This window comes from Oncorhynchus clarkii, chromosome 3, assembly GCF_045791955.1.
Source record: "Oncorhynchus clarkii lewisi isolate Uvic-CL-2024 chromosome 3, UVic_Ocla_1.0, whole genome shotgun sequence".
In the NCBI taxonomy this organism is placed as follows: domain Eukaryota; kingdom Metazoa; phylum Chordata; class Actinopteri; order Salmoniformes; family Salmonidae; genus Oncorhynchus; species Oncorhynchus clarkii.
This window is the reverse complement of record NC_092149.1, coordinates 21,306,739-21,378,827: the sequence shown is the minus strand read 5'-3', so window position 1 is coordinate 21,378,827 and position 72,089 is coordinate 21,306,739. Positions and strand designations below refer to the sequence as shown.

Here is a 72,089-nt window from a genome sequence, read left to right as displayed (position 1 = left end):
GGCCAGGTGATGTCAACACATGTTAATAAAGAATATATGAAAGAGTAGGGCTTCTAGGCAAGTCAATAGTCTCCAGATAATGAAGGAACACTGGTAGCACTGTGATGAAATGTCTTACTATGTTTCCAGATAGAGAAGTTACACCAGTTATTTTTACAACCCTAGCTTAGCTACTTCCCATATTGGAGTAATAGTTTATCTAAAAACATATTGTAGGTAGTAGTTCATTTCTATTTTTCAGCAACCCCAGGTGTCCTCATCTCAATGCTCAGCTCACAGGAAACTCTCAAACCAAAAACATGTCCATGTGAAGCCTCCTCTTTGTGGTGTAGGTAATTGATACATGATTGGAAGTTAAAGTCCTCCACACTTTCTGTTGGAGCACACAGCCAGTTACCCATTAGCTCTCTAAATAATACGACTCTCAGCATTTAATAGTTGTAGAGTTTCTACATGTGGATATAAATTGTGGATAGTAGTCAGTATTTTCAAATGTATCCTGTTAAGTATGGATAGTAGAGTGAGGTCCATTACTGTAACAACACTGGAAAAGTAGAGCTACCATCACCACAGCTCTGATCAATGGAAAACACATGAACAAGATTCAAACGTGCCACTCCTACTCAGAGCCTCTTGTGTCTATATGAGAGTACCAGCTACTTTTATTTCCTATAATAAAGTTCCACTTAGAGCAGCATGGAAATGGCATCCACATTACACAGCTTCCGCTTCAGCCATCAGCCCAGAGTGCTGTGGAAAAGCCTGTCCAATTAATCAACCGCTCTATATTACAGGGGCTACAGACTCACCTGTGAGAGAGGGAAATGCTCCAGGAACATTGGATAAAGTAGTTTTGTTTAAAGACCTTGGAAAAATTCAACACGTTGAATTGCAAATCATTTAGTTTAGTTTTTTAATGTTTCCAGGATATTTCGGATATATTTATTTATATTTGGAATATTCCATCTATGTCTTTGCTTTGATGACTCACTGTTGTTGTGTTGTCAGATGGTGTTGTGATATTCATTTTGTTTTATTTTACTTGGAGCTAAACCTAAAAGTGGGACTTTTAGGAACTGTCAATCCAATCTGATGCTGCTCATTACTTTTTCTTCTTGTTGGAGTTTTATATTGTATTTTTACGGACAGTTGATTTCCGCTCTACAAACTAATTCTACCCCTGCTTTGACTGGTAATGTCACTCAGACAGCATTTGTTTAGCATGTCGTGTAACTGCTCAGTAAGGGCATGTTAGAAAAACAATGAATAACCTTTTCATAATGCATTATAAACATATGTATAACACCTTAAACTATATATAAAGCATTATAAATGTATGTTCATGCAATTTTGACAGGGTATTCATAGATGAGCTGTGCTGGCAATAAATAGCTATGTAATTGGTGATAATAATTGTGTGTGTGTGTGTGTGGGTGTGTGTGTGTGTGTGTGTGTGTGTGTGTGTGTGTGTGTGTGTGTGTGTGTGTGTGTGTGTGTGTGTGTGTGTGTGTGTGTGTGTGTGTGTGTGTGTGTGTGTGTTGCCAGTGGAGGTCAATAATTGATGGAGAGGGGGAGGGGGATAAGGAGGGGTGTTGGGGTTGACTGGAGGGTTGCCAGCCACCCAGTCCTGTCGATTCTGTAGATAAAACCAATGGGAGAAAACAAAAGCCGGATCTCATTGGGCAGAGCGGGAGGAGAAGGCCATAAAGAGTGAAATGAAGACTAATGGGGATATTATTGGCCCTGGAGATGGGACACAAATGAGAGGCTGCTGGGTGGGGTAAGAGGAGGCCGCGGGGCTGAGAGGAACAGGTAGGGACAGTGTAGGGGACAATGACTAATGACAGTCCTGTCCTATATTCAGGATACCCTCCTCCCTCAGTGAGCTACTGTAGGACGACCTCTCAGTCTGCTCCTCAGCTCGGATGGCCAACCCATCAACCACAGGCTCTACTAGCCTCCACAACAAGGCGGAGCACAAGGAGAAACCTCAGATTCAATGCTGTACACACACACACACACATATTTTTACATGTACATTTTAGTCATTTAGCAGATTCTCTTATCCAGAGTGGCTTACAGTTAGTGCATTCATCTTAGCATAGCTAGGTGGGACAACCACATACAGTCATAGAGAAAGTACATTTGTCCAAAAGTAGCTATCAGCAAAGTCAGAGGTAGTAAGAGGCAAAGTCAAGTGCAAGTGTTAGTTTGAGGGAGGTGCTGTGGGATTATTTTAGAGGGTCTTTGCAGTCGGAGGGTATCAGATATTTTCATATGATGGGCAGGGACTCTGCTTTCCTAGCTTCACACACACACGCACACACACACACACACACACACACACACACACACACACACACACGCACACACACACACACACACACACACACACACACACACACACACACACACACACACACACACACACACAAACACCTTCAAATGAGTCTGTAGGCTCGCAACACACACTCTCTCAGAAATCTGTGGGACTGAAAGTGGGATTGTTTGAGACGGTGGCCTGGTCAGTGAGGACTATTATTGTCAGCTCAGGGTACTAGTCTGTTCTAACACAGAGAACCAGCCAGTGATCAGTACACTGAACACACCTCCACTCAGTCTCTCCAACCCACTGTTTTCATCACACTACTTAATTCTCCCCATCTGATGCAAATGCCCAGAGTAAAATACCAACAAATGAATCTGAAATTGAGATTGTATTTTTCATTATGCCTTTCTACTCTACATGCAGATGGAAGGGCAAATGGCACTTATTGTTTTCCAAGCATTCATTCTGTTTTTACTCTTCATTATGGGTATATTTGTTTGAAAGGTACAATTACAGTATTTGTTTTGAGCGGTATGTGTTTCTGTCTCTGTTCTCACGGTGTCTGTGCTCTGAGGGGAATAAACACCACACACAGACAGAATGAACTAGGAGTGGCACATCAATCTGCAGTGAAAACTTGAGGTCATTAGAAGTGGCCCTCATACATAAATTACCTCGTTAATGTACAGCTAATCATCCAGGCAGACTAAGGGCCGGGCCGTGAGGCCGGTGGGGATGAGGATTTGGATACATAAACAATCAGCGTACAGTGATAGAGGTGTCTGTCTCTCAAGAGAAAGAGAGGCTGCCACAGCTGAAGACTGAGAGCTCAAACCAAATGCATGACAATGTACACACTTAAACAACAGGTGATTATGCACGGACACGCACACGTATCTACACATAGCACAAACGTGTGCAAACACTCTCCTTTCTTATTCTGTGTGCGAACAGGCACAGGGATAAGCACAGGCAAACGCACAGGCAAACACACACGGGTGCACACAAACTATATCCCCACAGGGATAATACAGTCTTCATATTACACCTCATCATGCAGTGTGAGCATTCAGTGATGTATTCTGGATTCCTTATTGAGGATGACGTGTGCTGTAGATTTAATGTGGACCAATTTTGTTGAGGAAAAACACAGTGTAAATCAAGTGTGCAGGGCAAATTCCCAAAGTGCCTTCCCAACCCGCTGACACTGCAGTAAAGGGATGAGGTGCAGAGAGAGCCACGGGGTGTAGTGAAGGGATGAGGTACTGAGAGAGCCACGGGGTGCAGTGAAGGGATGAGGTACAGAGAGAGCCCCGGTGTGCAGTGAAGGGATGAGGTACAGAGAGAGCCCCGGGGTGCTTGGCAGACTGTCAATAGCAGTGTCAAACTCTCTTATAGGGGAGTTTTTACCACCAATCTGACGCGATGCAGACTCTCAACAGAGGAACTCAAAAGCCCAGATAGATGAGGCAGAGCCACAAAACTGCAACTGTAAATCTCTCACAGCTCTCTCTCTCTCACAGCTCTCTCTCTCTCTCACAGTTCGCTCTCTCTCACAGCTCGCTCGCTCTCTCACTCACAGCTCGATCACTCTCTCTCTCACAGCTCGCTCGCTCTCTCTCTCACAGCTCGCTCGCTCGCTCTCTCTCTCACATTCAAATATTTGGTGATTTGGACAACCAGTTGATGTTCACTAAATATGTTTTGGAAGAGAGGGTTTCAGAATCACCTACATTTATTCACCTTATGCTTTCTGGTCACATAGCCAGGTAACCTGAGTGAAACACGGGCCTCAGGGTGAATGGGTTGTGTAGAAGCAACATCCAATCACAAAACCAATGTTTCACACAAAAAAATGCCATTATGATTCCTCCTCTCTAGACTCTCTTCTCTGAAATGGAGGTTTGATAACATATACACACTCACTCTCATACTCACATAAACACACGCACACACACACGCACACACACACATACACATTCACACACACATTTTTCAGCGTCTCCCGTCCCATTTCCATGAATTATAATACTTAATCCAAAATGGAATAGAAATTGGTCAATGAAGCGATTATATAATTTATCATAAACGAAGGTAGAGAGAATAAATGATAATGAAAACATGAAAAACAACGGTGAGGCTGATCAAATTCATTCTGCTTTTTACATTAATGCATACATGTATTTACATAAACAACCAAGGCTTTTCATTCTGTTATATTCTATAGAAGGATTTCAATTCAGGCACATCAGCATGCTCTAGTTCAAGGGCATTTCTGTCGTTGTTTTTAGAGAATGTTTCAATCAATACACTTTGATTTGATTGCACCAGGGTTGCATAAGTGGAATATTTCAATCTCTACTGATTTGTATACACATTTAGCCATCCACTCTACCCATCCATTTAGCCATCCACTCTATCAATCCACTCTACCCATCCACTCTACCCATCCACTCTATCCATCAACTCTACCCATCAATTTAGCCATCCACTCTACCCATCCATTTACACATCCACTCTACCCATCCATTTACCCATCCACTCTACACATCCACTCTACCCATCCACTCTACCCATCCATTCTAGCCATCCACTCTAGCCATCCACTCTACTCATCCACTCTACCCATCCATTTAGCCATCAATTCAGCCATCCACTCTACCCATCCACTCCACTTATCCATTTAGCCATCCACTCTACCCATCCATTTAGCCATCCACTCTACCCATACACTCTACCCATCCATTCTAGCCATCCACTCTAGCCATCCACTCTACCCATCCACTCTACCCATCCATTTAGCCATCAATTCAGCCATCCACTCTACCCATCCACTCCACTTATCCATTTAGCCATCCACTCTACCCATCCATTTACCCATCCACTCTACACATCCACTCTACCCATCCATTTACCCATCCACTCTACACATCCACTCTACCCATCCACTCTACCCATCCATTTAGCCATCCACTCTACACATCCACTCTACCCATCCATTTACACATCCACTCTACCCATCCATTTACACATCCACTCTACCCATCCATTTACCCATCCACTGTACCCATCCATTTACCTATCCACTCTACACATCCACTCTACCCATCCATTTACACATCCACTCTACACATCCACTCTACCCATCCATTTACACATTCACTCTACCCATCCATTTACACATCCACTCTACCCATCCATTTACCCATCCACTCTACCCATCCATTTACCCATCCACTCTACCCATCCACTCTACCCATCCATTTACCCATCCACTCTACACATCCACTCTACCCATCCATTTACCCATCCACTCTACCCATCCATTTACCCATCCACTCTACACATCCATTTAGCCATCCACTCTACCATCCACTCTACCCATCCATTTACCCATCCACTCTACCCATCCATTTAGCCATCCACTCTACCATCCACTCTACCCATCCACTCTACCCATCCATTTAGCCATCCACTCTACCCATCCATTTAGCAATCCACTCTACCCATCCACTCTACCCAACCACTCTAGCCATCCACTCTAGCCAACCACTCTAGCCATCCACTCTACCGATCCACTCTACCCATCCATTTAGCCATCAATTCAGCCATCCACTCTACCCATCCACTCCACCTGTCCATTTAGCCATCCACTCTACCCATCCATTTAGCAATCCACTCTACCCATCAATTCTACCCATCCACTCTACTCATCCACTCTACCCATCCATTAAGCCATCCAATCTACCCATCGACTCTACCCATCCATTTAGCAATCCACTCTACCGATCCATTCTACCCATCCACTCTACTCATCCACTCTACCCATCCATTCTACCCATCTACTCTACTCATCCACTCTACCCATCCATTCTACCCATCCACTCTACTCATCCACTCTACCCATCCAATCTACCCATCCACTCTACCCATCCACTCTACTCATCCACTCTACCCATGCATTTAGCCATCCACTCTACCCATCCACTCTACCCATCCATTTAGCCATCCACTCTACCCATCCACTCCACCTATCCATTTAGCCATCCACTCTACCCATCCATTTAGCAATCCACTCTACCATCAACTCTACCATCCACTCTACCCATCCACTCTACCCATCCATTTAGACATCCAGTCTACCCATCCACTCTACCCATCCATTTAGCCATCCACTATACCCATCAACTCTACCCATCCACTCTACACATCCACTCTACCCATCCATTTAGCCATCCATTTAGCCATCCACTCTACCCATCCACTCCACCTATCCATTTAGCCATCCACTCTACCCATCCACTCTACCAATCCACTCTAGCCATCCACTCTAGCCATCCACTCTACCCATCCACTCTACCCATCCACTCCACCTATCCATTTAGCCATCCACTCTACCCATCCATTAAGCCATCCACTCTACTCATCCACTATAACAATTCATTTAGCCATACACTCTACCATCCGCTCTACCCATGCACTCTACCCGTCCATTCTACCTTTCCACTCGACCCATCCATTTAGTCATCCACTCTACCCATCCACTCTACCCATCCATTTAGCGATCACTTTAACCATCCATTTAGCCATCCATTTAGCCATCCACTCTAAAATCCGCTCTACCCATCCACTCTACCCATCCAATTAGACATCCACTCTACCCATTCACTCTACCCATCCACTCTACCCATCCATTCAGCCATCCACTCTACCATCCACTCTACTCATCCACTCTACTCATCCACTCTACCCATCCATTTAGCCATCCATTCTACCCATCCACTCTACCCATCCACTCTACCCATCCACTCTACCCATCCATTTAACCATCCACTCTACTCATCCATTTAGACATCCACTCTAGCCATCCACTCTACCCATCCATTTAGCCATCCACTCTACCCATCCAATCCACCTATCCATTTAGCCATCCACTCTACCCATCCACTCTACCATCCACTCTACCCATCCACTCTACTCATCCATTTAGCCATCCACTCTACCCATTCACTCTACCCATCCATTTAGCCATCCACTGTACCCATCCAATCTACCCATCCATTTACCCATCCACTCTACCCATCCACTCTACCTATCCACTCTACCATCCACTCTACCCATCCATTTAGCCATCCACTCTACCATCCACTCTACCCATCCATTTACCCATCCACTCTACCCATCCATTTAGCCATCCACTCTACCATCCACTCTACCCATCCACTCTACCCATCCACTCTACCCATCCATTTACCCATCCACTCTACCCATCCACTCTACCCATCCATTTAGCCTTCCACTCTACCATCCACTCTACCCATCCATTTACCCATCCACTCTACCCATCCATTTAGCCATCCACTCTACGCATCCACTCTACCCATCCATTTAGCCATCCACTCTACCCATCCACTCTACCCATCCATTTAGCCATCCACTCTACCCATCCACTCTACCCATCCACTCTACCCATCCATTTAGCCATCCACTCTACCCATCCACTCTACCCATCCACTCTACCCATCCATTTAGCCATCCACTCTGCCCATCCATTTACCCATCCACTCTACCCATCCATTTAGCCATCCACTCTACCATCCACTCTACCCATCCACTCATCCACTCTACCCATCCATTTAGCGATCCACTCTACCCATCCACTCTACCCATCCATTTAACCATCCACTCTACCCATCCACTCCACCCATCCATTTAGCCATACACTGTACCCATCCATTTACCCATCCACTTTACCTATCCACTCTACACACCCACTCTACCCATCCATTTAGCCATCCACTCTACCCATCCTCTCTACCCATCCATTTAGCCATCTACTCTACCCATCCATTTAGCCATCCACTCTACCCATCCTCTCTACCCATCCATTTAGCCATCTACTCTACCCATCCATTTAGCCATCCACTCTACCCATCCATTTAACCATCCACTCTACCCATCCTCTCTACCCATCCATTTAGCCATTCACTCTACCCATCCATTTAGCCATCCACTCTACCCATCCTCTCTACCCATCCATTTACCCATCCACTCTACACATCCATTTAGCCATCCATTTATTATTAATCTGCTGTGCCCTCAACTTTGGAAGTATGGTAGGGATAATATATTTCTTATAGGCTATATGATAAATGGTATAGGGAAGCAAATACAGGAGAGAGAGAGAGAGATCAACACTCATCCATACACACAGTAAAGACATCAGTCGTTGTTCCCTTTCATGTTTGTGTCAAAGGAGATTAACACTGGTAGAGAGAGCCTACTATAGCAACCTAAGCCCTGACATTCATTCACACAGCTGCACCGAACGTGTTACATAACATCATCACAAAGTACACCATGTAACTATGTTATTCTATGCTAACATTTAGAGCTCTGTTTCACCATGTCAATATAGCAGAACATCATCTCCTTATTGCAGCCTGCCTGGCTGTCTCCTTCAGAGAACCGCAGCTGATCCAGTGTAGTGATGTGTAACCTAGCAGAGTGGAGAGAGCTAGGCACTGCCTGGAGTCACGTGAACACATTCCATTTGAATCAAAGACAGCTCTAAGTACTGCAGAGCACTGAGCGGCAACAGAGATTCGCTGTGCGGGCCCCTTCACTAGCGGATCAACGCAGAAGGGTAACATGGTTAAAGAAATAAAGAAATAAACGCAGCAAAAAGAAACACCATTTTCTGTTAAATCTTTGCAAATGAAATGACTAATGCCTCCCTCTATGTCCTTCTCCCTCCATGTCTCTCTCTCTATTTATCTCTCTCTTCCTCCTTCTCCCTCTCCCTCTCTCTACCCTCTCTCTAAGAGAAGCACTTGTTTGTACCGCTGGGATCATTTAAAAGTATAATTTATTGATAATGAAGTGGGGAAAGCTTTGATATCGCAGACCAAGGCGGATTAAGCAGACAGAGGAGAGCATGCTGTGCCACATTTTCAGCGGCTCCAAGTGTTTACTATACTAAATCTCTCTCTCTCTCCCTCTCTCCCCTCTCTCCCCCTCTCTCTCTCTCCCTTCTTCACACTCTCACTTCGTCCCTCTGGGATATTCATTCAGCTTTGTGTCAAAATGTAATAATAGAGAGAAACACAAGATATTTAATGAATAAATGTAAACCAGATAGTAATACAATGTCTGCAAGGAGACCATACGTAGATTCCAGTACACAAGGCAATGCAGGTTAGCATGCAGTGATTGCTTAATGTCAGACGTGCTCACTCACCAACCCCAGTCATGTTCTCTGTCCCCAGGGGAAAGTAGAATGCTACTCTCAGCCAGGTTGTTATGTGTTATCCAGTCTCACTGTTATCCACACTAACACATTTGTTTATTAATTAATAAATAAAATGCAAATTAGGAGGCCTATTATCAAGCCAAACAAACACAAATACAAACACGGGGCTGAATAAAACGCGATATTCACAAAGTCAATTCTAATCCCGTAGAATGATACTTTGCCAGTAGTGTATAATTCCTCCAGGCCTTTGAAGGTGTTAGACAAATTGGAGTATGGCACCTGGAGAATGGGAGTGATTATACAGTAACAGAATAAAATGTCACTCATGAAAACCTGTAATCCACAGAATGGTTTTTTACTCTTTTCATCTATTATAACTGTTATGGACACAGTCATAGGCCTACAGTACTATACACACTAGGCTACTCTGTTTCTACACACTAGGCTACTCTGTTTCTACACACTAGGGTACTCTGTTTCTACACACTAGGCTACTCTGTTTCCACACACTAGGCTACTCTGTTTCTACACACTAGGGTACTCTGTTTCTACACACAAGGCTACTCTGTTTCTACACACTAGGCTAATCTGTTTCTACACACTAGGCTACTCTGTTTCTACACACTAGGCTACTCTGTTTCTACACACTAGGCTACTCTGTTTCTACACACTAGGCTACTCTGTTTCTACACACTAGGCTACCCTGTATCTACTCTTCTCACTCTCTCTGCGTTAACCCCTTGAGTCCTTTCAAATAGAGAATGTTTATCAGTAGAAGTGAAAGGGGAAGTCCTGTAACATTTGCGGCTGCATCCTGTGCCTTGATTTTCAACTCTTCTTAATAGACCCGGGTTCAAATGCTATTAGAAATAATTTCAAATATTTTAGATGTGCTTGATTGAGCTTGCCTGGCGCAATGGAACCAATAGAGTAGTCGCAAAAGTGCAAACCCTGCCCACCCAGCAATCCAGGCAGGCTTAAGCAAACTCTCATAATATTTGAAAGATTTTAATAGTATTTGAACTAGAGGTCGACCGATTAATCAGAATGGCCGATTAATTAGGGACGATTTCAAGTTTTCATAACAACCGGAAATCGGTATATTTGGACACAGATTTTTTTTTCTCACACCTTTATTTAATCTTTATTTAGCTAGGCAAGTCAGTTAAGAACACATGCTTATTTTCAATGACGGCCTAGGAAAGGTGGGTTAACTGCCTCATTCAGGGGCAGAACGACAGATTTTCACCTTGTCAGCTCGGGGGATCCAATCTTGCAAACTTACAGTTAACTAGTCCAATGCTATAACCACCTGCGTCTCATTGCACTCCACAAGGAGACTGCCTGTTACACGAATGCAGTAAGCCAAGGTAAGTTGCTAGCTAGCATTAAACTTATCTTATAAAAAACAAACAATCAATCAATCAATCATAATCACTAGTTAACTACACATGGTTGATGATATTACTAGTTTATCTAGCGTGTCCTGCGTTGCATATAATCTGACTGAGTATACAAGCATACAAGCATACAAGTATCTGACTGAACGGTGGTAGGCAGAAGCAGGCTCGTAAGCATTCATTCAAACAGCACTTTCGTACGTTTTGCCAGCAGCTCTTCATTGTGCGTCAAGCATTGAGCTGTTTATGACTTCAAGCCTATCAACTCCCGAGATGAGGCTGGTGTAACCGATGTGAAATGGCTAGCTAGTTAGCGGGTGCGCGCTAATAGCATTTCAAAAGTCAGCCGCTCTGAGACTTGGAGTGGTTGTTCCCCTTGCTCTGCATGGGTAACGCTGCTTCGAGGGTGGCTGTTGTCGAGCCCATGGAGGAGCGAGGAAAGGGACGGAAGCTATACTGTTACACTGGCAATACTAAAGTGCCTATAAGAACATCCAATAGTCAAAGGTTAATGAAAAACAAATGGTATAGAGGGAAATAGTCCCAGAATTGCTATAATAACTACAACCTAAAACTTCTTACCTGGGAATATTAAAGACTCATGTTTAAAGGAACCACCAGCTTTCATATGTTCTCATGTTCTGAGCAAGGAACTTAAACATTAGCTTTCTTACATGGCACATATTGCACTTTTACTTTCTTCTCCAACACTTTGTTTTTACATTATTTAAACCAAATTGAACATGTTTCATTATTTGTTGGAGGCTAAATAGATTTTATTGATGTATTATATTAAGTTAAAATAAGTGTTAATTCAGCATTGTTGTAATTGTCATTATTACAAATAAATAAACAATTAAAATCGGCCGATTAATCGGTATCTGCCTTTTTTGGTCCTCCAATAATCGGTATCGGCGTTGAAAAATCATACTCGGTCGACCTCTAATTTGAACCCAGGTCTGCTTCTCATACAGTTAACATATTCATGCACTGTAAACATGAGCCCTGCCTCAAACACTCATGACAGAACCCGGTCTTACTCTGCTACAGTAAGGGTCAGGTGCAACATTGCAACCAACACAGGCTTGTACCACAGCCTTTGAGCAGAGACCTGCAAGTTAAACCTACAGTGACATTGCAGGGTAAGGAGATTCTAGTGAACTTACTAGAGCAATAAGGAGATTCTAGTGAACTTACTAGAGCAATAAGGAGATTCTAGTGAATTTACTAGAGCAATAAGGAGATTCTAGTGAACTTACTAGAGCAATAAGGAGTTTCTAGTGAACTTACTAGAGCAATAAGGAGATTCTAGTGAACTTACTAGAGCAATAAGGAGATTCTAGTGAACTTACTAGAGCAATAGGGAGATTCTAGTGAACTTACTAGAGCAATAAGGAGATTCTAGTGAACTTACTAGAGCAATAAGGAGATTCTAGTGAACTTACTAGAGCAATAAGGAGATTCTAGTGAACTTACAAGAGCAATAAGGAGATTCTAGTGAACTTACTAGAGCAATAAGGAGATTCTAGTGAACTTATTAGAGCAATAAGGAGATTCTAGTGAACTTACTAGAGCAATTGATACATTTTAGCGCTGGATAAAAAACAGATGGAGATTTTTGGGGAAATATCTACAGTTTTGTCGATAATCAAATGTTATCCATTTTATGTATGATAAGCTGATTTTGTTACAATGTTTAGAAATAATGTATAATATTTTACATGTAATCACTTGTCATAGATAACCCTTAACTGGTGTTCAGCATGGCCAATCACATCAGTGTCCTGAGATGCATCCTGCTGTTGCTTTTGGCCATCGCTCTAGCCTCGGCTTTGAGAACATTGGATACGACCAAAGAGATGGAGGGACCCCACCCCCTCGCCACGGCCTATAAGTACTCCTCTGTTATGTCCAGACCTGCATCAACAACAACATGGTGTCTCTCTGTGACCCCAGGGAGGGAACATACGGGTTCCATATGTTCAAGAACTACAAACTGTTACTCCCCAAACTGAAAGACCAGAACCTGTACACCTACTACACCATTGTTAACCTCCATCCCCACGGTGCAGAGAACCTGCCCTATGAAGTGAGGCGATACTACGACAAGGACAACCTCCTCAGCAACCAGGACAGGGTGTTGGTGAAGTACAACCAGAACAACAATCACATCGACAAGATCTACATCTGAGAGCACTACAAGCAATGCAAGACGTACATGATTGGGCCCAATCTTCTCTCCTCTCTCAGACAGCCCAGCTGGCTTGCATTGATATGATAGTATGAATATCAAATCTGTACATTATGCTGTTGTTTTTCTTGACACAAACCTGATGGCATTACTAAACCTGTAATATGTCAACCAGATTTTATTGGTGATGTGTTTACTGTAACTTTCTGTTTCCTTTACAGACACGCTAGATAAATACATTTTTACAGATAGAACATTGTGATTCTGAGTGCACTGAAATCAAGTTAAATTAGGTATGCTATAATGCAGGTCAGTTCAGCACATTGACCAATGTCCTTGTTCAATCATTCCTATTGATGTTGATACAAATGATGGCTTACATGACTATAGAATGTGAACGTAATGTAACAAGGGGCATATTTTTGTTGCTGTTGCTTTCTAGATTGTTTCATACTAGTTCTTTACTTATACAATTTTAGAAGTGTTGATCACAGAGTGACAGTGTTCTCTATGCCAGTGGCGGTCGGTGCCTTTTAAGATGAGGGAGGACAATACTTATTTCTATTAAAGCATATTGAATGACTGTCATTCATATTCCATTCACCCAGCTCAATGTAAAATCGATAGGTTTAGGCTACGTACTACATGATACTCAAATTTTCCTTATACCCATCATGAGGTTGCTACAACCTAGCCTATGAATGAAAGTTTACAACGTAGGTGCACAGGTCGAGAGAAATTTGAATATTCAAGGTGACAGACATTGACACATTCAATACCGCCTTGCACAATCTTGCCTGCATCTAGCTGATCTAGGGTGTAACCATTAGTCCAACAGTTGCAAATTAGAGTTTCTATTGGACAAATTCAGGTATGTTTATCCCTGTTCAGTTTCGTTTGTTTCCGTTTAAGAAATGTTTTTCAACAGAATCGTCAGAATGAATAAACCCCCGATCACACGCAAAAGCAGTTAACTTTCATAGCAGCCAGATCGTTGTATAAAGATCGTTGTATAATTCCATTTCTCCTCCGCTCACCTTTTCCCTTCTCTTGTGTACTTAAGTGCACAACACATCAGCTGTCTGTGACCAGGTGAAAAAGCCTTTCCAAGCCAAACCTTCATATTATAAAAGCTAACCACTACACACAGCCTGCATCGTTGTTGCCATATTAGCTAATGTCAAGTCAACACCATAGCTACTAGAACTAATGCATTTGTAAACCCACTACAATCATGAAGTACAGTGTAGCAAGACGTTTAGCAGTTACACTGGCGGGCCCTGGTGGCAATAAATTAATACAACCAAAAGCTAACCTTGACTTAGCCATAGCCAGCTAGTTAACATAGCATCCTTCTCTGTTTGAGCCGAGTGTTTGAGTAGGCTAATCTAGCTAGCTAGCTGATTTTCTAGCACACTAAGTGAAAGTGAAAGTGAACAAAAATACTAAATATAGCTCTCTCTCACTTGCTTCTCCTTCATTTTTGAAGGAATTCATTCATTCAAAACTGTTCAACTATTGTCTTTCTCTCTCTTATGGGGTCAACTACTCACCACATGTTATGCAGTGCAGTGCTAGCTAGCTGTAGCTTATGCTTTTAGTGCTAGATTCATTCTCTGATCCTTTGATTTGGTGGACAACATGTCAGTTCATGCTGAAAAAGCTCTGATAGTTTGGAGGATATCCTCTGGAAGTTGTCATAATCACTGTGTAAGTCTATGGAAGGGGGTGAGAACCACAAACCTCCTAGGTTTTGTATTGAAGTCAATGTACCCAGAGGAGGACGGAAATTATCTGTCCTCTGGCTACACCATGGTGCTACCCTATAGAGTGCTGTTGAGGCTACTGTAGTGTTTTAATAAATTATTTGGTGCCGCGAATATATGTAGTATAGTTGTATCTAAAAAGGATGACTTTTTTAATATTTCACTGTTTTTATTTTTATGAAATTCACTGAGGACGGCGGTCCCCCCCATCCTCCTCTGAGGAGCCTCCATTGCTCTGTGCTCACCCAAGCCTGACACCACCCTGAAGGGGAAGTTTTAGTGGTGTTGTCTTTTGCAGTATAATACCAGCTCCTTTTACATATACCACTTAAGTTTAAAATAAACACTTCTCTATTCACCACTTTCTCCACTCACCCTAAGAATAATGGTCTTTCCCCAACATAGCTTAGAAAATCATCTTAGTGTGGCATTAGTTTATCTGTTGTACAGAGAGAGAGAGAAGGATATAACAATTACTTGTTTATAGAGGATGAGAAATAGCATGTTTACTGAAATGAATAAGGATAGCAGGAGATACAACCATGAGTAATGGTTTTAGTGTGAGACCACATGTCCATATGACTGTTTTAATGTCCCAGTACACAATATGTAGTGTAATAGTCCACTCAGGTCTGTGGATTGCTATCATAATCTCAGTACAGACCTTTGACCATTATCCAAACAGATATTGGCACAACTCTACATTTAACGTATTTCTGTATTTTACTAATAGACAACATTTGAGTTGAAAAGGCTATCCTAGTTTTATAGACTGCTATTACACAATACAAGAAAGACTGTAATTTGATAAATTGTAGAAAGAGGGAGAAACAGCCTTCTCTCTCTTGTAACCCTCTCTCTCTCTCTCTCTCCTACCAAGCTCCCTACACTCCTACAGTATCTCCAGACCTGAGAAAGCCAAGCTAAGCCAAGCCTCTACTTCTACTCATTCATCTTGAGCTCTGCTCTGTTGCCACAGGGAGGACAGCAATTTTGCAGGTGTACTTTTCCTTCAGGCCAAATTCAGATTTGATTTGATACTCCCACTGAGAATGTTATGGCGCTCCTGAAAAGAGCCATGGGTAAATAAGTCCAGTGTGGCCAGATAAGATAGATTTATAGGGGCTTCAGTGTATACAAAATGTTGAGGTGTTGTTGGGGCAGTGTGTGTGTGTGTGTGTGTGTGTGTGTGTGTGTGTGTGTGTGTGTGTGTGTGTGTGTGTGTGTGTGTGTGTGTGTGTGTGTGTGTGTGTGTGTGTGTGTGCTTGCCTGTGTGCTCCTATAAATGCATTGTGAATTATATTTATTGGTGAGATGTAAGAGTCCACACCATAAACAAACCCGACAGAATTAAATACACACACACACACACACACACACACACACACACACACACACACACACACACACGAGACAGATCAGTGATGTACTACATATTATATTCTTCTCTCATCGTCCCTGTGCCTCTGTCTCCCTTTTTGTTCTCTCTAAATGAGAATTAAATCAAGTCAGATTAAAGGCAGCGCTTGGAGGAGCTCTGATGTGTCTGTCCGTGCTTAACAGGAGACAGGTTTTTCTCTTTCTGCACTAGCTGCCTGGGCGGATGGGGGGAGTCCGTCTGACTCCGAGCAGCTCTTTGACAGAATTCTAAAGCGGCGGAATGAACAGATGTCTCCCAATGATTAATCTGCCTTTCTTCTTCTCCTCTGAAGAGCAGCGTGCCCGTGCATCTCTTACCCTCCTCTCTCTTCTCTATCTCTCTCTCCTCCTTCTTATAGTCACTCTGTAAAGCTAGTTTGCTCACTTACTTCTCTCTCTTTCTCTGCCCCCCTCTTGCTCTGTCTTTCCCCAAGTTCATCCTTCATAGAACTCTTATGCCTCTCTTTCTCTTAATCTTGTCTCACAGATATGAGGCCTATCAGAGGTGGGGTTATAGGGCCATGGAGTGATATAAATGTTTTTTTAATAGGTTAAATCATGGGTTAGAGTCTTGGAGAGTTAGGAGATGTGTGGTAGGATGATATGAGGTGAGAGAATAACATGGCCTGAGATGGCTGTGGATAGTCATGTAGGTTGAGACTGCTTTGTTGAATAGAAATACACTGGGATGATGGTATGTCAGATCTGCATACATTTCCATAGGAAGGGGCAAATTACATAATGGTGAGAGAGCTATCCCAAAGCTTCCAGAGAGAACAGCACTGGACTGCTTCACTTCATAGATGTAGTTATATGCACATAGTGTGTTGGGGATATGGGGGTAGGCAGGACGTGAAGGACAGAGGATGGGTGAGGGCTCTTGGAATAAGACTGGTTAGTGTGTACTGACGATTAGACACGAAATCCAAGAAACAGAAACAAAAGAGGTAAGTCAGGCACTTCTCTCCTCAGAAAATAAAGTGCAGATTACCGGTGCAGGTAGGTTTGATGAGAGTGTAACCCTGTCCCCTACTGATTGTAGAGCAGACCTCCTAGTAATTGGATCGCCATCTCTAAGACAGTTCCCTTTTTCATCTCTGTTTCTTCACAAACCACATGACAACTTTTTCCATTTTCCAACCTTTTCCATTTTACAAGATGGCGCTGCAGTAGGACGTGTGTATCTGTCTTTGTCTTATCCCGTGTCTTATCCCATGTAAATAGCCAGTCTTTTTCGTATGTATCTTAATCTCACTTTCTATCTACAAACTAAATATACTTTCCTGCAACCCGCCTTACCCAATATGGTACGGATCTGCTATTTTTATTCCTTATAACTGGATCTTCCATCAGGAGCTAGCCAGCTAACTAGCTACTAGTTTTGTTTGCAACGGCTAGCGGTCCTCTCCTTTTTCCCGTCATCAGCCAGCCTTAGCTCGGACAACACCTGCCAGTCTGCACAGCGCGATATCAAGCCAGAGCATATCGAACTGCTTCTCTCTACCATATCACCAGATTCCTGCCGCTCTGGATCATTACACCGGATCATTACTCCAGATCATCGCAGCTAGCTAGCTGCAAACAAGTGGCTACTGTTAGCTAACGCCTCTGTCCTGAAGCAAGCACCAGCTAGCTTGAGCTAGCCTCGAGCTAGGCCCATATACCTGCTAATTCTAGAGCTACAATACCTCCTTTGCCAATTGGCCTGGACCCTTTATTGTCGACATGGAGCTCCGCCATCACGACTGGACTGCTGACGTGATCGCCCGATGTGGTCTCAACAGGCTATTCTGTTACGATGTCGCCGAAGAGCCATCTACTAGCCCCGGCCCACTAGCTTTTCTGAACGTTATGTCCCCTGCTTGCCTTGCATAGTAGTGACTACCGAACGGCCTCCTGACTCACCTATTGCTGCTATTTTTTATTCACTTGGCTACACAGCTGATGCCCCCTGGACTGTTTCAATAACACGGTACCTCATTTTGTTTACCTATCGGCCCCAGCCTCGAACTCAGGTCCTAACTGACCCGCTCTGCCCATTCATCGCCATTTACCTGTTGTTGTCTTAGCTCTCCTGATCAAATCCATGATTGCTTTTTGCCTCTCTCTAATCTCAATATGCCTTGTCTACTGCTGTCTTGGCTAGTTTTTACTGTTTTATTTCACTGTAGAGCCTTCAGTCTCGCTCAAAATGCCTTAGATAGCTCTTTTGTCCCACCCTGCACACATGCAGAGACCTCACCTGTCTTAACTTGTCCCTCCAGAGACGAAACCTCTCTCTCGTCACTCAACGCCTAGGTTTACCTCCACTGTACTCACATCCTACCATACCCTTGTCTGTACATTATACCTTGAATCTATTCTACCACACCCAGAAATCTGCTCCTTTTATTCTCTGTCCCCAACGCACTAGACGACCAGTTCTTATAGCTTTTAGTCATACCTTTATCCTACTCCTCCTCTGTTCCTCTGCTGATGTAGATGTTAACCCAGGCCCTGAAGCCCCCAGTTCCACTCCTATTCTTCAGGCGCTATCATTTGTTGACTTCTGTAACCGTAAAAGCCTTGGTTTCATGCAGGTTAACATCAGAAGCCTCCTCCCTAAGTTTGTTTTATTCACTGCTTTAGCACACTCCGCCAACCCTGATGTCCTAGCCGTGTCGAAATCCTGGCTTAGCAAGGCCACCAAAAATTCAGAAATTTCCATCCCCAACTACACCTTTTTCCCGCAAAGATAGAAATGCCAAAGGGGGTGAAATTGCAATCTACAGCAGAGATAGACTGCAGAGTTCTGTCATGCTATCCAGGTCTGTGCCCAAACTGTTCAAGCTTCTACTTTTAAAAATCCACCTTTCCAGAAATAAGTATCTCACTGTTGCCTCTTGTTATAGACCCCCCTCAGACCCCAGCTGAGCCCTGGACACCATATGTGAATTAATTGCCCCCCCATCTATCTTCAGAGTTTGTACTGTTAGGTGACCTAAACTGGGATATGCTTAACACCCCAGTCGTCCTAAAATCGAAGCTAGATGCCCTCAATCTCACACAAATAATCATGGAACCTATCAGGTACAACCCTAAATCCGTAAACACGGGCACCCTCATAGATATCATCCTGACCAACCTGCCCTCTAAATACACCTCTGCTGTCTTCAACCAGGATCTCAGCGATCACTGCCTCATTGCCTGCGTACGTAATGGGTCTGCAGTCAAACGACCACCCCTCATCACTGTCAAATGCTCCCTAAAACACTTCAGCGAGCAGGCCTTTGTAATTGACCTGGCCCGGGTATCCTGGAAGGATATTGACCTCATTCTGTCAGTAGAGGATGCCTGGTTATTCTTTAAAAGTGCTTTCCTCGCCATCTTAAATAAGCATGCCCCATTCAAAAAATGTAGAACTAAGAACAGATATAGCCCTTCACTCCTTCACTCCAGATCTGACTGCCCATGACCACTACAAAAACATCCAGTGGTGTACTGCATTAGCCTCGAATAGCCCCCGCGATATGCAACTTTTCAGGGAAGTTAAGAACCAATACACACAGGCAGTTAGGAAAGCAAAGGCTAGCTTTTTCAAACAGAAATGTGCATCCTGTAGCACAAACTCCAAAAGGTTCTGGGGAAATGTAATGTCCATGGAGAATAAGAGCACCTACTCCCAGCTGCCCACTACACCGAGGCTAGGAAACACTGTCACCACTGATAAATCCATGATAATTCATCATTTCAATAAGCATTTTTCTATAGCTGGCCATGCTTTCCACCAGACTACCCCTACCCCAGTCAACAGCTCTGCACCCTCCACAGCAGCTTGCCCAAGCCTCCCCCATTTCTCCTTCACCAAAATCCAGATAGCTGATGTTCTGAAAGAGCTGCAAAATCTGGACCCCTACAAAACAGCTGGGCTAGACAATCTGGACACTCTCTTTCTAAAATGATCCATCGGAATTGTTGCAACCCCTATTACTAGCCTGTTCAACCTCTCTTTCGTATTGTCTGAGATCCCTAAAGACTGGAAAGCTGCCGCGGTCATCCCCTCTTCAAAAGGGGGTGACACTCTAGACCCAAACTCATGCTGCCAAACATACCCTCGTAAAACTGACTATCCTACTGATCCTTGACTTCGGCGATGTCATTTACAAAATGCCTCCAACACTCTACTCAGCAAATTGGATCACAGTGCCATCCGTTTTGTCACCAAAGCCCCATATACTACCCACCACTGCGACCTGTATGCTCTCGTTGGCTGGCCCTCGCTTCATATTCATCGCCAAACCAACTGGCTCCAGGTCATCTATAAGTATTTTCTAGGTAAAGCCCTGCCTTATCTCAGCTCACTGGTCACCATAGCAGCACCCACCCGTAGCACACGCTCCAGAAGGTATATTTCACTGGTCATCCCCAAAGCCAAATCCTCCTTTGGCCACCTTTCCTTCCAGTTCTCTGCTGCTAATGACTGGAAAGAATTGCAAAAAGCACTGAAGCTGGAGACTTATATCTCCCTCACTAACTTTAAGCATCAGCTGTCAGAACAGCTTACTGATCATTGCACCTGTACACAGCCCATCTGTAAATAGCCCACCCTACTACCTCATCCCCATATTGTTATTGACTTTTTTGCTCCTTTGCACCCCAGTATCTCTACTTGCACATCATCATCTGCACATCTATCACTCCAGTGTTTAATTGCTCAATTGCAATTATTTCGCCACTAGGGCCTATTTATTGCCTTACCTCCCTAATCTTACTACATTTGCACACACAGTATGTAGACTTTTCTATTGTGATATTGACTGTGCGTTTGTTTATCCCATGTGTAACTCTGTGTTGTTGTTTGTGTCACATTGCTTTGCTCTTGGCCAGGTCGCAGTTGTACATGAGAACTTCTTCTCAACTGGCCTACATGGTTAAATAAAGGTCAAATAAAAAAGGTCAAATAAAACATTTACAAAAATAACAATGGAGCATTACTCAAACATGTTATTTTTTTAAAGGGGTTCAGACCTATTCAAATATTGTTATAATTTATGAGACCAAAACACACATAGAGAGACACACACAGAAAGATGCACACATTGTAGCCTATTCTACACTTTACATCTCTCTCTCTCTTTCTCCTGTTTCACTTTCTATCCATCTCTTTTGAGGCAGGCCTCTCGCAGCAGACATTTGTTTCCCCCTGCAGGTCAGTCTGAGTATGAGAATGTCAACTACACCGTCTCCTGGGGTAAAGACCATTAAAACGCATACTGCTTGGTAATTAATACCAGCCTATGGTAAAGGGCTCACATTAAATATTTACACTGTGGTTAATATTTTATATGGCAATTTTGTATTTAAATTGGATTGAATATTTAATATAAATACAGTGCTAAGTGAGGATGACTATTTTCTAAACATCCGTCCAGACATCCTACATATGGTTGCAGGAGTAAATAGAGGTATGACGGGCATACTGCACAGGGGTGGAACACACACAGACATTCACACACGCACTCACATGGACATACACACACTGTGCAGGTGAGTGAATGTTTAGTTTCACAGTCCAATCCCTTTGAATGAAATGTGCCTATAGACACTGACAGATACATAGCGCCATAAAACAAAGCTCAGCGGTTCCTCAAATATTAAATACTAAGACCGGGTTTTCCGCTCAGAGCTTTCTTCTGGCCCTGCAACAAACAGCGGGAGACAATTGCTAAATCCTTTGATGAGATTCCAAAGACAGTTTTCTTGGAAAATGTACAAATGAGGGTGATTCTAGATATACAGTCGTGGCCGAAGGTTTTGAGAATGACACAAATATTAGTTTTCACCAAGTCTGCTGCCTCAGTTTGTATGATGGCAATTTGCATATACTCCAGACTTTTATGAAGTGATCAGATGAATTGCAATTAATTGCAAAGTCCCTCTTTGCCATTCAAATTAACTGAATACCAAAAAAAACATTTCCACTGCATTTCAGCCCTGCCACATAAGGAACAGCTGACATTATGTCAGTGATTCTCTCTTTAACACAAGTGTGAGTGTTGACTAGGTCAAGGCTGTGGATCACTCCGTCATGCTGATTGAGTTCGAATAACAGACTGGAAGCTTCAAAAGGCGGGTGGTGCTTGGAATCATTCTTCCTCTGTCAACCATGGTTACCTGCAAGGAAACACGTGCAGTCATCATTGCTTTGCACAAAAAGGGCTTCACAGGCAAGGATATTGCTGCCAATAAGATTGCACCTAAATCAACCATTTATCGGATCATCAAGAACTTCAAGGAGAGCAGTTCAATTGTTGTGAACAAGGCTTCAGGGCGCCCAAGAATGTCCAGAAAGCGCCAGGACCGTCTCCTAAAGTTGATTCAGCTGCGTGATCGGGGCACCACCAGTACAGAGCTTGCTCAGGAATGGCAGCAGGCAGGTGTGAGTGCATCTGCACGCACAGTGAGACGAAGACTTTTGGAGGATGGCCTGGCATCAAGAAGGGCAGCAAAGAAGCCACTTCTCTCCAGGAAAAATATCAGGGACAGACTGATATTCTGCAAAAGGTACAGGGATTGAACTGCTGAGGACTGGGGTAAAGTAATTTTCTCTGATGAATCCCCTTTCAGATTGTTTGGGGCATCCGGAAACAAACTTGACCAGAGAAGACAAGGTGAGCGCTACCATCAGTTCTGTGTCATGCCAACAGTAAAGCATCCTGAGACCATTCATGTGTGGGGTTGCTTCCCAGCCAAGGGAGTGGGCTCACTCACAATTTTGCCTAAGAACACAGCCATGAATAAAGAATGGTACCAACACATCCTCCGAGAGCAACTTCTGCCAACCATCCAGGAACAGTTTGGTGACGAACAATGCCTTTTCCAGCATGATGGAGCACCTTGCCATAAGGCAAAAGTGATAACTAAGTGGCTCGGGGAACAAAACATTGATATTTTGGGTCCATGGCCAGGAAACTCCCCAGACCTTAATCCCATTGAGAACTTGTGGTCAATCCTCAAGAGGCGGGTGGACAAACAAAACACCACAAATTCTGACAAACTCCAAGCATTTATTATGCAAGAATGGGCTGCATCAGTCAGGATGTGGTCCAGAAGTTAATTGACAGCATGCCAGGGCAGATTGCAGAGGGCTTGAAAAAGAAGGGTCAACAATGCAAATATTGACTCTTTGCATCAACTTCATGTAATTGTCAATAAAAGCATTTGACACTTATGAAATGCTTGTAATTATAGTTCAGTTTTCCATAGTTACATCTGACAAAAATATCTAAAGACACTGAGGCAGCAGACTTTTTGAAAAAGTATATTTGTGTCATTCTCAAAACTTTTGGCCACGACTGTACAGTATAGACTGTAGAGATTAGTACAGATTTATCTGAAGAAAAATGTCAGGAATCCAGAGATTGTCCTGGATTTGTGTGTGTGGCGATGGGGAGATGTGAAGTAGTGAGTAATGTGAGGATCTCTCATCATTACTATGTGGGTTGTAGAGTACAGTAGCAGTGGCTCAAACCTCTCCTCAGGGACCTGAGGACCCCGGAACTAACTCACCTGATTCACATAGTCAAGGGCTTGATGATTAGTTGACAATTTGTTTCAGGTGTGCTAGCTATGGAATAAGTCAAATATATGGAAAAGCTGGTGGTAGATGTTTGAGAACTCTTGCAGTACAGTGCAGGGGCAGGGGACGCCTGCCCTGTAGATATACAGTAGGGAGGTGTGTGGGGCCCGGCTGTCTCTCCTACGTTTTGACCCTCTGTCATTACAAAGCTGGAGGGAGATCTCCATCTATTTATCACACTGGATCATCAGCCAGTCCTTTGTGTTTTCCTATACCCATCTTCTTCACAGTGATAGCAGTAGGCAGACATTATGCGGTGTGCCCAGAGGGAAAATGATGAAGAGAATCCGCCAGGCTTGAGTGTTCTCTGCCAAAGTGGATGGGCAGAGAGAGCTAATCAATCATGGCTTGTTCAGTTAGAACGAGGATAAAGGAGGTGACGTCTGGAGGGACCGTTAGCCTTCTCACTCTGACGAGGCTCATTACTCCACAGCACATGTGGCGGGTGTCACATGTTCCTCTTTACTCTTTATTTCAAAGCTCTATGTACATTACAATGTGAATATTAACATGCTGGCTTAATGTCTGCCTTCATTTACATTTAACTAGATTCCATGACATTCTGTATAAACCCATCCTGGAGAGTTTGGTTCTGGAATTTTGCTGATATGTTCTCTCTCATACTATGACAGGAGAGCAGATACAGACCTCACATATAGACGTTGTAATCATGAGTCATTTTAAATGTATCATTCCAACGATGATATGATGGCTGCTATCAATATATGAGGGTTTTGATTTGTTAGAAAACACTTAAACCTCTCTGGGATATGTGGGACAGTAGCGTCCCACTTGGCCAAAAGCAAGAGAAAATGCAGAGCGCCAAATTCAAATAAATTCCTATTAAAATCAAACTTTCATTAAATCACACATGTAAGATGCCAAATTAAAGCTACACGTCTTGTGAATCCAGCCAACATGTCAGATTTCAAAAAGGCTTTTCGGCAAAAGCAAACGATGCTATTATCTGAGGATAGCACCTCCATAAACAAAAGAGAGAAAACATATTTCAACCCTGCAGGCGCGACACAAAACTCCAATATGTCCCATAAACATCACAAATGGTCCTTTTGTTCGATTAATTCCGTCCATATATATCCAAAATGTCAATTTATTTGGCGCGTTTGATCCAGAAAAACACTGGTTCCAACTTGCACAACGTGACTACAAAATATCTCAAAAGTTACCTGTAAACTTTGCCAAAACATTTCAAACTACTTTTGTAATACAACTTTAGGCATTTTTTAAAGTAAATAATCAATCAAATTTAAGACGGGATGATCTGTGTTCAATACAGGAAGAAAACAAACTAGCTTCTGGTCATGCGCCTCTATCAAACAGTACACATGAAGTGACCCTCGTTCAAGATGGCAAAGAAATAACCTCAACCAATTTCTAAAGACTGGTGACATCCAGTGGAAGTGGTAGGAACTGCAAGAAGGTCCCTTAGAAATCTGGATTCCCAATGAAACCCATTGAAAAGAGAGTGACCTCAAAAAAAATTATCTGAATGGTTTGTCCTCTGGGTTTCGCCTGCTACATAAATTCTGTTATACGCACAGACATGATTCAAACAGTTATAGAAACTTCAGAGTGTTGTCTATCCAAATCTACTAATAATACGCATATCTTATCTTTTGAGGATGAGTAGCAGGCAGTTGAATTTGGGCATGCTTTTCATCCAAAATTCCAAATACTGCCCCCTATCCTAGAGAAGTTTAACAAACAACACAACAAGGTGTGCTTGTATACCTTTGTGGGAGCGGAAGAAAGGAAATCCAATCTGTTTCCCTCTTTCTGGGATGACCACTGCAAAGTCTCTCCCTCTCGCTCTTTGCTCATAGGTGATTCTCACACTATCATTGTCTGGCCAACCTGGGGAAGTAACCAAAAGCCATCTCATTAATCAAATGTGCTCTGACCAGGGACAATCATGCAGGATTGAGGCATTGTAATCTCTCTAACTACAAAGTTCTGGGGAAGCTAATAGATTATCTGTGAATTGTAATTCCATAAGACAAAAACAGGAAGTGGGGGTAGAGAAAAATGACACTCTTAAAATGTAAGTGAAGGTCATTCCAATTATCTGTGATGGAACTAGTCCCTTACAACGCCTCACACCCTTCACATCCCCTTATCTAAAGAATCAACAGACTATGTATGAATCAGAATGAATATGGGTGGGGGGCATAGGGTGGCATGGGAGGGCAGTAGAAACGGTTGTGCAGTTAGTAGTGTGACTCAGAGATGGAGAGAGAGATCCCAATGTCACCCAGTGACAGGAGAGGACAGCGCCTTCATTAGGGCGGTGAGTTGGCCTCGCATTTACATCAGAACCAGGGCAGACAAGAAGAGAGGAGAGCAGCCTCAGCAGTGCGCTAACCAGCATTCCCCTCCTAATCACTCACTCAGTTATCATAGTCAGACAGGTCCGGCGATTGTACTGAAGGCACTTGGGATGTCTATGTCTGTGCATTAAGCATTCATTTAACTGACCAGGGGGAAAGTGATGAGCGTCACATACTCGCTTGGATGTTTACTTTCCCCTAATTTCTGGTCTGTTCTCTTCTTACCCCTCCCTCTCAGTATTTATCAGGGCTGTCACGCAGCAGAGATGGCATGGCTGACGAGCGGGCTGAGAGGGAGGGACATGCCATGCGTCTCTGATTGCCTCCGGGGTTGCTAAGGTCATGTGTTATTGCATTGTTACCATAATATCATCTCTAATGTGACTCCCGGCCCCAGCCTCTATAGTGAAACTCATCATTCAGGGCCACTTGATATTTCCACTCATGTCTATAGCCAAAGAGCAATATTATGACCTGATTCAAGTGCTGAAGCTTGAGTACCATCCTGTAAATCAACCATGTCACTTACGCATTAATATGTCCCTTTAATAGGGACAAAAAAGAACATAGATCACACGCTATATACCTCTATTATACTAAATAAACCACTCCTAAGATTCTTTAGTTCTCTCCTCCTCAGAGTCCTCATTTGAGCACTGAGTTATCTCATCTACATGCAGAGACAGTATCCCCATCCCCAAAACCTTGCAATTCAAAGGCCCCAACTGCACTTAGCAATTTTAATTAAAAGTTATTTAATCCTTTCGGGACGTAATCACCTCAAATTAAGCTCTGCTTTTCTTTGTCTGAAATTGTCTTTGTCTCTGTTGGGTTGAGCAGTGAGAATACTTTGCCTCAGTAGAAGTATGTGTCAGTGAACCGTGGTGGGAGGGGAGGTCCTGTCCTGCCTCAGAAGACCTGTGTGTTAAGCATGGAAATGTCACTGAAACTAGAACAGGAAACGTGAAGGTTAGTATTTGCTATGGAATGACACATGTCATCCTGAAACACAACACCTGGTATCCTTGACAAAAGCTGATGAGAGAGAGAGAGAGAGAGAGAGAGAGAGAGAGAGAGAGAGAGAGAGAGAGATTAAATGGATCTGTCCTGACCTCTGAGAGAGAAAGGACAGTGAGGAGAGGAGGAAGGTGAGAACAGAGTTTAAATGGATCTGTCCTGACCTCTAAGGGAGTCTATTAGATTACCACTGATCTCTCATGGCGACAGCCCAGCCCATTCACAACTTCAGAGGACACGCAGAGAAGTATTCATAGCTCAACACTGCCCTCCAATGGAGTGAATTAAGATCAAATACCTGGAAACATAGTAGGCCTTTTTTCCCCACTGACATTTAGGCTGGACTGCAATTTAGTAATCACTTTTCATTTATGATGCCAAGGGAGGCCTATGTATTTACTTACAATAGGCCTACCAGAGATTTGATTAAAAAGTTCAACTCTATCCATTAATGCCTTGTTTCCGGGACAAATTTAATTCAGAATAGTCATCAAATATAATGTTTGTTGCTCCAACATACCTGTATCAGTGAGTTGCGTTTCATTGCTTTGGTTAATTGTTTGGCCAGTGACTGTTTCGCCTTTGGTTCAGACATGTTCTTAGATGCCACTGTTGAAATGAATGCTGTTTGCCGTTCATATTGTAGCGACCTTAACCCAACACCTAGCAACCTCATCAAGAAATTCAGACCTCTTGCCGTAATGGTTAAGGTGTTGGCTTGACAGTTGTTAGACTAGGGTTCAAGTCCCATTTGGGGCTACCTCTGAATTTGCTATATTGGTGTTAGAAGTGGGATGGTGCAATTGAGGCCATCGGAGAAGTGTGTAGAATTGGTATAGAGAAGTGTGCGGACACGCTCTCCCGAAGGAAAGGGGGTAATGTAGAGACCTTAACCCAACAACTAGCAACCTCGTCAAGGGGTTTGGACCTCTTGGCGTAACGGAAGTTGCATTGACAGTCGCTGGACCCAGGTTTGAGAGTCCAGGTCTGGGCTACCCCCCAAATCCGCTATAATGTTGTGTGTTATTAAGTACATCTTAGGAGTTTAACCAGGTGGAAGAATTTGCAGAGACCAAACAAACTGCTGCCAAAAATTTGCTGCAGCCATACCGGAAGAAAAATATTTAAAAAATTGCCCGGAGACTGTAAAATAGCCATGCATCCAAATTACTATTTAGTGTAGGGTGAAAGGTCAGCTGTTTGTGACACTACATGCCGGTTACACAGTCAGAGATGAAGCCTAGTCTACATTGACAAGAAGTTCCTGTCAGTGTAGATCTGCATTAAGAGGCATTGCTTAGTCTAGGACAAGGCTTAACCCATGTCTATGAAACCGTTCTTTGTGTAGTATTTGTAGAGATACTGGGGTGCAAAATAGCAAAAACATAAATAACAATATGGGGATGAAGTAGTTGGGTGTGCTATTTACAGATGGGCTGTGTATATGGACAGTGTTCGGTAAGCTGCTCTGACAGCTGGTGCTTAAAGTTAGTGAGGGAGATATGAGTCTCCAGCTTCAGTGATTTTTTTTGGCAACTTGTTCCAGTCATTGGCAGCAGAGAACTGGAAGGAAAGGCGGGCAAATGAGGTGTTGGCTTTGGGGATGATCAGTGAGATACACCTGCTGGAGCGCGTGCTACGGGTGGGTGCTGCTATGGTGACCAGTGAGCTGAGATAAGGTGGGGCTTTACCTAGCAAAGACTTATAGAGGACCTGGAGCCAGTGGGTTTGGCAACAAATTTGTAGCAAGGTCCAGCCACGAGAGCATACAGGTCGCAGTGGTGGGTAGTATATGGGGCTTTGGTGACAAAACGGATAGACTACATCCAATTTGCTGAGTAGAGTGTTGGAGGCATTTTGTAAATGACATCGCCAAAGTCAAGGATTGGTAGGATAGTCAGTTTTACCCACTCCAATTTGCATACCGCCCAAACAGAGACACAGATGATGCAATCTCTATTGCACTCCACACTTCCCTTTCCCACCTGGACAAAAGGAACACCTATGTGAGAATGCTGTTCATTGACTACAGCTCAGCGTTCAACACCATAGTACCCTCAAAGCTCATCACCAAGCTAAGGAACCTGGGACTAAACACCTCCCTCTGCAACTGGATCCTGGACTTCCTGACAGGCCGCCCCCAGGTGGTGAGGGTAGGTTGCAACACATCTGCCACGCTGATCCTCAACACTGGAGTTCCCCATGGGTGTGTGCTCAGTCCCCTCCTGTACTCCCTGTTCACCCACGACTGCATGGCCAGGCACGACTCAAACACCATCATTAAGTTTGCTGACTACACAACAGTGGTAGGCCTGATCACCGACAATGACGAGACAGCCTATAGGGAGGAGGTCAGAGACCTGGCCGGGTGGTGCCAGAATAACAACCTATCTCTCAATGTAACCAAGACTAAGGAGGCTGTAGTGGAGCAGGTTGAGAGCTTCAAATTCCTTGGTATCCACATCAACAACAAACTAGATTGGTCCAAACACACCAAGATAGTCGTGAAGAGGGCACGACAAAGCCTATTCCCCCTCAGGAAACTAAAAAGATTTGGCATGGGTCCTGAGATCCTCACAAGGTTCTACAGCTGCAACATCGAGAGCATCCTGACCGGTTGCATCACTGCCTGGTATGGCAGTTTCTCGGCCTCCGACCGCAAGGCACTTCAGAGGGTAGTGCGTACGGCCCAGTACATCACTGGGGCAAAGCTACCTGCTATCCAGAACCTCTACACCAGGCGGTGTCAGAGGAAGGCCCTAAAAATTGTCTCAAAGATCCCAGCCACCCCAGTCATAGACTGTTCTCTCTACTACTGCATGGCAAGCGGTACCGGAGTGCCAAGTCTAGGACAAAAAGGCTTCTCAACAGTTTTTACCCCCAAGCCATAAGACTCTTGAACAGGTAACCAAATGGTTACCTGGACTATTTGCATTGTGTGCCCCCCAACCCCTCTTTAACGCTGCTGCTACTCTCTGTTTATCTTATATGCATAGTCACTTTAACTATACATTCATGTACATACTTCCTAAATTGGCCCGACCAACCAGTGCTCCTACACATTGACAACTGGGCTATCTGCATTTTGTCCCACCACCCGCCAAACCCTCTTTTTACGCTTCTGCTACTCTCTGTTCATCATATATGCATAGTCACTTTAACGATACCTACATGTACATACTACCTCAATAAGCCTGACTAACAGGTGTCTGTATATAGCCTTGCTACTCTTTTTTCAAATGTATTTTTACTGTTGTTTTAGTTCTTTACTTACCTACACACACACACACACCTTTTTTTACGCATCATTGGTTAGAGCCTGTAAGTAAGCATTTCACTGTAAGGTCTACCTGTTGTATTCGGCACACGTGACAAATAAACTTTGATTTGATTTGTATGTTTGGCAGCATGAGTGAAGGATGCTTTGTTGCGAAATAGGAAGCCGATTCTAGATTTAATTTTGGATTGGAGATACTTAATGTGAGTCTGGAAGGAGAGTTTATAGTCTAATCAGACACCTAGATATTGTAGTTGTCCACATATTCTAAGTCAGAACCATCCAGAATAGTGATGCTAGTCTGGCGAGCAGATGCAGGCAGCAATTGGTTGAAGAGCATGCATTTAGTTTTACTTGCATTTAAGAGCAGTTGGAGGCCACGGAAGTAGTGTTGTATGTCATTGAAATTCGTTTGGAAGTTTGTTAACAGAGTGTCCAAAGAAGGGCCAGATGTATACAGAATGGTGCTGTCTGAGTAGAAGTGTATCAGAGAATCACCAACTGCAAGAGCGACAAAAGAGTCGGCCCGAGAGGTCCGGGCAACAGGCCCCCCGATTTGACACACTGAACTCTATCTGAGAAGTAATTGGTGAACCAGGCGAGGCAGTCATTTGAGAAACCAAGGCTGTTGAGTCTGCCGATAAGAATGCGGTGATTGACAGAGTCGAAAGCCTTGGCCAGGTCGATGAAGACGGCTGCACAGTACTGTCTTTTATCGATGGTGGTTATGATATCGTTTAGGACCTTGAGCGTGGCTGAGGTGCACCCATGACCAGCTCGGAAACCAGATTGCATAGTGGAGAAGGTACTGTGGGATTCGAAATGGTCGGTGACCTGTTTGTTAATTTGGCTTTCGAAGACTTTAGAAATGCAGGGCAGGATGGATATCATATCAAATGTTATTTGTCACATACACAGGGTTAGCAGATGTTAATGCGAGTGTAGCGAAATGCTTGTGCTTCTAGTTCCGACCATGCAGTAATATCTAACAAGTAATCTAACCTAACAATTTCACAACAACTATCTTATACACACAAGTATAAAGAAATGAATAAGAATATGTACATAAAAATATATGAATGAGCGATGGCCGAACGGCATAGGCAAGATGCAGTAGATAGTACAGAGTACAGTATATACATATGAGATGAGTAATGTAGGGTATGTAAACATTATATAAAGTGGCATTGTTTAAAGTGGCTAGTGATACATTTATTGCATCAATTTTTTCATTATTAAAGTGGCTAGAGATGAGCCAGCGTGTTGGCAGCAGCCACTCATTGTTAGTGATGGCTGTTTAATAGTCTGATGGCCTTGAGATAGAAGCTGTTTTTCAGTCTCTTGGTCCCTGCTTTGATGCACCTGTACTGACCTCACCTTCTGGATGATAGCAAGGTGAACAGGCAGTGGCTCGGGTGGTTGTTGTCCTTGATGATATTCAAATCAAATCCTGTGACATCGGGTGGTGTAGGTATCCTGGAGGGCAGGTAGTTTGCCCCGGGTGATGCGGTGCAGACCTCACTACCCTCTGGAGAGCCTTACGGATGTGGGCGGAGCAGTTGCCTTACCAGGCGGTGATTCAGCCTGACAGGATGCTCTCAATTGTGCATCTATAAAAGTTTGTGAGTGTTTTCGGTGACAAGCCGAATTTCTTCAGCCTCCTGAGGTTGAAGAGGTGCTGCTGCGCCTTCTTCACCACGCTGTCTGTGTGGGTGGACCTTTTCAGTTTGTCCGTGATGTGTACGCAGAGGAACTTAAAACTTTCCACCTTCTCTACTACTGTCCCGTCGATGTTGATAGGTGGCTGCTCCCTCTGCTGTTTCCTGAAGTCCACGATCATCTTCTTTGTTTTGTTGACATTGAGTGTGAGGTTATTTTCCTGACACCACACTCTGAGGGCCCTCACCTCCTCCCTGTAGGCTGTCTCGTCGTTGTTGGTAATCAAGCCTACCACTAGTGTCGTCTGCAAACTTGATGATTGAGTTGGAGGCGTGCATGGCCACACGGTCATGGGTGAACAGGGAGTACAGGAGAGGTCTGAGAACGCACCCTTGTGGGGCCCCAGTGTTGAGGATCAGGGGGGTGGAGATGTTACATACCCTCACCACCTGGGGGCGGCCCATAAGGAAGTCCAGGACCCAGTTGCACAGGGCGGGGTTGAGACCCAGGGTCTCAAGCTTAATGACGAGTTTGGAGGGTACTATGGTGTTAAATGAGCTGTAGTCGATGAACAGCATTCTCACATAGGTATTCCTCTTGTCCAGATGGGTTAGGGCAGTGTGCAGTGTGGTTGAGATTGCATCGTCTGTGGACCTATTTGGGCGGTAAGCAAATTGGAGTGGGTCTAGGGTGTCAGGTAGTGTGGCGGTGATATGGTCCTTGACTAGTCTCTCAAACAGAAGTGAGTGCTACGGGGCGGTAGTCGTTTAGATCAGTTACCTTAGCTTTCTTGGGAACAGGAACAATGGTGGCCCTCTTGAAGCATGTGGGAACAGCAGACTGGGATAAGGATTGATTGAATATGTCCGTAAACACACCAGCCAGCTGGTCTGCGCATGCTCCGAGGACGCGGCTGGGGATGCCGTCTGGGCTGGCAACCTTGCGAGGTTTAACACGTTTACTCACGTTGGCTGCAGTTAATGGAGAGCCTGCAGGTTTTGGTTGCAGGCCGTGTCATTGGCACTGTGTTGTCATCAAAGCGAGCAAAGAAGTTTAGTTTGTCTGGGAGCAAGACATTGTGGTCCGCAACGGGGCTGGTTTTCCTTTTGTAGTCCGTGATTGACTGTAGACCCTGCCACATACCTCTCATGTCTGAGCCGTTGAATTGCGACTCTCCTTTGTCTCTATACTGACGCTTAGCTTGATTGATTGCCTTGCGGAGGGAATAGTTACACTGTTGTATTCGGTCATGTTTCTGGTCACCTTGCCTTGATTAAAGGCAGTGGTTCGCGCTTTCAGTTTTGCGCGAAAGCTGCCATCAATCCACGGTTTCTGGTTGGGGAATGTTTTAATAGACGCTGTGGGTACAACATCACTGATGCACTTGCTAATAAACTCGCTCACCGAATCAGCGTATTCATCAATGTTGTCTGACGCTATGCGGAACATATCCCAGTCCACGTGAACGAAGCAATCTTGAAGCGTGGAATCTGATTGTTCGCACCAGCATTGAACAGACCTGAGCACAGACGCTTCCTGTTTTAGTTTCTGTCTATAGGCTGGGAGCAACAAAATGGAGTCGTGGTCAGATTTTCCGAAAGGAGGGTGGGGTAGGGCTTTATATGCATTGCGGAAGTTAGAATAACAATGATCCAGGGTTTTGCCAGCCCAGGTCACGCATTCAATATGCTGATAAAATTTCGGGAGCCTTGTTTCCAGATTAGGTCTATAATAGTTTTGGTCTAGAGTGTCTCTCCCTTTGAAGAGGGGGATGATTGCGGCAGCTGCGTGGGTGGGCAATTTGCTGCGTGGGTGCAGAGCTGTTGGCCGGAGTAGGGGTAGCCAGGTGGAAAGCATAGCCAGCCGTAGAAAAATGCTTAATTTAAATTCTCAATTATCGTAGATTTATTGGTGGTGACTGTTTCCTAGCCTCCGTGCAGTGGGCAGCTGGGAGGAGGTACAGTGTCCCAAAACATTTGGGAATTTGTTTATGTAAGCACTGTTATGTTGGACGCATTAGATCACATTTAAACAAGGGCATATACCCTTAATAGAAAAGTTTAAACCCGTACTGCTGTAATGAAATGAGTTGCTGTTGCGCCAGTCACTTCTGTTTGCTGGTCATGATACATTTTGAGTGATTTTATAGTCTATGCAAAGTCTCATTTTATTTTTATATCCCCATGTAGGTTGTAATGAAGCCCTCTGAGCCAGTAACAATTACACAACATCACTGTTCATGTGTTGATGGCAGTGCATTATGCAACCACAGTTGCATTACTATTCCAGTCTGCACACTATTCCAAGATGGGAACACCAATCGTCCCACCTGTGCACAGCTGGACAGATACCAAGCAGCAGTGGCATGCAGCCATGGACTAGGTTATGTTTATATAACTATACCACATATCAACATCATATGGTTATAATCACATCTTAATGCTAATAAATGATTTAATGAAAACTTAAATCGTCTCATGATTAGATTTAGATTAGTGCCCTTGTACTGTCTTTTTACAGGGTCTGCAACCTGGGCCCATAGGCAAAATGACCATCACCAAGCCCAACAAGAAGTGTATGGCAGAAATAGGGATTAGTTGTGTATTCCCTAATAGCCAGTATAGTAGGTGGTCTTGTCCTATTACACTTTGACTATATACAATTATTTAATTTCAGGTGGTGTCAAGTATTGTTTAGATTTGCTAACCACAGCGTCTGCTTTGCAGAAGTACACTCTACAGTGCCCTTCTTGGAACGTTCCCTAACCTCTCAGTTCTCCAGATAGAAGAGGCATACAAGTACTTTGACCCTCTATCCAAGCCATTGATCTGCTTTTAGTCAACTCCCACTTTGGAAAGGTACAGGTGGGGAGCCTCCTGTCTTACCAGCAGCCTCCAATCACTACGTGACCATAGTTCACCATAAGGAGACACCACCATTCCCTTCACTGCCCCTGGATGGCTACAGACTGGAGAGCAACTTTCAAGGCTTCACATAGTCTCTTCAGGTGAGAGAATACATAGAGACCCAGTGGTGTTCTCACTAAGTAGAGAAGGGTGACTGGTACTACTTTTGTGTACATGCAAAATAAAGTTCTTGGGCAGGAAAGACTAAATAACAAGGGACAGGCTCCTTTATCTTTAAATTAATTTAAGAGAAACAAACCAATATCAGTGTCTTTGCAATTAATTAATAATTTAAAATATTCAGTTACATTTTTCTGTTCTCTTGTCACTGTAAATAAAAACTCTTAACATTTTGTTTGGAGGATAAGCAGAGGTGTTTTTATCAATAAATGGACTACAGGGTGTTAGACAATGTGGATGGTCACAGCAAAAAAAAAGGACAGATACATTGCAGTAGTAGCTCATTGCTCCTTGGCCCATGCCTTCACAAGAGGCCCACACTGGTAGTTTTGTAGGAAGGCAAGCCACAGCCCAGATGCAGTTGATGCTTCCCATCAGTGACATGAGGATCTCCTTGACATGGTAATATTCCACTGGAATAGCAAAGGTACTGCTCCCTTCTTCAGACTTCGAAGCCCACTAGAAGGTTCAATGAAATCTTATTTTCCTAACTTTCAATAAAGATGCCGCACCAATCTAATAACGTTAACGTCGTTAGCACTAACTTTTGCTAGCAAGCTAGCTAGCTAAAGAGACAGAACACAATCGAATTACAAAAATCACTAACTGAACGGATAAACTGAATTTTCAACAAGAATGATAAACGCTAGATAAATATGATTATATTAATATACTGAGGTAATGATAAAAACGAGGCTAGTACTGTACGGCTACAATCAGGCTTACAGGAAGCTATGTATCGGGTAGGAAGTTGAGCGGAAGTGGGCGTTGCTACGTTGTGCAAAAGGTCTGTTAGTTGAAACTTAAATGTCTGCATATTAATGTTTTGCTCATCGATCCTTCAGAAGGAACAAACTTTCAGATTGACACAGACAGGAAATATGACAAAGCATTCCCGCGCTAAATAATAACTTTTCTGATGCGTGAATTAATTATGAATGGACGGATTTTAAAGGGGAAATCGATATACGAGCGATCAGAAGGATAATGGTGATTGGTCATTCTGTTATTATGTCTCTGAATAGCCAACCAATGGGCTTAAAGGTCTCACCCGGTTGTTGTCGCGGGAACTTTATGGAGCTATGAACACAAAACACTTGTTAGCTGCTACTGTAGTATAACAGTTTGTAAACCACCAGCCATGCATGTGTAGCTAGTTATACATGCATCACACTGACTAAATATTTCGGTGGAGTGCAGATAAGATAGCTAGCTAGAAGACACTGTTGCCAGCTATAGCTAGGTGGCTTACGCTTACTTAACTAAAGCCAGTCAGCTAGCTAGCTAGGTGGCTAACGCTAAATAAAGCCAGTTAGCTAATCAGCTTAGATAGCTAGTTACCATGCTAGCTAGCTACAACCAAATCATTTTTATAACTGCTACAACTGTCAAGGCTAGCTACCTAGCGAAATACACTAGCTAAATAAGCAAGTTCGACAATATTGTGAAAAACTACATCCACGTTGGTTGCCTAGGTAACTAGCTAGTTAGGAAGTTAATTAAAGGTTGAATCGCAAACGTCTCACTATTATTATCCTGCCACTGTTATCCTCCCATTTTTTGGGGGCAAGATACAGGTAGCTACCCTAGCTACTTACAGGTAACTAGCTAGTTACCTATCATCTTTGACTGGAATCATGGCACATCGACTGACGAAAGATGAGCTTGATGAACAGTTCGAGCAGTTTTTGAAAGAGGTGAGTTTAACGTTACTGCAGACACGATAGCAGCACTATGCAATTCTGTGTGCTCATAGCTAAAGTTACTCACTAATGACGGCCATTTATGTCCACACCAAAGATACTGATAACCAGCCATTTCATCTGTGCCCATACTACTATTTATTCACCCAACCAACTAGCTAGATGGCTACTTTAACCTAGTCACCATTGAATTGTATTCAGTCTGTCTCAGATGACTCAGTGGATATGGGTGGCAGTGCTATGCGCTCCAGTGTTCTGGACAGCTTGGGCAGAGCCTCTCAGAAACCACCACCAAAGAAGACATCAGCTGCCCCTGTGCCGTGGTGGCAGGAGGATGACAGCGAAGAGACACCTGGCAGAGGTAAGCAAAGCCAGGGATGTGTAGGTTGATGTGCTTCAGTTCAGTTAGGATTCTCTCTCTCTCTCTGTGCGTGTGTGCGTGTCATTGGTTCATTCTCTGGGTATGTGTCTTTGTGCTTGCGTGTTTCATGACATGCTGAAAGGTTATATCTTTAGAGGGACACTGACTATGTGCTGATTTCTCATCTGCTCTGTAATTCCTGGAACATCTGTTGCATTTAATTTCAGCATCATAACATGTCCGTCATAACCTGTTCCCTGCTGCTACTCCCCTGATATATTTATGGTTTGACTCCTTTCATGAGTTCATCTTTGATTGGTTTACATCAGTCGACTCTTCATGACACATTTGTATATCAGTCTTGTTGTTCTCTAGCTGTCCCCCCCCCCCCCCCCACCACCTTCTTCTCTCCTTTCTCTTACATCTCCTCTTTCCTTCCACCTGTCCCCAGCAGAGGCTGCCAAACGCAGGTTCACTAAACCCAAAAAACCCCAGCAGCAGGCTGTGGTGAAAACTCAGGAGGATGAGAGTGAGAGCAGCCCAATGAAAAGCACCCCTCAGGGTATAGGAATCACTACTGTAACCCCCTAGTTCCTTAGGGCCACCCAATGGCACATTGTCTCCCCATCATTGGTGTTAGTACAGTGACATGCTGCCAACCTTCACTTTCTCTCATTAGCTTTAGTCCTGCCCTCTAACCTCTCCTTTAATATATATATATATATATATATATATATATTATTTTTTTTGCCTTAGATCTTCTCTTCCTCCAATCTAAACCTTAAATATTTCTAGCTCACATTTAGTAGTTCTCTCCTTTTGCCCACCTACTCTTTGAGGGTGTCCCTTTCACTGAGATCCTTTTGTGTGTACAGAACATGATTCCTTTCTCATCTTTATCTACTCTTTTATCTTCCATTGGTTAGCTGTCACAGTGGAAGCCCCAACAAGGCCCACCCCCAAACCTCGCAGCAAAGCTCTGGATAGGTTCAGTCAGCTGGACCTGGTCCCTGTAGTCAATCAGGATGCTTCTTCTCACATTGCTGCAGGGCCGGAAAATAACAGCCCAGAACACGACTCCTCCCACTCTGCCAGGCAGGGGAGCCCTCCCATGAACGAGAGCTCCCGTAATGCATCAGGAGAGAGGAGTCCTGAGGAGAGTACCTCTCTCCGCGACACACCAGTGGACAGTCACAGCAGTGATAGTGACTCACAGACTCTTGAAGAGGGTAAAGTTGTAGTAGCTAGACTAGATACAAATCCCCAAAACCCTGGTAGACTAGTAGTTAGACTAGTATTGTATAATGATAGTAGCTAGAGACAGATCCAAACCTGCTGCCCTGGCAGACTAGAAAGTAGAGGCTAGAAGTGGATATTCAACATCATATGACTGTAGTCTCGTGTTGCCACACTTCCCAGACCTGTATCCACATTACAAAGGTGGAAATCAAGGTTTTTATGACTTAAATCATGATCAACCATGATTTTTGTGAAATATGGATTTAAAACATTCTCTTTACTCTCTTTGTCTCCTTGTCACTAATTTTCATATTTATTCATTTTGTTTTCCTCTGCTAAGGGAACAGTGTAAATTAACAAATTAAATGCATAGCTTTGGAAAAAAATAAAGAACTTTCTGGACCTCAAGGGCAGGTGTTATGGTTAGTGGTGCTAAATCCGGTCGTGTTCTGTCACCGCCAGACAATTCAGTGTGTCGAGGCGAGCTGTGAGCAAACTATTTTACCGTTAGTTTCAGCACTTCATTTGGGCAAATTCTTTCACTAGTAAAATGACTCCCAACTGCTTTTACTAGTCTAACTCTGGAGAGCCTGACATTAGCTCTTGTTTTGTTTTTACCATAACCAGCTCTTGTTTTCCATTCTGTAAATGTTGTTTGAATATTTCTGAGGATATGGAGCTTTTCTACAGTACCCTCCCTCCAGTAGACTGACAGCAAGTGGTAGTGGAGCTGAGATCAAAGTTAGCTCTACTGCTCTGTCTTCTCTCTTCTGTGTGTGCTGTTCCCCTCTTAAATGGACTGCATGGCCTTTGAGGGTCTCTGCAGGCCTGTATACCCCAGGAAGTCCATCTCCTGCGAATGATAAAAGACCGAGCTAATGAGCTACATTACCATAGTGGAGTTTCTAACACGGCCTGGAATATTGACAGCTTGGTGTCCACATGGATGCACTCCTTTTTCTTTTCTTTTTTAGCTCTTTAAAAAAGTATATATTAGCTGTCTGCTGAGCTGTCTGACCACAATAAGGCCAATACAACAACCACAGGTCCTCTTTCAATTCAGGAAGTAGCCTAAAGCAAGAGCAATTTCTGTTTCCTGTAATTACCTGAATTGAACGGTCCATTATTTTGTCGTTTTCCAGGATTGCTGAGATCTGAGAAGACGTTCTGTAAGTCTCTGAGAAGATCCCAGCCCATCCAGGAAGAGGAGCTGCAGCATCAGGGAGTAGAGAGGGGTTCGGAGGAGGAGGAGGGGGCAGAGCCTGTCATCTTCAGCAGAGACAGTCTGGAGCCTGAGGGTGAGTCTGCTCAGGAGGGATGGATAGATACTCTCTCTATGATGTCACCAGATCTAGCTCAATCCATTGCTTCCCTGACATCAGGGTAGTGACATGAAAGCAGCTGTACGTGCCAGCTTTAAACTATTTTACTTTCAACTCTTTGAAAGTAGCAATGGTTGAAACATGTCTGTCTGTGTCTGTCCGTGATTGTGTCTACCCAGACTCTGTGATGGCATCCGGACCAGGTCAGAACGCTGCAGTGGGTCTTGGTCTGGGAATGGACAGCCTGGAGGAGGAAGAGGAGAAGGCCCGCTTCTTTGCCCACCTGGAGGGAGGTGTGTCCTCCACCATAGACTACTCCAGACTCAACAAAGATCTGGATTCCACCAGCGCCTCCACCACCGCTACCACCCTCAGGTATCTATGACACTCCACGGAGCTCAGGGGGTTGTTGTCTCTACACAATGGTCTCAGATTGGTTTTGCGTTTCCACTTTCGGGTGGTTAAGGTTAGGACTTTGTGAAGACAAGCTGATCCTAGATCTGTAACTAGGGGCATCTTCACTTCGGAGCATGACGCTCCGAGTCGCCCCAGGCCTAGCTGTAGCTGCCTTTTGAAGCCACTGCTGGGGTTGTCCCAAGGAGACCCTCAGTGTTGCAGACAGTGGCTGGGTAAGGTCATTACTGTCACTCCCAGCGTGTGATCTGTGAATGACACTTGTTCTGCTGTTTCTCCAGGAAGGCAGAGGCGGCTGTGGCTGGTGTCGATCAGAGAGAGGAGGAGAGAGCTATGGAGTCTGACCGACTCTCCCCAGGTAGGACAGATGATGCACTCATAGAATTAGGAATTAGAATAATAATTTAACAGGATCTCTATGCTCACACTACTCCAGACCCTGCTTAGTTCAATAGGTTTTATTTTCTTTCAAATACTTTGAAATTAAGGGGGGTTTGTGCTTTTTGGACGATTCCGTTGGTTCAATTGCAACATGCAAGCTCAATCAATTGCCGCTAAGGTATTTGAAAGGAAACAAATCCTATTTGAACCCAGGTCTGTTGTCATTTACAGTGGCACTCTGTCAGACAAGTACTTGTACATACCTCATCTGCATGATTCTAGCTCATCAGTGAATCTGTCATTCTGTCTGTACCTGCTGCAGCCTCCCCCCACTACAGTGAGGATGAGGACTTTGAAGATGAGGTCATTGAGGAGGTGAGACTAGGTTTTATGCGAGTCTGATTTGAAAATGTTGTCATTTAGTTCTAATAACGCTTTGTAAGGGAGTGATTTGAACCAGAGGTTTAAACCCGAACGTTGGTTGTAATTGCATCATTTAGAATTGCCCCATGATGAGTTGTAAGCAGGAGTCGTTTGTGCTGCTCACATGCCAATCACTCTGGGTTAAAAACAGTTTATAAAGGTAATAAGGCATTAAGCAGTTATCCCAGCTCTCTCTCAAGAGGTAGAGTGAGAAGAAGGGGTCTTTAATGGCGGGTATGCCAGGTCTTGTCTGTGATTGGCTGAATATGTGGTGGGCGACTGACTGCATGGCTCTTCTGTTTTGCTCATCTCGTTTGTTCTCTCCCTTTTTCTTTCAGGAGCCTAAAAGGCCTGCCATGCTCACCAAAGGTATTATAAACCAACATCCATTTTTCTTTTCTGGGTCAGAGTGGGTTTTTAATACAGCACGAGTATGTTTTTCATGTTTTATTAGCCGTATGTACTGCATACACATGGTTTACACCGTCCAACAAAATGTTTACTTGCAGTTATCTTCTCGACAATGCAGCAACAATAATAAAATAGAAAAATACGAACCTAAGTAAATGGCTCTGTAGAATAGAATTAACATTTTAGCATAAGTATAATACAGGAAGGCACAATATAGTCCAGTATTTACATGTGTTTTGGGGCAAGGGCCAATTGGGAAGCAAGTCATTAGTGTGTGTGTGTTAGTGCTGCACGACATACGAAACTTCGGTACTTTTTCGATACTAGAATTCTTGTTACTTTCGGTACTTCTGTCAAATGTGTCTCACGACGTCTACTGATTGAAAGAGGAAAGTCTTGTTTCTATCAGCACAGCCGATGTTCCCTTGTAGCGCGAGAGCACTGTGCCTGCTCCTCTTACTCATTGCTAGCCTCTCCTGAGGAATCACTGCACTTATGCTGCACAGAAGTTAACACTTAAGTAATGCAACAAGGAGTTAACACTCAAATATTGTCAGTGTTGAAACGGTTATATATTGTTCACAAAACAATGTCCATTACAGGCTAGAACACTTTGCAATGCAAGAAGATACCGGTAGCTTTCAGCTTTGTAGGCTAACTTGCCTTGATAGCTTACAGCTGACGCTAACATCAATTCACTACCCTGGTACCTTGTTTGTGATATGAAAATATTGCTGGCTTCAAAGCTGATTCTACCCAAAAACTATTCATTCACGTCGTCTTCCCCATCTCACGTCTCTCCCAGTCAAGATCATTTTTTGCTCGAGCCTTATGGAAAGCCTTCTGTGTCTTTGGGTGTCAAAAAAGATACACGTCAGATTTTGACACGCAAATGCCATTCCATAGAGTCTCGAACTGACTGCGTGTGTGTGAATGATGTCATGGGTCTTAAAAGAGACAGCCCACACTTTTCTAAAAGAAATGCAAATGTTGTTGATCAGTACAATAAAATAAATCCCGAAGGGAAACTGATTGTTTTTCATCTGTAGCCCAGTGAAATCAGCCAAAACAAGTTCAATAACTTAATACATGCACATACTCTTATTGCTTCATCTTATTGCTTATCCAGTTTAATTTTCTGTGACTGGCTAATACGCCTTCTGTTTTTGCTGTGGTATCGACTATCGTGATGGTATCGAGCATTGTGATACTAAACCTTGTATCGTGACAACACTAGTGTGTGTTGTGTACACAGTATGTATATACAGTGTCTCTGGTTCCTCTAACAGTACCCCTGTTTCGCATGCATGTGATTTATTCCTGATGAATCATTTCCTGCTTTTATGACACTGTCCTCTATTCATTCAGTATTGAAACTGACCTACCCCTAAAATCAATATTCTATTTGTCCTGATCACATAATTTCCTGGTGTAAGTGTCCCTCCATGATTCTCTGGACTCGACCGGTGAACTCCTGCCCCCTGGAGCGGACAGTGACACCAACGAGGAACCAGGGAGGAACCAGGGAGCAGAGTCCATAGAGACGGCACTACCAGGTGAGACCAGACTAGACGTCAGGTCCTACTGGATGTAGCTATGTACCCCTAGACACTTATGTGGATTAGGCTTCATCTGTGTCAGTTTGGTGGTGGCGGATGATGGTGAACCTGGTGGTGTTCCTGTGTGGTCTGTGTAGCCCAGTCGTATGGCCAGAGTGGGGCCAGTGAGATGGAGGCTCTACAGGAGGCCTACAGACAGATCAGTGGCTCTCTGGAGGACTCAGACCATCATCACCACCCTTCATCACCAGTCAGGAGGGAGAGGAGGAGGAAGAGCAATCCTGTTCCTGTCTCTCCCTCTGTACCTGAGCTCTCCAGAGGAACACTACTAGCACCAGTCTCCACCACAGAGTCAGGTTGGTCAGTCTCCACCACAGAGTCAGGTTGGTCAGTCTCCACCACAGAGTCAGGTTGGTCAGTCTCCACCACAGAGTCAGGTTGGTCAGTCTCCACCACAGAGTCAGGTTGGTCAGTCTCCACCACAGAGTCAGGTTGGTCAGTCTCCACCACTGTCTGTGGTGAACCTGTCAAGTAAATAGAATATGGTTTTCAATCGTAACTAACTGCAGATCCACACATGTCCATCCTTATTCATATCTGACAATATGGTACATTTGAAGTTGTAAGATTGTGTTGAGGTGTTACAAATGGACTTGAATTTCTGATTGATTCATGATTGATTGATTGATTAACTTCGGTGTGTTTTCTCAGAGCTGCCCACTGCAGAGGAGCTGATGCGTCCCATCCGACCAGACAGCATGGACGACACAAGAGGCTTCACTCTGCAACCTGCTAGGTGAGTCTACAGCTGTCTGTCACAGGGCTGTAGTAGGGAAGGACAACCGACACTCTCTGGAAGGTACAGAATGGAGTGGATAGACGTTAACATGAGCTGTGTGTTCACAGTGGGACCCAGTTCACCCCAGAGAAGACTGGCCAGTCCTTATGCCATAGATCCCGTGAGTCAAGCCCAAGACGCTCAGCAGAGCCAGACACTCCTCCGGCCTCCCCAGGCCCCCGTCCCAGAAGCATCAGAGAGGAGGTACAGAGGCTGATGAAGCAGGATCAGGACAGCTCCTCCCCTGACCTGACTTCCACTAACCCCAGCAACAAGAGAAGCCAGCAGGTAAGGGACAGGAACGGAGCCCTTGTTAATAAGCACTAAACCCTACCATACATAACCACACTGATTCACACCTACCTTGACTGTTTCCACATTACATAGCCATTGCTCCGACATTGCTCATCCTAATATTTTCTATATTTCTTAATTCCATTCTTTTACTTTTAGATCAAAGGTGATTATCATTTACAATGTAGACGGTGACATAGCAATGATTTGTATATTGACAATATATTTTGCATAGGTTCCTGGACGCTCTACGGTACCTGGTCCCTTCACCTCGTTGAGGAAGCCTTATGTTGCCCCTGGCAGAGGTAGAGTGGAGAGTAAACCATCAGCCGTGGCCACCAGGACCTCTGGAGCAAGGAAATCTGGTCCTACCAGACCTGGGGCTGTAGCCAAGCCCCCCTCTCCTCTAACCCAGAGGAAACCTCTCAGCCAGACAACATACCAGAGCCTCAGCCCCCTCCTATCAGAGACAGATAAAGGTAGGAGAAAAATAACTCCTCACACATTGACAACCAAAGCTAGTAGGTGTTGTGTAAGTGTGCTTAAAAAAAGATCTGTTGTAGAGTTAGAACTATATCTAAGTAGTGTAGCACATAACACTACTACACTATAATACATAACACTAACATTTACCACATGTTGCTGTGTGGTTGTACTCCTGATCCAGACTAATGCTGCTGTGTGGTTGTACTCCTGATCCAGACTGTGGTGGTCTGAGGGTGAGCAGTGAGCTGGTGGCAGGGGTTCAGTCCTTCGCTGCCTTCCTCCAGCAACAACATCGGATGGAGACGAGAGGTCGCCAGGATACCAGTCACACGGTCTCCTGGGAAACCAAAGGTCAACAGGAAGCCAGCCAGACTCAGACTGAGTGTCCATCAGAGAGGAAAGTAAGTCAACATACTGGAGAAGTTTTTCAGTCTGTGGTGCATCAGTGTGCTGCAATTTCTTTTCAGGTAAGTATGGTATTTTTCTCCATTCACCTGGTCATATGATAGGGGTGTGACTTCTACTTTGTTACGTTATCTAACTCAGCTGATTGCTCCTTGCTCTATCATAAGTCTGATTGACTGATTTCAGTTTGGATCTTATGTAGTGTGTTCATACCTGGATGAATATAGCAGTCAATTATTGTTGCCTTCTTGGTGCCGAATTTCACAACATCTTTGTTTGTGCAATATTTTGGCCTTCAATACACATTCAAGTGCTAGCAACCATTATAAAAGACTCTGACCATGTGTTACCCCTCTGTCTGTCAGAGTGAGCCCAGGGATGAGGGCAGGTCTGGGGAGGTGGAGGAGAGCCCCCTAGTGTCCAGGCTGAGACTGCAGCTAGCCCAGAGGGAGAGAGAGCTCCACACCAGAGAGGAAGAGCTACTGCTGCAGCATGACACAGAGGTCAGCTCACTGAGACAGGAGAACTACCTCCTGCAGAGCAAGGTATAGGGACACACACACACACACACACACACTATTACATTCACATGGACAGTCATGTCTCTAAAGAGCATAATTCCATCTGTTTGGCCACCTGTGACTTCCTACATCCTTCTATTGTAACAGAAAATAACATGTTCTCCATGACTGTCGGAACATTTTAAAACCCCTACGTCAGCACTCCTGTTGCTATGGCACTGCTCATTTTATTTAGCTGCTTTGTGTGTCTGGCTTTTGTAATACTGTTATTCAAGCTATTGAATAAAGCAGTTGTGAAGGACCCAGCTGACACAGGAGCAAAATAAAATATTCCATTAAACAATAGCATGTTATCTAAGATATCTCTGCCATCCACTGAAGGCCAGTTAAATTAGCTCAAACCTTATTTTGTGAACTCAAAACTGTAGTAGATGCATACATCACTCGTGTGTTATTTGTGATGTGTACTTGTGAGTCTTGTCCCTTGTGTTTCAGCTGCACAGTACAGAGGAGGCCAACAGCAGGAAGAAGGGCCGGTTGGGTCGCGGTCTGGACGGGCCCTTGGACCCCCTCACGGAGGACAAACTCAGACTGATAGAGAAAGAGGTGAAGGAACAGGAGACCATCATCCAGGGATACCAGCAGGTCTGTACACGTCTGTCTACTCTGTGATTGCTTGGCCGTCTCTCTTGGTCTTTACTCTTCCAGTCTGTGTTTTAAGGAAACAACACTTAAATGTACTGCATTTGTTCAGAGCCAGGCTGGCGGTGACTCATTGGCTTTGAATCCATCCCAATTACCCGGAGTCTCTGTGACTGCAGAGGTTATATGTATACAGGCCACTGTTCAGGGTAATGGAATTCTTCTGTTCACTGACTTAATTCCAGGGGGGGGTGTGGGTTTGTAGCAGGCAGCACAGTTGGCCTTTTTTCCTCCAGATTGTGACCAGCTTAGAGATGTGACACTGTGTGACAATAACACTGTCTGATAACCTCTCATAATCACAGAGCCTACAGCCAAGCTCCTAGAATCAGTGGCTACAGTACACACACCACCAAGGTGGAACTGTAGCAGTTCTTAATTAGGCATGCTTAATGCATTCCCTCATCTCACAGCTTCTAGTCATATTCCTTTCTAGTTTGATCTTATGTCGGTTAAATGCGTAGAACCGGTATTTCTGATCAAACTAATTTACCCAGATGGGCCTATAGTTGAGACAATGTGATTCTCTCTCCTTGCGGTGTGTGTGGGTAACAGGAGAATGAGAAGTTGTACCTGCAGATGAAGGCTCTTCAGGCTCAGAGTAAACTCAATGAAGAGGCCATGTTCACAGAGAACCAGAGGCTGCTAAACGAACTGGCCCTTACCAAGTGAGTTGACTCATACATATGCACAGACACGTACCTATCCACGTCATTGAATGTTAACACTGACGCTTATTTATGCCCAGGGAGCAGATGAGCAACTCGCCGAGGACTGTGGGTAATGTAGGCTGTGTGGCCCATATTCAGCGCATCACACAGCTGCTGGGCCAGATGCAGGCAGCACAGGTGAGTGTTCAGTCACGTCACACAACCACCTCTAAAAGGAAGGCCTTGATGTTGCTTTGGAGATTAAACAATCAACTCATCTTAAAAGGGAAAGACCAGTCTCACCTTTGTGTGTGTGTGTGTGTGTGTGTGTGTGTGTGTGTGTGTGTGTGTGTGTGCGCGCGCGCAGAGAACTGAAGAGAGACTAGTGGAGGAGACCCACAGGCTGAAGCAGGAGAAACAGGCCCTGGAGGTGGACCTTGAAATGATGAGGAAAGAGAGAGACCTGGCCAAAGCGCAGGTCGTCTACACCTCAGGTTAGTGTGTGAGAGACATGGAGGCTTAACTGTGGAATCAAACTTCTTGTTTCTACTCCCATAGGACAATGTTCCATGTTTCAAATTCAGTGACTTTTCCAGACGTGTGGTTTAAACCTCCATGAAAACTTCCCATTGTTGTGGTTGACAGTCAAGTGGAGCTCTGACATGCTTTATTGTCCTTGTCTCTGCCAGGGGATAAGAGCTTTGAGCTGCAGGTGGCAAAGGACAGGCATAAGGAGGAGGTGTGTGTTCTGAAGAAGAGGCTCCAGTGGTATGCTGAGAACCAGGAGCTGCTGGACAGAGACTCTGCCAGACTGAGGGCTGCCACCGCAGACACACACAAACTCACAGAGCAGGTAGGACCCCAAAGCACAGAGCAGGTAGGACCCAAACGCACAGAGCAGGTAGGACCCCAAACGCACAGAGCAGGTAGGACCCCAAACGCACAGAGCAGGTAGGACCCCAAACGCACAGAGCAGGTAGGACCCCAAACGCACAGAGCAGGTAGGACCCCAAACGCACAGAGCAGGTAGGACCCCAAACGCACAGAGCAGGTAGGACCCCAAACGCACAGAGCAGGTAGGACCCCAAACGCACAGAGCAGGTAGGACCCCAAACGCACAGAGCAGGTAGGACCAACTTGACCTTATTTGAGAGTGTGTACTGTATTACTGTCATTTCCTGTAGGTCAGTATTTTGAATGAAACGTTTGCTCCTCCAATCAGGTGGAAAAGCTGAAGATGGAGGTGGGGAAGAGAGCCAATCAGAGTAAGACTAAAGAGAGAGCTGGAGACGCTAAGAGGATACAGGACCTAGAACGACAGGTGAGTTGTTTGAGAAATATTTCCTGTGTGTGTGTGTGTGTGTGCGTGCATGTATCCCTGAATAGCGGCATACCCCTCCTTTCTGTCGTGACTCATGCCATATTTCTGTTCCCCCTCTCCCAGGTGAAGGAGATGGAGAAGATTCTCAGACAGAGGAACCCTAACTCCCTCCCAGCGCTCATCTACGCTGCAGCCAACGCACCTGCAGTGGAGGAGGATGGAGGGGCCAAGAGCTCCCCGCCCACTCAGACCAGGGCCCTATTGGAGCGGCGCATCCAAAGGCTGGAGGCGGAGCTAGAGAGCCGTGATGACGAGGCCAAACGCAGCCTCCGAGCCATGGAACAGCAGTACCAGCGGATTAAGGTCTGTTCATACTCAGCTGAGTGGCACTGTTATGTACTCATACAACCCTGTGTTACCATTCCCTGTCACTAGCCCTCAGTCCTGTACCAATTAGCACTCTACACATACTTACAACGACTTAGTCACAACCGCTTCAAACTGCCACTTAGAACTACCTGAAGATGTTCATCCTCAACACAAAACACTGAATGTCCTCTCTCACACAAAGGAAAGATAAGAACATGGTGATGAGTCCTCGCTGTTCCCCCAGTTATCTTCATGTCTTTTCCGAGAGGGGTCAGAGGGCAAGTTCCAACAGCCTTGTACAACACTTGAATTGACAGTTCTGTCCGACTCACGGTGGAGACCTTGGGGATGTCAGTGATTCATCCTCTGTATAATAGTTGTTATATATATATTTCCAAATGTGTGATGTCATTAGTCTTAATGTTTCATTAGACCAACACTGACCGGGGGGGGGGGGCTTTTTCTCAGGAGATGTGTTGTGAGATCAATAAATTGTATCAATGGAAATCAATCCCCTAAATATAAAAGTATACTAATTTACAGTGTGTGTGTGGTTGTAGCTCCAGTATGAGCAGCAGATCAGTGATCTGGAGCAGCGGTTAACCCAGAAACACCCGGTCCAGACCGGGTCACCTGGGGTCTGGCAGGCCCAGGTCTGCTCCCTGCAGCAGGAACTAGAGCTTCTGAAGGAGAACCATCAGAGTAGAGGGAGAACCCTACAGGCTGAGGTCCACTCCCTACAGGAGCAGCTCACACAACAGGCACAGGTAGGCCTACCCCTCTCTTGTCTACCTGCCTTCTTGTCTACTTAGCCTACCTAAGAGGAAATAAGTCTCAGTAATTCATCCTGGGTAATTGTTTTACATGTATGTAATGTTACCTGGAGCAGGTGTATTTTATTTAAATTAATTAATTAATTAATCAGTCTACCACCGAGCCAGAGAGAGCCCCCCAACGCAGCCCGTCCCGACACCAGCGCCAAGCAGAGACGGCCCTGGGGGTCCGGATAGAGAGACTCAACCAGGAGCTGTCAGCCAAGACCCGCAGCGTCCAGGAGCTGAGCCGCACCGTGGAGAGACTCCAGAGGGAGAGGAAGACCATGCTGTGTGGCCCTGGCCCCAGATCAGAGGGCCGTGTTGGGCCTGGGGAGGCCAGGCGGCAGGCGGCCGGATCCAAAGGACCCATGGTGGTGGCTACCCCAGGGGAGAGGGGAGGCACAGTGGGAGAGACTGCAACCTTCCCTCCCACTCAGGATGAGAAGGACTACCAGCCCACAGCGTTCTCTGGGAGCCACATCTCAGAGGTGCTGCAGGAGAGCGAGGGGTTAAGGCTGCGTCTGGAGCAGCTGGAGCTGCAGAGGGACAAGGAGAGGGTGGTACTGCAAGCTGCAGCCGCACAGGCCCAGGCCGAGCTGCGCAGGTATGTAGACACACACACACACACACTCAGTTTGAATGATTTATTTAGACCCACAATAAAACCTTTCAGTAAAAAGGACTCCAGTGGTTGTACAGGTGCCTGACTCATTGGTAGAATGTTGTTCATTGATGGAGCTTCTATAAGGCTTTTCACAATTGTGTGCGAACAGTTTCCTCCATACAGACATACTGGAATATTCCTGCACAGCTTACAGCCATGTGCTCATTGTTGATCTTGTAATATGAAGAAATAAAACTTGATAACGTTTTCAGCTAAACGGTCTGATCTGTTTCATCAGCCTCATTGCTTTTTAAATGATGTACAGCGGTTGTATTTATTTTGGATCTGTCGTCCCAGAGTCTGTTTTGAAGACATTTTTCAAGCCCTGGAGGGAATCATTTTTTAGAAAGACATAGAAAGAATTTGGTTGTAATTGTAATGTTGCAATATTTTATAAACTTCCAGAATGGCCAATTCAGGAGAGCCTTAAAGGGGCAGGGTTGTATTTTGAGACCGGCTTTAACATGCAAGGAAGCCAATAGGCAGAGTGTAGCTTACCTTTCTGTCTGATACTCTATGGTAAAGAAGGATGGTAATACATTTTGTTTTGTCAAGTAAAATGGTGTTACAGAGAGAAATTGGGGGGACAAGTAACCTAAGCTTTTGGACAGGTAACCTAAGCTTTTGGACAGGTAACCTAAGCTTTTGGACAGGTAACCTAAGCTTTTGGACAAGTAAAAACATCTGTCCCACTTGTCCAAAGGACAAATGGCTAAAAAAGTTCATGTCAAGCCCTGCACCTAATGATCCGTTTTTCTCTGGCAGCCCTGCTGCAAACTGCAGCCCACACTAATGCACTTGTCTGAGACCACCAAAAATAAACTCCCAAAAAGGGCTCTCTGATCCGAGGCTGGTGGTAATTTATAGCTGAAGCCTAAATATATAATTGCAACACACTCATGCACTCAGAGAGATGTCAACATGATTCTCAATCCCAAATAGACCCCTAATCCCTACACACTAGGCATGCATTTGATACATGCTTTTGATGCCGTCCCATTCATCCATCCATTACATTGAAATAGTCCTCCGATTTTAAAGTCAGCCTCCACTGGTATGTAATATGCAACAGTGTATGGTGGTGTTTACAGGGGCCTCATTTTATAAGCGTTGCGTTAATTTCGCAGTAAATATTTGCGTAAGCCATTTCTGAAACGAATGCGTACGTATACAAATATTAAGATTCATGATCTTGGCATACGCCATACATACATACACATGCTTCCCAATAGAAATCAGACCAATCCTAAAACTGAACGTGTCGTGAACAAGCATTATAACTCTGCCTGGAAAACGCCAATCATTCACCTATTATGGTGACAATAACAGCCTTATTGTTCCAGTTCATTTGGAACTGTTGGAATTAGCCCAAAGCGGTTTCTAACGGAAATGGCAAACGTTTCTGCATCTTATTATACTTTCCTGGTTTTTTGTTTTTTATGAATGAGTGTCATCCCTTATTTGCTATGTGATGGTGTGTCATGTTTCTACCTATCATGTACCTACCTATCCTGCAGGGTCCAGAGTCCTATACTACATACCTGGTTTGAGGAGTTTGTGAGGTGACTTGTGTGAACTCTGAGTTCAACTCAGGATAACCTGTACTGTGAAAGTGGCCAGGTCCATTTCTAACAAACCTGCTCCAAGGCATTTATCCTGAATGAAGTGTCTGAGCCACGAGTTGAGGATGAATTCATTCAGATTCCCAACCTCTCGCAAAGATTACGTCATCCCTTTAGTTTGAGGAAGACGGCTGATTTAATCAAATATTTAATAAATGTTTTTTGTTTAAAATTCTTCACATTACACATGTAGTAATGACAGAATGCATTTGAAACTTCATGCACAGTAAAAAGTTGGTAATGCAATGATTTTATCAATAGGAGTGGGTGGGCTGGGAGGTGCTCATACATTGATAAGCACACCGAAGACGACATTAACGATAAACAATCAAATAAAGGCACTTCTAAAAGGGTCCTACTAATCACCCCAAAACAACCCAAACGTGCCTAAAACAGCTCTGGTCAAAAGCAGTGCACATTAAAGGGACTAGGTTGCCATTCAGAACACAGACAGCGTCCCTGGTCATCTGGTGTTGGCAGCACCTTGTACCAACATCTGTATGCGCCAACAGACAGGACACACTGATCTACATACTAATCACAGGTAATCTCATTGAAGGAGGATAATTGTTTCTGCAGGGTCGCAAAATTAGCATTACACAAGCTGAATGAAATGTAAAAGGCTTTGAAAATAAAATGCTTGGTATCTGCTCAGTGCTCTGTTGACATTTTAGAGAGATGCTTGTTTTTGTGAGAGATCTGAGAACAGGATTTTCGAATTGAATATGAAAAGCCTATACTAAAACATGAAAATACTACATGTCATGTTTCAATCTATATCCATCTTACCTCTATTGTTTGATGTCCTGTGGATTTGACAAAGAAAGATGACGAGTTCAATGGGAAAGTGTGTGTGTGTGTGTGTGTTACTGTTTGTAGGTCGTAGTGAATATGAAACCAGTTGTATCGTGCTGTATTGTGTTAAATGAGGAAGGGCAGCAGAGGTTTAGTAACAGCTTGGCCTGGCTGTTTCATGACATCACCATATGAATTATAATAAGCGTCACTAAAATACAGTCGACCAAGCCATTATTGACATCGAAACGTGAACCTGAACTGATCATTTGGGTGGTTTTGTGTTGTTTTGGCTGCCAGTTTGTGGTTTTTGTGTATTTTTGGGTATCTGTTTGTGGTTGTTTTGTCTGATCACATGTTTGTGGTAATTAGTAGCACCATTCTAAAAGCCTGTTTTACGCCATATCCATTTTGATCTCTGCATTTGATCTCTGCATAAATCAAATGTGGCACTGACTCGCCCATGGATTGATGTTTCAGCATTGTCTCAATGAAGAGTTCAGTGTTTGGCTAGCCACGTGCAATATGCACACAGTTACAAGCCTGCTAGAGTTGGTGGCAGGCGGACGAGCAATATTTGTCTTACGGATTAATCAAATCAAATTATATAGCCCTTCTTACATCAGCTGATATCTCAAAGTGCTGTACAGAAACCCAGCCTAAAACCCTAAACATCAAGCAATGCAGGTGTAGAAGCACGGTGGCTAGGAAAAACTCCCTAGGAAGAAACCTAGAGAGGAACCAGGCTATGAGGGATGGCCAGTCCTCTTCTGGCTGTGCCGGGTGGAGATTATAACAGAACATGGCCAAGATGTTCAAATGTTCATAGATTACCAGCAGGGTCAAATAATAAATCACAGTGGTTGTCGAGGGTGCAGCAAGTCAGCACCTCAGGAGTAAATGTCAGTTGGCTTTTCATAGCTGATCATTAGGAGTATCTCTACCGCTCCTGCTGTCTCTAGAGAGTTGAAAACAGCAGGTCTGGGACAGGTAGCACATCCGGTGAACAGGTCAGGGTTCCATAGCCGCAGGCAGAACAGTTGAAACTGGAGCAGCAGCACGGCCAGGTGGACTGGGGACAGCAAGGAGTCATCATGCCAGGAAGCCTGAGCGTGAAGCTGGCGAGCTTTAGAAAACCCTGAGTAAATCTAGCTAACATCGTAGTTACCCCTCTGGTGCGCTGGGTTAGAGGATGCTAAATGATTCATGGTGGTGTATCTACCTGTCCTGCAGGGTACAGCAGCATTCAGCAGAGCAGGTGTCCTCGCTCAGGGCTGACCATCAGAGGGAGCTGGAGAGCCTGCTTACCGGCCACGCCCTCGCCCACTCCTCCTCTAAAGTGGCCGAACTGACCAATCAGGTGACCGCGCAGGAGGTAAAGGCTCACAATGGACCAATCACATGTCAACTGAAAGTTATTGGTGGTGTTCCAGGTATAACGTATCAACTGGATAAATGGGTTTGTTTTTATGAACCTTCAGATCATGGTTCAGCATCTGCGTGACCAGGTGAAGGAACTGCAGGGGACCAAGGATGCTCTGGCTGTGTCCAAGCTGAGGGAGGACACCCTACAGAACCAGGTACTTGTGATAACATTTATCGTCCTCAACTTCATCAACACACTAGTGTTGTCACAATACTCATTATCACAGTACTTGGAAGTGTCATAGCAAGGAAACAACACAAGGTGACTATTTCCTGGGGAAAGCACAACATTAATGCTTGTTTCATCTCTTTATAGCTGACAAGGCTGTTGGAGGAGCTGAAGCAGGCCAAGGAGTGCCACAGCCCAGAGCTCCGACACTTCACTAGCCTGGAGAGAAAGATCTACAGCATGGAGCTACGACACACTCAGAGGGAGAAAGAGCTCCAGCAGGTGAACACACACACACACACACACACACAGAGGAAGAAAGAGCTCCAGCAGGTGAACACACATACACACACACACACACAGAGGAAGAAAGAGCTCCAGCAGGTGAACACACACACACACAGAGAAAGAAAGAGCTCCAGCAGGTGAACACACACACACACAGAGAAAGAAAGAGCTCCAGCAGGTGAACACACACACACACACACACACAGGAAGAAAGAGCTCCAGCAGGTACACACACACAGGAAGAAAGAGCTCCAGCAGGTGAACACACACACACAGAGGAAGAAAGAGCTCCAGCAGGTGAACACACACACACACACACACACACACAGAGGAAGAAAGAGCTCCAGCAGGTGAACACACACACACACAGAGGAAGAAAGAGCTGCAGCAGGTGAACACACACACACAGAGGAAGAAAGAGCTCCAGCAGGTGAACACACACACAGGAAGAAAGAGCTCCAGCAGGTGAACACACACACACACACACAGAGGAAGAAAGAGCCGCTGCAGGTAAATCCACCCACAGAAAGAACATTGAATAACACACAATGACTAAACACTGAACATTAACACATATGCCCACGGTGCCATCCTGCAGGTGATAGGTCAGACTCGGCTGGTGGTGGAGGCTGAGCAGCAGTCTGAGGTGGAGCGTTGGAGGAGGCTGGCTCAGGGGAAGACCCGGGAGCTGGAGGTCTTCCGTCTGGAACTGGACTCTATCCTGGACGTCTTGAGAGAACTTCAGAGACAGGGAGTGGTCATCCCTGCTCCGGACCAGGCTTCTGCTGTACCCTTCAGCTGGAGGACCTGAAACATGGGACATAGGCTCTTTCTAATTACTTACAAATCTGTCCTCATCTTATCTGATCTGAAAGAATTGACCAGGCGAAAGCCAGCTTAATGATGAGCTTCCACTATGTAAGTATTTTTTTTGTTCAGTGCAGTTAAAGGGGAGAGGGGGGATTTGTAAGCAATTGAGAGCCAACTCACACATCCTTTAGGAGAACCCATCATTGTGCTGAACAATCAGGTTATTTCTTTTTGTAGATTTGTATTTTTATACTTGATGATTTTAAATGTATTAAGTTATTCAATGTGTTACAAAATATTTTTCTATTTTGTATCATTTCTTCCAGTGTGTTTTGAATTTGTAACAAGTAAAGCACAAAGATAAAACATCTCAAAGGTGACTAACACATTATTCAAATTCACACTTTGAAATTGGCCTATTGTTATTCCCAAGATGACTGTTATTGGTGACTCCAGTTGTGGGTTGTTGCTAAACATTAGCATATCATCAAAGCTCCTTAACATGTTATGGTAATACATCTGACAAGAAATAGGTGGCTGTAGTTATTCATGGCAGCGAAGCATTTTGTTAACCCAGCCCAGGTGTCACAATAATGTTAGGTTTATTCTTCCCTGTTCGAATCCTTAAAATTAGAGGTTTGAAACTGCATCAAACACATCAGGGATTTGAAAGTTCTATTCAAGTTTCTTTTTCACCTGGAGGATCATGTCAGGGTGAGCCTGCAGGAAGGGTACCACATGAGGGAGGAGAATGTCTTCCCTGTAACACACAGCGTTGAGATTGCCTGCAATGACAACAAGCTCAGTCCGATGATGCTGTGACACACCGCCCCAGACCATGACGGACCCTCCACCTCCAAATTGATCCTGCTCTAGAGTACAGGCCTCAGTGTAACGCTCATTCCTTTGACGATAAACGCGAATCTGACCATCACCCTTGGTGACACAAAACCTCAACTCGTCAGTGAAGAGCACTTTTTGCCAGTCCTGTCTGGTCCAACGACAGTGGGTTTGTGCCCATAGGTGACGTTGTTGCTGGGGATGTCTGGTGAGGACCTGCCTTACAACAGGCCTACATTCCCTCAGTCCAGCCTCTCTCAGCCTATTGCGGACAGTCTGAGCACTGATGGAGGGATTGTGCGTTCCTGGTATAACTCGGGCAGTTGTTGTTACCATCCTGTACCTGTCCCGAAGGTGTGATGCTCGGATGTACCAATCCTGTGCAGGTGTTGTTACACGTGGTCTGCCACTGCGAGGACGATCAGCTGTCCATCCTGTCTCCCTGTAGTGCTGTCTTAGGCGTCTCACGGACATTGCAATTTATTGCCCTAGCCACACCTGCAGTTCTCATCCCTCCTTGCAGCATGCCTAAGGCACGTTCACGCAGATGAGCGTTGACCCTGGGCATCTTTATTTTGGTGTTTTTCAGAGTCAGTAGAAAGGCCTCTTTTAGTGTCTCAAGTTTTCATAACTGTGACCTTAATTGCCTATCGTCTGTAAGCTGTTAGTGTCTTAAAACCTTTTATAACTAGGGGGCAGTATTTTCATTTTTGGATAAAAAACGTTCCCGTTTTAAACGGGATATTTTGTCACGACAAGATGCTCGACTATGCATATAATTGACAGCTTTGGATAGAAAACACTGACGTTTCCAAAACTGCAAAGATATTGTCTGTGAGTGCAACGGAACTAATGTTACAGGCGAAACCCAGATAAAAATCCAACCAGGAAGTGCCCCATATTTTGAAACCCCTGCATGCCAATGACTCCTTATATGGCTGTGAATGGGCTACGAATGAGCTTACGTATTCCCCAAGGTGTCTACAGCATTGTGACGTCTTTTTACGCATTTATGTTGAAGAATAGCCATAAGGGACCACATTGAGCAAGTGGTCACATGATGGCTCCCGCAGAAAATCTTGCGTAAAGTACTGAGGTAGCCATTATTCCAATCGCTTCTAATGAGAAACCAATTGTCCCGACGGATATATTATCGAATAGATATGTGAAAAACACCTTGAGGATTGATTCTAAACAACGTTTGCCATGTTTCTGTCGATATTATGGAGCTAATTTGGAAAAAAGTTCAGCGTTGTAGTGACCGCATTTTCCGGTCGATTTCTCAGCCAAAGGTGAAGAACAAAAGGGAGCTATTTCGCCTACAAAAATAATATTTTTGGAAAAAAGGAACATTTGCTATCTAACTGGGAGTCTCCTGAGTGAAAACATCCAAAGTTCTTTAAAGGTAAAGGATTTAATTTATTTGCTTTTCTTATTTTCGTGAAAATGTTGCCTGTTGCTAGCAGAGCCTAGCATAGCATTATGCCATGATAAACTTACACAAATGCTTTTCTAGCGTTGGCTGTAAAGCATATTTTGAAAATCTGAGATGACTGTGTGATTAAAAAAAGTCTAAGCTGTGTCTCAATATATTTAATTTGTGATTTTCATGAATAGGAACATTTTCCAGGGGTATTTATGTCCGCTGCGTTATGCTAATTAGTTTGAGGCGATGATTAGCTCCCGCATGTGGGATGGGTAGTATCAAGAAGTTTAACGACCGTTCCACAGGTGCATGTTCATTAATTGTTTAAGGTTCATTGAACAAGCATGGGTAACAGTGTTTTACAATGTTTTACAACTGTTTTACAACAGTGTTTTACCCTTTACAATGAAGATCTGTGAGGTTATTTGGATTTTTACGAATGATCTTTGTTGAGTTTAGTTTTATTTAGTCACAACCTTCTATAGACTTGGCAGATGAGACTGATGTGACATGTAGGTAAAGCATTGACAGGAGCAACACATGGTATATAAAAAGTTATGTCTATGACAGTTTATAGTGAGGAACAGGTGTACTACAATAAGTACTGAACAAGGACAACACTCAGACTGCTGTTGAATTGAAAACCCAAGAGAAGAGTCTTGCCTTTCTGGTGCATTTTGGTTGTTGTATCAAATTCTCCTTACCTCTTCTGTTGTTTCCATCCCTTTATCTGATTCCTGCAAGGCCTCCACCACTATACGGGGGGACCGAGTGGCGCAGTGGTCTAAGGCACTGCATTGCAGTACTAGAGGCGTCACTACAGTTCCGGGTTCAATCCCGGGATGTATCACAACAGGCTGTCATCGGGGGTCCCATAGAGCGGCGCACAATTGGCCCAGCGTTGTCCGTGTTAGGGGAGGATTTGGCCGGGGTAGGCTGTCATTGTAAATAATTTTTTTTTTCTTAACTCACTTCCTAGTTAAATCAAGGTTATATTTAAAAAAAATACAAAAACATTTTAATCAACTTGATGAAGCTGGACTTCCAGTTTAGCGTTGAGATGTGATGTCACGTTCTGGCTCTGCGTAGGCAACCTTGTTGACAAAAAGTAGCGCATATCACATATGTATATTTAACTCTGTATTGTTAATTAACATTAAATGTTTATATATTTTGTCTGTACAGTATTTTAGCCTGAACCAAATCTGAACAGAATGAAAATGTCAGGAGGTACAGGATCCATAATAATCCAGAATGTCCTCACAGTGGAGGTGGTGTGGGAAGCTGGAACCACAGCCTACTTAAGAGAGTACATGACTGGCACAACACAGAATGTTAGATTAGGATTTATTTGAACCTCCATGGTGGTTCCCCCAGTCAATCCCATGGGAACGACACTCCTCATCTAGGATGATTGGTGGTTCCCCTGGAAGTAGAGGGGACCTTAGTTCATCATGTGATGTGCGCTGTGGGGCCGATGACACTCCCCCTCCATGATGATTGGCGGCTCCCCCAGCAGCAGATCGTCCTCCTCCAGGGTGGAGCTGTGCTCGGAGTTCACAACGTTAGGGATGTTGAAGTGGGACAGGGACATTGCCTCTCTGTGGTCGGTCCGGTTCCCCCCCAACATGGCAGCCCCTTGCAGGGCACGGCTGACACCTACTTCCATCCCCACCACCACCCGCTCCTCTGGGCTGCCTGACCTGCCTCGCCCCGGCCCCTGGACCAGCACTCCTCTGGGTGCTCCCACAGCTCCGGCCCCAGCTCTAGGCCTGGACCCCCCCTGGGCCTGTTCCTCATTGATGTAGCAGTGGAAGAGGGAGCGGCTGAGGGAGGAGTCCAGTTGTAGGCATGGCCGGTTGTCAGGGTCTGCAGGGGGGCGGAGGTCCTCCACACAGCTGGTCAGACGAACACGCTTCTTACAGGGCTCAGCTCCTCTAGATGGGGGACATTTGAGGACCAGGAGTGTATTAGAAGAGAAATAGGTGTGACTACCTCAAAATTAAAAATAAGATGCCTTAATCAGAATCAAGGAGGATAGGGAGAGAGAAGAAAGAGACATGGATGGTAGGTAATAGGGGAGAGGGAAGAAAGATACATGGATGGTAGGTAAGGGAAGAGAGGGAAGAAAGAGACATGGATGGTAGGTAAGAGAGGACAGGGAGAGGGAAGAAAGAGACATGGATGGTAGGTAAGAGAGGACAGGGAGAGGGAAGAAAGAGACATGGATGGTAGGTAAGAGAGGACAGGGAGAGGGAAGAAAGAGACATGGATGGTAGGTAAGAGAGGACAGGGAGAGGGAAGAAAGAGACATGGATGGTAGGTAGATGGTATCATGTATTCCCTTTTGGGGCGTATGACTCTTCATTCATGCTCAAACAAACAAGTGTGGATTGAATAATCAATGCATGTTTGGAAAGAGCTGTGTGTTGCGTGTCCGTGCGCTAATTCTGTGTATATTGGCGCTCCTGTGTATATTGGCTCAACACTATATTCCTATCCCCTTAGCGGGTGTCTTTATTTTTTGGCTTTAGCTAAGCTCAGTATATAGCTGCATTGAAGCAGGCAGAGAGAGAGGAAGAGAGAAAGCTGAGTAAATGGATGTCATGGCGTTGGACTAGAGCGCTGTGGTCAGCAGACCTGGGAGTTTAACAAGCTTGGCCCTGGTGGGGCCCCTTGAGGCCCCCTGACCTCCATTACTGAACACAGCAAGACAATTAGCTCCTCTACTCAGCAGCCAGCACTCATCAGCTCTCACATTCACTTAGGACCTAATAGGCTATGTTTAGACAGGCAGCCCAATTCAAACATTTTGCCCCAGTTATTGGCCTTTTGACCAATCATATCAGATAATTTCACATCAGATCTTATTCAGAGCTGATCTAAATGATAAAACTACCAATTAGTGAAAATAAGATCAGAATTCGGATGCCTGTCTAAACGTAGCCATAAAGAAGAGAAGCCTGATGTGACCTCAACACGCCCATCCACACGCACACAACCATGCACACGCACGCACACACACACACACACACTGGGCTACAATTGGAAATACAAGATTCAGGGAGACTGATGGTTATCATTTAGTCTTTCATTTGTTGTTATAGTCACACACACAGAAACAGATTTCCAGCCTTAACTAGTTGGTCCCATTAAATGCATTAACTGCCATCCTGCTTGCTGTGCTGTGGTCCTGCAATAGATAGAGCCTGGGAAGTATCAAAGTAGAGCAGCATGCTGATCAGTCACTGATCCCTGCAGGCTTTTTGTTTTCATCAGCAAGCCATTGAGGTCTGTCTGGAAGGCAGTGAGGTTTGTCTGTAAAGGATCCCAGAGCTGAGCCTGGCAGAGATCCACTCCAGAGGAACAGATACACATAGACTCACGGGCAGCAAATGAGAGAGCCGTGACAGCTGCCACGTACACAGTCACAGGGATAAGGGTGGTTCAGAGAGCAGCATAAAACGTTCAGAAAGTTGAGTTGAGAAAGGGAGAGTGGTAAGAGAGAGAGAGAGGGGATGAAGCTTCAAGAGAAATAGAACTCAGACACTGCATGCAAACAGACTGCATCATCACATTGCCGTACGATAATTTCTATGCAATTGTTGCAATCTATGCACGGCATCACCACAATCAGAATCACACAACATGGAAGTGTTATTAATTATCTTCCAGCCACATGTCAGGTGTGTAACAACAGTCTACATCCACAACGGTATTATAAATCAAATCACCAATAGCAATATAATACATAAAACATGATAGGTAACACTTTATTTGACACCCAGAATCATAACAGGTTATGACAAGGTAGACCTGTTGTGTTATTTTATGGCTGGTTATGACACATACACAAGAGTGTCAAAACCCACAAAACCTACCAAACGAGGCAAAACATTCCATTATACCATATGCTACTTGTCAACAGTGTTTTTATGTTATATATACAGTACAGTACCAGTCAAAAGTTTGGACACACATACTCATTCAAGGGTTTTTCTTTATTTTTACATTGTAGAATAATAGTGAAGACATCAAAACTATGAAATAACACATATGAATCATGTAGTAACCAAAAAAAGTGTTTTACAAATCTAAATATATTGATATTTGAGATTCTTCAAAGTAGCCACCCTTTGCCTTGATGATAGCTTTGCACACTCTTGGCATTCTCTCAGCCAGCTTCACCTGGAATGCTTTTCAAAGAGTCTTGAATGAGTTCCCACATATGCTGAACACTTATTGGCTGTCTTTCCTTCACTCTGCGGTCCAACTCATCCCAAACCATCTCAATTGGGTTGAGGTTGGGTGATTGTGGAGTACAGGTCATCTGAAGCAGCACTCCATCACTCTTCTTGGTCAAATAGCCCTTACACAGCCTGGAGGTGTGTTGGGTCATTGTCCTGCTGAAAAACAAAATGATAGACCCACTAAGCGCAAAGCAGATGGGATGGCGTATTGCTGCAGAATGCTGTGGTAGCCATGCTGGTTAAGTATGCCTTGCATTCTAAAGAAATCACTTACAGTGTCACCAGCAAAGCACCCCCAACACCATCACACCTCCTCATCCATGCTTCACGATGGGAACCATACATGCAAAGATCATCAGTCCACCTACTCTGCATCCCACAAAGACCAAAAGTCGCAGATTTGGACTCATCAGACCAAAGGACAGATTTCCACTGGTCTAATGTCCATTGCTCGTATTTCTTTGCCCAAGCAAGTCTCTTCTTATTGGAGTCCTTTAGTAGTGGTTTCTTTGCAGCAATTGAACCATGAAGGCCTGATTCACGCAGTCTCCTCTGAACAGTTGACATTGAGATGTGTCTGTTACTTGAACTCTGTGAAGCATTTATTTGGGCTACAATCTGGGGTGCAGTTAACTCTAATGAACTTATCCTCTACAGCAGAGGTAACTCTGGGTCTTACTTTCTTGTGGCGATCCTCATTATAGCCAGTTTCATCATAGCACTTGATGGTTTTTGCGACTGCTTTGAAGAAACTTTCAAAGTTCTTGAAATATTCCAGATTGTCTTTTCTCTTTGCTTATTTGAGCTGTTCTTGCCATAATATTATGGACTTGGTCTTTTACCAAATAGGGCTATGTTCTCTATACCCCCCTAACTTGTCACAACACAACTGAATGGCTCAAACGCATTAAGAAGGAAAGAAATTCCACAAATGAACTTTTAACAAGGCACACCTGTTAATTGAAATATATTCCAGTGACTACCTCATGAAGCTGGTTGAGAGAATGCCAAGCGTGTGCAAAGCTGTCATCAAGGCATAGGGTGGCTACTTTGAAGAATCTCAAATATAAAATAAATTTGGATTTGTTTAACACTTTTTTGTTTACTACATGATTCCATATGTGTTATTTCATAGTTTGGATATCTTCACTATTATTCTACAATGTAGAAATTTGTAAAAAATAAAGAAAAACTCTTGAATGAGTAGGTGTATCCAAACTTTTGACTGGTACTTTATATTTATTTATTTATTAACGTTGTTAAATTATTATTGTAATTGCACACACATTGATGTCAGACATGCACCTACCCCAATGCTCTGTTGTTGACAGGGATGAATGCAGGAGCAGATTTCAGGAGCAGGACAATACACCCTCTTTTGGACTGATGACTGATATAAGGGCCTGTAAGTGATGGTCTTATCTGGCTTATATGACAATGATGGTCATAATGCTTCTTGACTTTGTCATAAAGTGTATTTTCTTAGTCCATGTAAAGTGACACAGGATGGTCATAATGCTTCATGACAGAGTCATAAAGTGTATTGTCTTAGTCCATGTAAAGTGACACAGGATGGTCATAATGCTTCATGACAGAGTCATAAAGTGTATTTTCTACAAGTTATTTAAAATATGATGAAAAAAACATAACTGTAAAGAATTAATTACAACAAAAAAAAAGGATATAAGAGACAAACTTTCAAATGAAAGGAAACTTTTTGGCAGAAAAAAACCCGAATTTGAATAAATGTAGGTTTTCACACTCTTATGTAGGTGTCATAACCAGCCATAAAAAACACAATATATGTCACAACAGGTGTAAATATGGGTCATGACAGTGTTATGACCATATTATGACAAGTTATGTCAGCTCTTATGACATCATGACAGTGTTATGACCGTGTAAATAATATGTTACGACACTGGGTGTTAAGTGAAGCGTTACCACATAATTGCATAAATGTATAAACATCATAAACGTTAATCTTGTAGTTTTTCAAGTATTGACCTGTCAAAAAATGTCTTGATGCTTCCCATAAACACATAGTTGAAAGCTCTTGTTCGACAGATGAGCTGCAGCGGTGCGGCTCGCATACCATTGAAATGATTGGACTTCCACCGGAACGCATACAGTTTACCGCAGTTTGTTTGTACAAGGCTAGAGAGAGAAACAGGGCTTTGTGGGAGGGGGACGAGAGGGAGGGACCACCAAGGGAGAGATCTCTGACTGAAAAGAAGAAAGAAAGAAGGATCAAAGCAGAGCGTACAGTCAGAAAAAAAAGAGGTAGCTGACAGAGAGAGAGAGAGAGAGAAAGCGCGCGAGAGAGAGAGAACAGTGTGCAAATGAGACATATGCTACAACCATGGATAAAAAGGAAGAGGGCTGCTGATAATTAGAATCCTTTACTAAGATGGCATCAAACATCAGAGTGCACTGAGACTGGGAGGGAGAATTGTCTCATGTACATAGAGGAAAACCAAGAGACACTCTGAACCAGGCGCTCTCTGTGGTGCTGAAGAAGAACTAACCACAGCCTGTGTAAGGCTCTGCCACTAACGCACCTGGTGCTTTCCATGGTGCTGAAAAGAAAGTACCACAAAACTTGGAATATGAACAGCCACACTGACAATGTTATTTATTTGGTGTGATAAATAATTGTGCACATGTTAAGAGGCACTGGAAGTTGGTGGATTGCTAAGTAATTCATTTGATTGACATGTGATGGCTGGTTGATAAGGAGACTCACTCAGGATGTGGAGCTCCTGTCTTGGTGAGAAGCGTCAGGACAAAGAACATGAAGATGACAAAGACAGCCAGGCCCACCCAGAAGCCTATCACGATGGAGTCTGCAACACAACAAGACTTGATTGACAGCTCAAATATTTTTTTTTAGTTCCAATGTGTGGTCATTATATCTACAGCATGACAAAAACAACATTATTTTAAGCACAATGAGATGGAGAGGAGGGGGAGAGAGAGAGGGGAGGGCTACGAAAATGTATTATGTCTAGACGGGGTGACATTGATTGGTGTATGTTATTCTAGAGGAAAAATTAAGTTATTGATTGTGTATGTGTCTAATGTTAAAAGGCTGACACACATACAGGCCTAAACAAGGAACCCCCTTACTCAGACACTCAGCACTGACATGCTTATATTACTCTGCAGGGTTTACAGTCCAAGGCAGTCCCCCCCTCCTCTCTCTCCATAGCTCTCATAAACCACACACACCCTCTACCTATTTGTCATTATGAAGAATATCTGCTATACTTAACTGTAACTTTTATCCAGAAATATGAATGTGATGCAATGAGCCATGACAATTCTCACGTATAAATGCATGCACACATGATTTAATCACAGTTCATTTCTACAATAAAGTCATACATGCGTAACGCAGAGAAAATGGGTGAAAGGGGTGGAGGGGCAGCACAGGACTGTAAACTGAGATCCTGTACTCACATCGGTGCGCTTTCAGTCCCTCGAACGAAACAGGCTCATCATCGTCGTAATATTCATACGTCCACTTGTAGTCCGGGTCCAGAGCGTTTCCGCCTGATAGATTTGAGTGGTTAAACTCAGACATCTCCAAATAGATCCAAGAGCGCAGGCGGACTAAAGAAAAACCAAAAAGGCGAACGTTAAGTGAGACAGTTTTAATCCCCAACACCAATAAAATTAAATAAATCTAGCGAAGTAGGCGAAGATTTCTGGAATTGACTCTCCGTTCAATAACACGGTTATTACATGAGGCATACTAAACTTCACCACACGCAGCTATGTGCTTACACGGTGCGCTCTCTCTCTCTCTCTCTCTCTCTCTGGATTCGGAACGAGGGTGCGCCTGTCCATTGACATCATCTTGAATTGCTTTCGGACTCGTGCGCTTGGCTTGGATGCGCAGAGCAATAATGAGTTGGAGGACGGTGAAATGGAGAGCGGTAGGTAGGATATGTGGCCTACACTTTTTTTAGAAAAAAATGGACTGCGATGTGGAGTGATCTTATCCATCAATGAAAATATTTATGCAAAGGCACTAGTGGCTTTAAAGATGTTCTGGGTCTGTGTTTTGGAATACTGTCAATAATCCATCATGTTCAAAGGTCAAACATATGCTATTGTATTGTCACGAAGCCAGAGTGAAATTAAAGCAGCAGAATCCAGTCTATTACTCATCTAAGGTTCAGCAGTTAATTAATCAGTGGATGTTTGAAAGGGATATTTCAGAAGAGACATTTAATTCATCACTATTTGTTTATCATTGTCTTATTTAGGGATTAAATATTCCCCATGCAGTGAAGATGAACTGTATTGATGCACAATACACTATACAAGCAAGGGCTTTTGGAGATATTAAGCTGAACATGTTGAGCTGAAAATGGAACAATCACTTTAACATTGGTGTAGGCCTATCATTGAAGCGCATGTAAAAGATGCAAAAAAAAAATACAATTTGAAAAAGATCAATCTAGAAGAAAATATGTTTACACTGGGTAAACTCACATTGCAGTTACAGTAAGGTAGCAATTTTCATTTTGAATGCTGAACCATAATGGCCTTGGGCTGATCATTATAGTACATTCTTAACCCTGGGGCAACTTGTCCATGCCTCTAGAGGGTCAAGACTAAAGAGTAATCCCTATGTCTGAAATGATCAACAGCATAACCTACCTAAGCAACTTCTCAAAGATAATGAGGAGACATTTATCAAAGCAGCCACATATACAAAACAGTTACTGTAGGCAATATGAAAGATACACTTAGTAAATGCTCTGGTCCCCTTTTACAGTTCAAATATGCCAGCAGATTATAGACTATATCTGCCTAACACGGCTATACTGGCTATTCTGTATGCGTGTAACCCTGTGTGATCTGCTGTGTGAATGGCAGGTCAGGTGTGCTATTCTATTGAGTCATCCTTCCAGACCTGCAGGCCAGTGTTTAGCTCTTATTAACCAGAGCTCAGGGAACAGAACACACAGACACACAGACACACAGACACACACACACACATACACACACACACTCTGCTACAGCTAATTGGACCACAGGACAACAGTACCATACAATTGTACAATGCACCAGGGATATGGATCTGGTAGGTAAGCCCTGAGCTGAATATTTAATTAGATTCACAAAGAAATGGTGTGTTACATAACTAGTTATAGACTACTCTGTTAACCATGCTAGTTAAATATGACCTTCAGGAGAACACATGTGGATCAGGGTTTTCTGGGCCGTTCTGATACTCTTTCATGACCAATAGCACATAGAGAATGATTGCACTGTAGGCGGCCTAGTAACCATTCTGACCTCTCCCTCTCATTATACGATTCTGGGTTTTGTTGTATCTGATACAATCAGTGTTTGATTGCTGATCCACAGGCGTCATCAGCCCAGTCCACCTCTCACTGGACTTTTCAACTCCTATCCAGGAGCGCCCTGAACATGGTGCGTTGACAGCAATTGGCCAAATCACTGCCCACCTGTGGATGGCTTCCAGCTCGGTGCAGATCTTTTCTACCATAATAACTAGAAAAAGGCCTTTTCAGCAGCACTTACTAGGTGCTATAACGCAGATCTTCTGTCCCTTTCTTTGATGCCCAGAGCGGAAAGCAGTCTCCATGTTGATTAGGCAGGGAAGCCATGCCAGCCAAATTTAACTGGGTAGACCCAGACACTCCATACCTTCCCTCACATCTTATCTGCCAGGATGTCATACTTTCTCTTCTTGTGCTGGTATGCTTCCACACACCTCTCTGAGGGTACTGTGAGTTCCACAGTCACCAGCTTTTTCTCCTTCATCATATGATGATGTCTGGATGGAGAGTGGTGACAGCCATGTCAGAGAGGAAGATCAGCTTTCTGTCTAGGTCAGCACGCATCTACCACAATCTTGCATCTTTGGCTTGTTCCAGGATCCTGTCCTTCCTGGGTCTGACTACTTCTGCTTCCCGCGGCCTGACTAAGTTGATGTGGTGGCCTTTGTTGGTGAGAGTCCTATTTTTCCTCTGTTGATTCTCGAGGATCATGGCCAGTTCCCTTAAAACTTGGTCGTGCCTCCATCTGAATTTACCTAGGGAGAGGGCAAGAGTACATTATGTTACAGTTTTTTTCGATTGCTAAACGACAGTGGGCACAACTGGAGTCACATGTGCAAAACTCTAACTACAGTCTGCACTACCAACAGTCACCTGAGCTAAACAGTTCACATCACCTGCAAAACTCATTCCAAGCAACACAACTCTTAACACATGGCTCAAAACACGCTTAGTGCAGCCAAACACTATGCACAACCCTCACTGAGATAACACACACTGTCACTCAGAACACACTGAGAGTAAAAACACTAGCATCAAACACCAATACAGAAAATACAAACTTTTCATCTTTAAAGTTTGAACAATTTCAGTGACTTCATACAAAGTAATATTTTCTTCAAAGAAAAGAGTGACATTCTTTCACATGATTTATTAAAAATTTTAGAACATAACAATTCTTTAAGGTAAATGAAAATTAGCAGTTTGCTTCAATAGTCTGTAGTAATTTACGGAATTACAGTAATGAGAAAAAAAGGAGGAAACTAAAAGTACATACTGTAATTCAAACAAATAATTGAGGGGCTAATCCTGCCTCTCTCTAGCATCAGGCCACAGGTTTTCTTCAACATCACATCTAATGTTTTCTCTTGCCATGCACCTGGGGAAGAACCTTCTGGAGTGCCTTATCCATCCCTGGCAGTCCTCTGGACTCGTGTCTTCACGCATGGCTTCCAAAGGAGACATTTGGTCATGTGGGTGGTGACCAAACACTTTCCACCTCCAGGCAGAGAAAAACTCCTCTATTGGGTTGAGGAAGGGTGAATATGCAGGCAGGTACAAAACCATAAATCTGTGATGTGCTGCAAACCAATCTGTGACAGCTGCAGAGTGGTGAAAAGCAACATTATCGCAAACTATGACAAAAACTTAGGGGTTTCTTACTGGCTCCCCCTGTTCTGCTGGCACTAGCTGAGCATAGAGCTGTTCTAGGAAAGCTATAAGCCTTTCTGTGTTGTATGGGCCAATGAGTGGTGTGTTGAGAAGCAAACCATCAATGGCCATTGCAGCACACATGGTGATATTTCCCCCCCTTTGGCCTGGAACCTCCACAGTGGCCCTTTGACCTATAACATTCCTTCCTCTGCGCCGTGTTTTGGCAAGGTTAAATCCAGCTTCATCGATAAATACAAATGAATGTGGTCTTTCCAGTGCTTCCACCTCCATTACTCTCTGAAAAACAGTAAGTGCACAGTTTTACTGTAGAAATGCTAGTGTTTTTTTTTACTGTAAATATTTTGTATAGCTGTTTACGTAACCTCAGACGTCTTACCTGGACATGTTGGTATCTTTGCTCTTTTACCCGTTCACTGTTTCTCTCGAACGGTACAGTGTATAACTGTTTCATTGTAACTTGGTGTTTCTTTAGGACTCGAGCAATAGTTGTTGTTCTGACAGAATTAACATTTTCAAATATATCATTATCAGCCAGCACTCTATCTTGAATCTCCCGCAGTTTTATTGCATTGTTGACAACAACCATGTTGTCTATTAAAATATCCCAATGTCTCAGGACAGTGATTGGGGACATTGCCCTGTGTAGGGTGCCGTCTTTCAGATGGGACGTTAATCAAGTGTCCGGACTCACTAAAGATCCCATGGCACTCATTGTAAGAGAAGGGGTGTTAACCCCGGTGTCCTGGGTAAATTCCCAATCTGGCCCTCATACCATCATGGCCACCTAATCATCCCCAGCTTCCAATTGGCTCATTCATCCCCCCTCCTCTCCCCAGTAACTCTTCCCCAGGTCATTGCTGTAAATGAGAATGTTTGCTCAGTCAACATACCTGGTAAAATAACATACCTGGTAAAATATACTACACAAATGTCACCGTGCTTCAGCCTGTTTGACGGCTTTGGTGGCAGACCACTTTCTTTGTGTCCTGAACTCAATCATGGCACCTTGTATCTTCAGGTCTTTGGGGTCCCTGAGGATCATCACCAGCCGGTCTTTACCACTTTGAATCCTACCAGTGATGAGATTGGTAGTTGTAGCTTTGCTATTCTACTGTACAGGCCCACACATGAGAAGCTCAGGGGCACGCCAAGCCATCTGCGTAGGTCTCGGTTCGCAATTCTCTCTAGTGCCTGTTGCTGATGAGGTGACCTCATACAGGGTTTAGCGGCCAGGTAATTCCATTAGGGTCTAGTCAAATAACTTTCCCTGGCACTTGACGGGGTTATTGACGAATTATGGATTTTTTTCTCTCTGGATCGTCACGCTGAACCTGTCTGTCACCTTTCCTTGTCTTTCTGTCACCTTTCCTTATCACCATGCTTCTCGAATTGCAAGGTTTATTAATCAAAAGTAAAACATTACATTTAGTAAAATGTTTCAAGCATTCAGCATAGTTAAACATGATTACTGTCAGTTATTGTGAATCATTCTTTGCAACACAATACATTCAATAAACTGTTGAACTGAGATTAATTTTGTTACTCAGGGTTCCTTTGTTTCTCTGCTAAAGAAAGAACAACAGGAAAACCTGCTTTAGCTATAGACCCATAATTTTAAGTGTTCAGCAAAGCCTCTCTCCCTCTCCTGCTGGTCACAACTGCACTAAGCCAGAGGGGGAGTCGTGTCATCAAATACCTAATTCAGTGGGATGAGGCCTCAGGTGTAAACCTTTCTTGTCTCCTCTGATAAAAGCCACTTCTTTTGAAGATGAGGATGTGTACTGGGGCTAGGCTGCTGTTTTGTGGAACTCACACATGGAGGGGATTGCAATTAAAAGACAAATGAAGCAGGGATCAAGCTCCACATCACTGGGGAGTGGTGGTCGTGTACTTCAAAATTATGAATAATTCTGTGTGTAATAGCTCACATGAACTCATGTCCAAAGTGGATCAGACATCTCATTAAAGGAAGCAGATCAATAAAACATGCATCTGTTCTAATGGATTCTCTCTAAAGATACTCTTCTCTTCTCCACTATGTCACGTCAGCTGTAAGTTGGAGTGGACGGATCTGGGGAGCACTAAGCTGAATGTTAAGGGGCCAGTATTGATTGATTGGCCAGTATTGATTGATTGATTTTCTCCATAACAAACTTCTCTCTAACCCAGAAAAACAGATATAATTCACCATTTAAGTACCGGCCATACCAAAAGCTATATTTACATGTTCTTTGCTACATTGTTTCCACATTGCAGCAGCAGACAATGAGCCTACAAGGTTGACGCCTGGAGCAGTGATAAAAACACATTTTATATAAATTAGTTCTAAAAATTAAATTAGTCAAATTAAATAAAAAGGATGTGAAGCACATAAAACAATATAGGATATATAGGATATAATGATAGGATATATAGGATATTGATAGGAGATATAGGATATTGATAAGATAGTGGGACAAAAAAGTATTTAGTCAGCCACCAATTGTGCAAGTTCACCCACTTAAAAAGATGAGAGGCCTGTAATTTTCATCATAGGTACACTTCAACTATGACAGACAAAATGAGGGAAAAAAATCCAGAAAATCACATTGTCGGATTTTTAATGAATTTATTTGCAAATTATGGTGGAAAATAAGTATTTGGTCACCTACAAACAAGCAAGATTTCTGGCTCTCACAGACCTGTAACTTCTTCTTTAAGAGGCTCCTCTGTCCTCCACTCGTTACCTGTATTAATGGCACCTGTTTGAACTTGTTATCAGTATAAAAGACTGTCCACAACCTCAAACAGTCACACTCCAAACTCCACTATGGAAGAAATCAACTGTGGGAGCAATTATTAGGAAATGGAAGACATACAAGCCCACTGATAATCTCCCTCGAAATGATCACAAGAACAGTGAGCAAAAATCCCAGAACCACACGGGGGGACCTAGTTAATGACCTGCAGAGAGCTGGGACCAAAGTAACAAAGCCTTCCATCAGCAAGGGCATTGAAGATGAAACGTGGCTGGGTCTTTCAGCATGACACTGATCCCAAACACACTGCCCGGGCAACGAAGGAGTGGCTTCGTAGGAAGCATTTCAAGGTCCTGGAGTGGCCTAGCCAGTCTCCAGATCTCAACCCCATAGAAAATCTTTGGAGGGAGTTGAAAGTCCATGTTGCCCAGCAACAGCCCCAAAACATCACTGCTCTAGAGATCTGCATGGAGGAATGGGCCAAAATA

General features: G+C 44.0%; 2 protein-coding genes across 3 annotated transcripts; one reads left to right on the top strand and one right to left on the bottom strand.

Annotated features, from left to right (window-relative positions):
- Positions 1-36,498: 36,498 nt before the first annotated feature.
- Positions 36,499-57,774, top strand: LOC139390794 (centrosomal protein 162). 2 transcript variants are annotated; one of them, XM_071138191.1, is made up of 29 exons: positions 36,499-37,062; positions 37,270-37,429; positions 37,884-37,991; positions 38,356-38,658; positions 39,811-39,966; positions 40,170-40,365; positions 40,686-40,762; positions 41,108-41,160; positions 41,547-41,577; positions 43,056-43,175; positions 43,316-43,534; positions 43,890-43,974; positions 44,085-44,304; positions 44,546-44,789; positions 45,013-45,197; positions 45,567-45,746; positions 46,218-46,367; positions 46,980-47,092; positions 47,173-47,272; positions 47,442-47,568; positions 47,764-47,927; positions 48,297-48,395; positions 48,519-48,758; positions 49,325-49,531; positions 49,690-50,183; positions 53,894-54,035; positions 54,142-54,240; positions 54,402-54,536; positions 55,141-57,774. In XM_071138191.1, exons 1-29 carry the CDS (start codon positions 37,003-37,005, stop codon positions 55,351-55,353), a joined length of 4,680 nt encoding a protein of 1,559 aa, XP_070994292.1. In that variant the 5' UTR covers positions 36,499-37,002; the 3' UTR covers positions 55,354-57,774. The 2 variants fall into 2 exon arrangements, with proteins under 2 accessions (XP_070994292.1, XP_070994300.1); XM_071138199.1 differs by lacking the exons at positions 37,884-37,991; positions 38,356-38,658.
- Positions 57,775-59,062: 1,288 nt separating this feature from the next.
- LOC139405817 (melanocortin-2 receptor accessory protein 2A-like) lies at positions 59,063-65,454 on the bottom strand. The gene is made up of 3 exons (XM_071148253.1): positions 65,331-65,454; positions 64,615-64,714; positions 59,063-59,555 (listed from the first exon to the last, which is right to left on the bottom strand). Exons 1-3 carry the CDS (start codon positions 65,452-65,454, stop codon positions 59,063-59,065), a joined length of 717 nt encoding a protein of 238 aa, XP_071004354.1.
- Positions 65,455-72,089: the final 6,635 nt, after the last annotated feature.

Bases quoted from the DNA above. Each gene is read 5' to 3' on its own strand.
- LOC139405817 (XM_071148253.1), bottom strand. From the start codon at position 65,454: ATGTCTGAGTTTAACCACTCAAATCTATCAGGCGGAAACGCTCTGGAC. The intron at 64,715-65,330 runs GTGAGTACAGGA...GTTGTGTTGCAG, and splicing joins GGGACTGAAAGCGCACCGAT to ACTCCATCGTGATAGGCTTC. The intron at 59,556-64,614 runs GTGAGTCTCCTT...TCCCCCATCTAG, and splicing joins ACAGGAGCTCCACATCCTGA to AGGAGCTGAGCCCTGTAAGA.
- LOC139390794 (XM_071138191.1), top strand. From the start codon at position 37,003: ATGGCACATCGACTGACGAAAGATGAGCTTGATGAACAGTTCGAGCAG. The intron at 38,659-39,810 runs GTAAAGTTGTAG...GTCGTTTTCCAG, and splicing joins CTCACAGACTCTTGAAGAGG to GATTGCTGAGATCTGAGAAG. The intron at 50,184-53,893 runs GTATGTAGACAC...CCTGTCCTGCAG, and splicing joins GCCCAGGCCGAGCTGCGCAG to GGTACAGCAGCATTCAGCAG.